Genomic DNA, 72,089 nt, shown 5'->3' on the forward strand with positions numbered 1-72,089 from the left:
ACAGGGATGAAGCTGGAAACCATCATTCTGAGTAAACTATCACAAGGACAGAAAACCAAACACCACATGTTCTCACTCATAGGTGGGAATTGAACAATGAGAACACTTGGACTTAGGATGGAGAATATCATACACCGGGGCCTGTCATGGGCTGGGGGAAGTGGGGAGGGATAGCTTTAGGAGATAAACCTAATGTAAATGATGAGTTAATGGGTGCAGCACACCAACATGGCACATGTATACATATGTAACAAACCTGCACATTGTGCACAGGTACCCTAGAACTTAAAGTATAATTTAAAAAAGAAAAGAATGGGTGTAAATGGGGCAAAAAGATAAGATTCTGTCATCCCCAAATCCTGCTCAAACCAAACTATTCTTCAAATCTGAGGTCAATTAAAGACTTTTCCAAACAGAGACTTAGAAATTTTACTACACCAAATAGCTAAAATAACTGCTTAAGTATACATACCCTTCAAAATGAAGAAAATAAGTCCAGAAGAAAATAGCATGTTAAAGACAAATTATCAAACAATAAAATGTATAAACCTGTAGTAAACCTACACAAGGGTAGGATGTAAGTACAGTAATAGTAATAATGACTAATGGGAAGGGCACTAAACACAATGCCAAGCAACAATTTTGGATATGGAAAGGAGTGGCGATTGAAATTATAGCACTAAAATATGTGTGTTGATTAGAAGGATGGTGATATTGATCAATTTTTACTTAACACTTGATGCAGTATTAAATATTAAAAAACTCAATAGTTGGCCGGGCATTGTGGCTCGTGCCTCTAATCCCAGCACTTTGGGAGGCTGAGGTGGGTGGATCACTTGAAGCCAGGAGTTCAAGACCTGCCTGGTCAACATGATGAAACCCCATCTCTACTAAAAATACAAAAATTAGCAGGGCATTGTGGCGGGCACCTGTAATCCCAGCTATTCGGGAGGCTGAGGTAGGAGAATCGCTTGAACCCGGGAGGTGGAGGTTGCAGTGAGCGGAGATCGTGCCACTGCACTCCAGCCTGGGAAACAGAGCAAGACTCTGTCTCACAAAATAAAATTTAAAAAATGCTATAGTAATCACAAAAAGAATAGAATATTTAACTTCCAAATAACTAAAGGGAAAATAGAGAATGATGAAAATGTAATCAATCCAGTAAAACTCAGAGAAAATTTAAAAATGTAGTAAAGAGAAAACACAAAATAAGATGGTAGAAATAAATTTAAGGGAGATAACTTAAAATGTGCAAGAAGATATTTAAATGCAAATGAAGTAATCTTTCTGGTTAAAAAACAAAACAAGTATCCTCCTATGGCTCCTAATTATCTCTCCAAATACTTTTGCTACAATGCATACAAGGTTCTATCTGGCTCTGAATCTTACAAGATTCTTTTGACTATAAGTGTTAGAAATTCAACCCAAACTTGTTTAGATAAAAATAGAAGACGAATTTTTTATTTGCTCACATAATCTAACACTTCAGAGTGAGAAGTAACTGGCACTAGAGATTCAAACCATCAGGACCATTTGTCTTCCTCCAGGTAAGCCTAGCCTGACACCTTGTAGAGTTCAGTACTTCTTTCTCAGGGTTCTGAGAATTTCTTGCATATAACCATATAATAGAAGTCATTCCATTGTGACTACCATTATTTACATGTCTGTTCCCCTGTCTTAGTTACTAAATCCTTTGAAAACAAATACTGTGCATTCTTCATCTTCATGGCCTCGTCCTCTAGCGTAATACCCGACACATAGTAGTCAGTTAATCAATGTTTAATGAAGAAAGAAAGAGTGGATGTTTTGGATCGTCTTATTTCTATACATATTCTCTCTTCCCTAACAGAAAGTCAACTTTTTGAGGTGCTTTTATTCCATCCATTCTACATTCAGATCCTGTTCCTTAAACACAGAAGGTGCCTAATATATATTGAATAATATATATTAAATTAAAAATATATAATGAATAAAAAGAACTCCCTTCTTTTCTAATAGAATTGAGTTGTACAAATTAAATGCTATAACTTCTTTATGTTCAGCTTTAAATTTTCAAATGTTATTCTGAAATTACTACAAATGTGCTTTGTACCAAACACTGTGGTCAGCAAGTGCTGACTCAGCTTCTGCTCAAGTGAATGGAGCAGTGTGCTCCTTCTACATCCCAGACCCAAGTCTGTCTACACAAACATGAGCTCACCCTCCACTGCAGTCTTTCCCCCCCTACATTTCAGTGGTGGCTCAGTATTCCCTACATGATACTTTCAAGCTTCATCAGTCATTTTTAATACTCCCACATGTCAATCAACAAAAGATTATCCATTTAACCCGATGCTACTCAAAAGAGGGTATTGATTGAACTTGACAACATTTAAGTAGAGCCTTAATTTATAGAATTAGCAAAATAAGAGAATAAAAAGGCTTCAATTAGTACAAATGTAGGTAATCATATAAAAGATTAGCCAAGGCACAGGTTGGGTAGGGCATAAAATTAGTGAGGACAAGGCACAACTTGTCTGGTAAGTAAATTCTCACCCTCCTTGTTCCACTGCCTTCTTATTAGACATTAAAAGCACTTAATTAAAACCAGTAAGGAAATTATAGCAAGGAAAAAAATGGAGTGTAGCAGATATAATTAGAATTGTAAGTGCCTTGGAAAGCCTGCCTAGAATCGTTTTTCCAAGCTTGTCAAGTTTCAGAGCTCACAAATCTTGCCACGCATCTCAGCTCAGTTCTTGGTCTCCCATCCCCCTCCGACTGCTCTTCTCAGCCTCCTGAGAATGCATGTATTTCCATATGCTTATTGTGTGTCTCATAAAATGCATTGCCTCTATATGAAAAATGTATGAGATGCACCATACCGTGCAAAACAATGTCTCAAAATTGGCCAATTATATTTTGTGCAAGTTCAGAATTGTTCATGATATTTCTAATACACTGCGTTTCTGGCTGTGGGGACTGCGTTCTGCAGAGTTAAAACAGAGGGGTTGATAGCTTAATTGTGCTTAATAAATGAAAAGGTATTTAAAAATAACATGGAGAGTGATGCCAGTGTTTTTTAAAGGTCTACTTTAGCATTTACAAATTACATAAATAACCCTTTCAAAAAAAGGAGAAGTATATCATTTTTAAACTGTTTAAAGTGACTAGTCATTTCTCCCCTCTGTCTTTCCAAGATAGGAACTAAACCACCTATCCAGTATTTCCATTCCTTCTTATCTGCTGCTGTATTTATCCCCAGGTGACTATTTCTCTCTCCTGACCCATCTTGCTGTCTGGTTTCCATCTATTAATCTTAGCCATTCCCTATCTTATGAACCTGCTTCCTGTGTCTTTTTTTTTGTCTTCTTCTATTACTCAAATACATATTCCCTATTAACTCTTTTCCTTCTGAAGCTTGCATTGAATTGCTTTTGTTAGATTTTATCCTATCTTTTATTTATTTTTTATCATAACTCTCCTAGTTTTCCCAACTGCTTCCTGAAGTTATCTTATATTTCAAATGCTATCACTGAATTGCAGACATATAGGTTGTTTACCTAAATGTTATGTAAAACCTTCTGGTAACAGGAAAGAATTGTAATGATGTCCCCATGAAGATATTCTCCTAGCAGCAGTGTAACTAATGTATTGAGAGATGTACTTTTTCCATTTCCACTGATATCCAACGAAGAAAAGTTTGTATAAACCACAAAAAGAAGTAACTTTGTTAAACATAAAGGACTTTGAGACAGTTATTCTCCTGTAACGCTGGTTACTAAGATAAGTTGAAACTCTCCTTTTTTAGGAGTCCTTAAAAATAGAAAACCTTCTCTAACTCCATTCACAAAGATAATTTTCTTCTCTTCACTCCAGAGTATTTATAACCTGAGCCACTCAACAACTAATTACGTCCTGCCTTATATTATTATCTGATTATTTTGTGGATATATATCTTGTCATTTTAGCTAAATTATAAGATTTTTGGCACTAGGAATTTGTCTCCATTTATATCTCCTTCTCCTTAGTAATCTCTATAAATGCTCTAATCAGAACACATTCGTGATGAATGATTGTTTAATAAATCTTGTTCTAATTAAAGAAAAGAGGGCATAGAGACAAAAATTCCTCAAGGTTTCTTCCAGTTTTATTATTTTCCCACCATCTAGCTCCTTATTGGATTTCCCTCAATATCACGTGCCAGTACACTATTCTCATTTCCTCTGTTCCTTACACCTCACTTAGCTCCCCACTCAGGATTTTGTGATTAAATCCTCCGTAGAAACTGGAGTCAAGTTCAGGTGCTACTCAGTTTTCCTACAAGAATCACTTTTTATGAAATGGTTATACTCACACTGAAATGTTTAGAATAACCCAAAAGGAATCGATATATTGAAGAGATATTTGTACTCCCATGTTTGTTGCAGCACTGTTCACAATAGCTAAGATTTGGAAGCAATCTGTTTCCATCAACAGATGAATAGATAAAGAAAATGTGGTACATACACACAAGGGAGTACTATTCAGCCATAAAAACTATGAGATCCTGGCATTTGCAACAACATGGATGGAACTGGAGCTCATTATGTTAAGTAAAACAAGCCAGGCACACAAAGACAAATACAGCATGTTCTCACTTATTTGTGGACTCCAAAAATAAAGACAATTGAACTCATGGAGAGTGGAAGCATGGTACCAGAGGCACGAAGGGTAGTGAAGGGGTGAAGGGGTGAAGGGGATGTGGGGATGGTTAATGGGTACAAAAAAATAGAAAGAATGAATAAGACCTATTATTTGATAGCACAACAGGGTAAGTAAGTCAATAATAATTGTACATTTTAAAATAACCAGAAGAGTATAATTGGATCATTTGTAACACAAATGATCAGTGCTTCAGGGGATGAATACCCAATTCTCCATGATGTGATTATTATGCATTGCATGCCTGTATCAAAACATCTCATGTACTCCATAAATATACACATCTACTATGTAGCCACAAAAAATTAAAAAAAAATTGGCTGGGCATGGTGGCTCATGCCTGTAATCCCAGCACTTTGGGAGGCTGAGGCAGGCATATCACTTAAGGTCAGGAGTTTGAGACCAGCCTGGCCAACATGGTGAAACCCCGTCTCTACTAAAAATACAAAAATTAGCTGGGCATGGTGGCAGGTGCCTGTAGTCCCAGTTGCTTTAGAGGCTGAGGCAGGAGAATCGCTTGAACCCAGAAGGTGGTGGCTGCAGTGAGCCAAGATCACGCCACTGCACCCCAGCCTACATGACAGAGCTAGAGTCCATCTCAAAAAACAAAAGTTCAGAATAAAAAGTCCAGTCAATTCTGAGGTTGAATGTTCTAACATAGTGTTTTCCAAAATGTGTTCCACAAGAAGTTAATGAATTTTACACACAAAATTTTTCATAGCAAAACAATTTTTTTTATGTTTGGAATAGCTGACTTAAACAATATTCAAAGAGTTTCTTTACTAAACAATTTGTCAGAAACCTTTACATGAAAATTATTGCAGTAAATCTTAAAAGAGCAATAGAACCTGCAGAGTTTACTTAACCACAGAAAATTTTTCTTCAGTAGAGTGGTCCCCAAAACACATCTTGAGAAATGTTTTAAGAATGAATGGATGAATAAAATCATTTTTGAATGAATTAGTTAACTGGAATCTGTCTTTTTTCTAGTGGGATGTACATGCCTTGGAAAACACACGCTGCAACCAAACTTTCACTGACACTCAGAACTCACCAGGCCACTTAATTTGGTTTTACCTGTTAGAATCCCTCTTTTTACAGTTGCTAATCTGTCATATCTGTTGGGCATAAAGGTACATGACAGGAACTGGGAAAAAAACCAATATATCATAGGTACTTTAATGGTAGCAAGCACATTTTATATGTCTTTTTTATCTCTGTTCTTGATAGATCTTGACAATTAGTTCTGCATCTGAAGAGATAATTGGGAATGTGAGGGGAAAGGAGCCATGCCATATGAGGAAGACTTATATGGATGCACAGCTTTCTTCAAATACCTAAAATGGGTGAGGCTTATTCTGTTTCACTCCAAAGAACCGAGCTGCAATGAATGAACAGAAAAGAGGCATAATTTGGTTCAGCATAAAAAAGAGTCTCTAGCCCTACAACTGTCCAAAAATGGAATAGAAGTTCCAGGTTTTCAATGACTATATTTTGATAATGCTATTGAGTAGATTCCTATTCTTTGGAATCACACCAATATTGTTTCTAGAAAGAAAACTATTCATGTCCCTAATAACTACATTACTAATCACATGTTATCTGCTTTACCAATAAAAGATAAGAAGGTTTATTTAAAGAAGTACTGCATCTTAGTTATAGTTTATAAATATAGATGACTTTTATATAATATGGGCTCAACGAATGGGGCTGTTATTGAATTATTTGGTTTTTTTGTACAAATTTTCCCACCACATCCGTAGCAAACTACTCTTGCCTGTTTAAATTGCTTTTATCTGTCAGACTTCACAATTCTTTTCAACTTTAAGATTCTATGGGTAGAAAAATTTGTTTTCTTTTGGATATATACCCAGTAATGAGATTGCTGGGTCAAATAGTAGTTCTGAGTTATCTGAGAAATCTCCAAACTGCTTTTCCCAGTGGCTGAGCAAATTTACACTCCCACTAACAGTGTGTAAGTGTTCCTTTTTCTCCACAGCCTCTCCAGCATCTGTTATTTTTTGACTTTTTAATAATGGCCATTCTGACTGGTGTGAGATGGTATCTCATTGTGGTTTTGATTTGCAGTTCTCCGATGATTAGTGATGTGGTGCATTTTTTCATAAGTTTATTGGCCACTTGTATATCTTCTTTTGAGAAATGTCTGTTCATGTCTTTTTGCCCATTTTTAATAAGGCTATTTGTTTTTTGCTTGTTCAATTGTTTACGTTCCTTGTAGATTCTGAATGTGAGACCTTTATTGGCTGCATAGTTTGTGAATATTTTCTCCCATTCTGTAGGTTGTCTGTTCACTGTATTGATAGTCTCTTTTGCTGTGCAGCGGAAGATCTTTAATCAGGTCCCACTTGTCAATTTTTGTTTTTGTTGTTAAGTGCTTTTAAGAACCTAGTCATAAATTCTTTCCCAAGGTCAGTGTCCAGAATGTCCTAGGTTTTCTTCTAGGACTCTTACAGTTTGAATTCTTACATTTAAATATTTAATCCATCTTGAGTTAATCTTCACTGTAGTACTATTCACAATAGCAAAGACAGGGAATCAACCTAGGTGCTCATTAACAGTGGATTGGATAAACAAAATGTGGTACTTGTGTACCATGGAATACTATGCAGCTATAAAAAAGAACAAAATAATGTCCTTTGAAGCAAATGGATGCCTCTGGAGACTATTATCCAAAGCGAATTAATGCAGGAACAGAAAACCAAATACCACGTGTTCTCAGTTATAGGTAGGTGCTAAACAGTGGATACTTATGCACATGAAGATGGCAACAATAGAAACTAGGGACTACTAGAGTGAGGAGGGACAGGGAAAGGTTTGAAAAACTACTGGGTGCTATGCTCAGTATATGGGTAACAGGATCATTCATACCCCTAACCTCAGCATCACAAAATACACCCAGGTAACAAATCTGCACATGTACCCCTAAAAGAGAAGATCTAAAAGAAAAGTTAGAAAAAATAAAAATATCTAAAACTATTTTTAAAATAGAGCATAAATCCCATATGCCAGCATAGAAAAGATGTTACAATGTACGCATTCATCTGAAATTAATAATTATACCTAGGTTTGTATCTGTCAGTAATTGTTTACGGAGCCTTGCTCAAATTACCCAAATTAACTTCAATCATTACAGAATGAAGTTAATAATAACATCCTAGTATAACTAAGATATTCAATAAATATTAACACAGTAATATTACCCAAAAAAAAAGATTCTACTGGTTCTTTTTCTCCTAAATGTACTTCCAGGGAAAACACTGACCCTGAAAAGTCTTGGACAAAGTTAATATTAACAGATGAATCCCAGTTTTGTACTGCTACCTGGCCTCCTCCATACAAATGTTCTTCCTGCTTTACATACCTGTTCTCCAGTCTTTTGCCCCCTCCTCTAACCCATTTCACATCCTCCTCTTTGCTCACAACTCCCTGTCTCTTCATTCTTCCTTACCCAGCATCCATTTTAAATGACAGTTCTAACACAGAATCAGGAATTAAAATGGAAAAACCACTAATAAAGAGTGAGAGAGATTAAAAGCCTCCACGTGGCCATGTGGCTCACTATTATCTCATGTTAAGTCAAATATTGACTGATGTAAAGAAATGCAATGTATCATCAATGCAAGGATCCTGTTGCTTACAAAATCAGAATCATTACTTTAGTTACCCTCAAATCATGCATATCTCAAAATATAATTCAAGTAGGAAGAAATCACTTAATTTTTTACCATTGACTCATTACATTCCAGACCCTGTTATAAGCACTTTACATGTATAAATACAGAAGTACTTAAAATCAAGATGTTTTTAAACTAACATTTTTCTATAATTATTGATGCATAATTTATCACCTTAATTGATGTCTTATTTCTCATAAGCTTATTTATAAATTTTGTGCAAAACATATCAAAAGAGGTGTGAATTTTGCAACTAAAATAACTCATTAAATATCAAAATCAGGTTCATTATATATACATATGACAGGCAACAGGGAGTGCCTCAAATTACCATTTTGTATTTCACATATATTAAAAATCTACTGAAATATACTAAACTGATGTCAAATTAATGAATGTATTGGCTATCTAGCATTATCAACAGATATTATGGACCAAAAGCAATGTGTTAAAGAAAAGAATAAAAGAGATATTTCTAAAAGAGCTTGATGTTCTAAAATGAGATTCTGGGAGCATAGCCAGGCTCCTTTTCTCAAATCAGATATTTGACTCAAGTAAATTGTGACAAAAGTATAAGAGTATATACTCAAATAATGATAAGTTCATATATTTCTCAGACTTCTACTGTCAGCACTATAATCGCAAATCATTTTTACAAAAGCTAGAAAATTGTGTGAAGTCTATGTCTTCACAAAAGTAAATGTCTAGCAGCAAACCCACTTTAAAATAATTTTGTGTCCAGTGACAAAGTTGCATACCTCTTTTGCTATTTGACTGTTTAGGGTTGTCCTTTCTTGAATTTTTATTTTTTTAATTTTTCCATAAGTTATTGGGGGTACAGGTGGTATTTGGTTACATAAGTTATTTAGTGGTGATTTGTGAGATTTTGGTGCACCCATTACCCAAGCAGTATACACTGCACCATATTTGCAGTCTTTTATCCCTCGCCACTCTCCCACTCTTTCCCCCAAGTCTCCAAAATCCATTGTATCATTCTTATTTAGGGTTGTCCTTTTTAACATACTTTCTAAAATTAAGACAAAATTTATGAAACAGTGGTTGTCATGACACTGGACTTCAGGTAGAGATGGAAAACAAAGGAGGTGAGCCCTATGATTGCTCCAGCTTACTGCCTTGAGAGAGTTTCCAAGCAGTGGCAGAAAAAAAATGGAGAAAACTAGGCAGAGCCTGGCAGAGTACTTGAGTTGAGGAGACAGGGTTGATAGTCCACAGAGAATAGAGTTCTGGAGAGGAGAGAGTTGCACAGGAGGGAATGCCAGAAACCTTCAGAGGGTGCTTTGGATCAGCATCTCACTAATCAGAACATCTGTGTTAAAAACCATGTAGGGCTAGGGATTAGAAGAAACATTATCTGGCTCTCACAGGCAAGAAATGATACCTGCTTCCATTAGCCAGACAGAAAAACCTTATTTGCACGGGGCATTGAGTACTCAGAAAGGACTTGCATCCGTAGTGGGGAATAATTAGCCCTAGATTAAACACTTTTCTTGTCCCACCTAATAAATCTTAAAGACAGAACTCAAAAGGACGAACTGATTCCAAGTAACTTAATTGCATTCCAGAACAAAGCTCAGGAATACTTATAGGAGTACAAAAATATCTAACTCCCAAAAAAGGTAAAATTTACAATGTTTATCATCCAATCAAAGATTTCTAGGCTTGCAAAAAGGCAGAAAAATATGACTCACGATGAGAAGAAAAAATCCACCAACCAAAAAACTGAGAACTGATGCATATATTACAATTAGTACACAGAAACATTAAAACAGTTATTATGTTTAGAAAGTTAAACAGAGATGTAGAAGAGTTTTTCTTTTTAAGACCGAAATAGGAGTACAAAAACACCCAGCATCCACACCCAGCAATGTACATTTTACAATGCCTGGCATCCAATCAAAAATTACTAGGCATGGAAAGAAGCAGAAAACTGTGACCATAATAAAGACATAATTCAATTAATTGATATCAACCAATAACTAACAGAGATGTTAAGTTAGCCCACAAGAACAATAGCATTGTAACTCTACATATATTCAAAAGTTAGATTGAGACATGAAAGACATAAAAAAGGCACAAATCAAACCTCTAAAGACAAAAACTCCTATGTCTGAGATGCATTATACACTGGATAGGATGAGCAGGAGGACAGATATTGCAAAGAAAATTATTAGTGAATATGAACAGATAGTAATAAAAAGCAATTCAAAATAAAGAAAAAATAGAATTGTTTTTTTAAAAGGCACAGAGTATCAAGGATCTTGGGAGATTTTAAAGCAGTCAAATATACATGAAATGATGTTCTACAAGGATAGGGATGATGGACACAGAAAAAATATTTCAAAAAATAACAAAGAATTTTCCAAATTTGACGAAAACTATAAACCCACAGATCCAGGAAGCGTAACGAAACTAAATCACAATTTCTTGAACAAATTGCAAGAATATTTATAAGAGTATAAAGGTATCCATAAATAAAACTACACCAAAGTACATTATAATCAAATTGCTCAAAACTAATGATAAAGAAAATACCTTAAAGGTGGTTAGACAAAAAAAAAAAAAAAACCCACGCATTATGTACAGAGAAATGCAGATAAGGAATCCAGAAGATTGCTTATTGGAAAGAATGTAAGTGAGAAGACAGGCAAGAAATGTCTTTAAAATACCAAAAGCAGATAACTGTCAATCTAGCATTGCACACTTTATAAAAATGACTTTTGAAAATAAAGTTTAATAAAAACTTTTTCAAACATACAAATTCTGACCAAATAGATTTGATGACTAGCAGAACCCCATCATAAGAAATGTTAAAAGAAGTCCTTCAGACAGTATGGAAATTATACCAGCTGCAAATATGGATTTACCAAAAAAGGAATGAAGAGCACTGTAAATGATAGCTACATGGATAAATGAATATTTATAATAGCCAAAAACTGTAAATGCCCACCAATACATGAATAGATACACTGTTGTATAACTAAGAACTACACAACATAGCTTTTCCATACAGTCATATAGATGTCATTTCTAAAGAATACTATAAATTTGGTGTGATTTTCCTCTTAACTGAATAAATTATGAATTTGTTCATTTTTAAGTGTTTAATTTTTTGAGATTTTTAAACATTTAATTTGTTATTAGTATTGCTTTCATTTTTATGTTATGTATTTGTATAATACACCCATTTATTTTTTATAAACTCTTTTTAATATAATAGAAGTTTTAGGCTGGGCATGGTGGTTCACACCTGTAATCCCAGCACTTTGGGAGGCCAACATGAGAGGATTGCTCGAGCCCAGGAGTTTGAGATCAGCCTCAGCAACATAGTGAGACCCCATCCCTGCAAAAAATAAAAATAAAAAAATTAGCCAGGCGTTATGGTGTGCACTTGGAGTCCTAGCTACTTAGGAGGCCAAGGTGGGAAGGCTGCTTGAGCCCAAGAGTTTGAGGTTGCAGTGAGTCATGATCACGCCACTGCACTCTAGCCTGAGTGACACAGTGAGGCCCTGTCTCAAAAAGAAAAAGAAGAAAAAGAAAAAAAAAGAAAAAAGAAAAAAGAAAAGAAAAGAAAAGATTTACAAAGTCAGTGTATAAAATAGCATCAAGTTAAAAGTAAACTCTCTCCCCTTAGCACTTCCAGTCTCCTTCCCCAAGACAACCACTCAGTGATTTCCAGTGTTAAGTTATTCTGTAAGGGTTTTATTACTACTTCACATAAAATGCTTTTATCCCTGTTTCTTGATTTTCAAAACTACATATATTTTCCCTCTTTTTTGATAATGTACTTAAACTAGGTTCTACTCCTCATATTCACTCTAAATCACTATTTTTGTTTTTTATATTACCATTTTTAGTGCTTTGATTGCCCACTGGAGATGGCCTTTATATCTCTGAATAATAAATTTGAGCCTTTTTTGTGACACTTTATACGAGAATATATATCAACTCAATCTTGGCAAATACACAGTGCTTATTGTAGTTATTTACAAGACCTGCTTTAAAAACAGGTAAGGGTTATTTGGAAATAAATATACTCCTGACTAACAGTGGTTTAACTTATGATTTTTCCAATTTATGATGGGTTTACTGGGACGTAACCTCATTGTAAATCAAGTAGTGTCTACATCTTCTTCCTTTATGAGATACTTATCAAGATATAGCACTTGGCTTGGCATGAAATGAATGTTAATTTCTATTCTTTCCCTTTGAGAACTTCCAAGCCACTGAAAAGCTTGAGCTCAGAAGAATTAGGGCTAGCTGGGAATAGGGAAGAAAGAGATAAGTGAAGGGCTGCTAACAATGAAACCCGTAAGGAAGACTGAAGAGGAGAGATGACAGGGTGATTGGGGTATGGTCTTGCACCATTCTTGGCTGAAAATCTTGATAAGAATACATAAAACTATCGTTGGTGGCATTCAGCTATCAGAATAGCATTCCACTTTCATCAGCAGACCCTACGGATTCAAAAACAACAAACTAACAATAATAATAGCTATGATAATGAAAATAATGTTTTCAATGCTAAGCAGAAAGTATACATTATGTTGATATTTTAAAATTAAATTATGACTGATCATCCACTTCAACATTTTTACACATTTTCTGTTCATTTTTACACAGCCTCCTTTGTGTATTCACACCTTTCCTACAGCCCAGCACTAATATCCAGAGAGCTAGAGAATAGTCAACATGTGTTCATATGAATAATAATATCCAGCCTATTTAGACCGAGCGTAATACTGCTGGCATACATCCTAATCTCTAACTTGAGTAAAGAAAATAGTAGAAAAAATAATAATTATATTAGGTACTTTGAAGAGTTGTAAAATTTTAAACCCAGGAAAAATTATTGGGTTATTAATTATGGCACATGCAGTTTCTTTTAGTCTTACAACCGTGTCCCATGAAATGCATCAGATAAACTCTGGTGTCTTCCCACTGGTCATCATCTATGCTGTGACCCACTTGCCCCAACCCATCCTTGATTCACCTCGTTTCTGACCTTATTACACATGCATATGACCTATTGTTCATTCTCCTCACTGCTGGGATTTGACAGCCAGGACTGTCTTAATTCCTCACAAGTTCCTCCTTTCTACCTTTGGGTTGGCTTGGAGAAACACACCTCTCAGTTTTACCAGGTATAAGGCCCCCTATTTTGATACCACTGCAACTTCTATATTGAGTAGCATATTTACTAGCTTATTCCAGGCCTTTAAGGATGATTCAGATTTTTTAAAATAAAAAATTACTAAATACTTCTCTGCCTATTGTTGTGGGTTTCAGAGAGATCCTATTCTATATTAGGATAATGGTAATACCTTATATTTGTGTAGAGCTTTCCAGTTTGCTCAATGCTTTCCCATATATGATCTAATTTGATTCTCACAATAACTTTAGGTATTAATATACCTATTTTGCCTATATATAGTACAAAATCATTATCAGTAATCATCTAGATTAAGAGCTTCTTTCCATAATGAGGACTACCATGTTACAGAACAGTCTTCCTATGGTAAACAATAAGAAAAGCTGCACTAAGTGTACATACAGATATTATTTCTTTGGAGGCATTACAGAGTTTCCAAGACTTTAGAGAACCAAGGGGTCAAGGTCTCAAAAATTAAAGAAACCCAGAGGGGTAACTCCAACATTTGGAACTGATTTTCTCCTTAAGTCATTTGTGGGTTCCCCAAGTGGCTGCTGAGATGCTGGGAAACTGAGCAAAAAGTGGCAGCTAAGAGGCTAAAAAGCTGAGCCAAATTTCTGACAGTTTACAAAACTAAGGGACAAAAGTTAACGTGCAAAAAGAAAACTCCATTTTAAACTACTCAGGCCTTCGGTTCAGACCACTAAAGGCCACCACCTTAGGAATAGAGAGAAAACAAAATTAAATCAGCTCTTGCAAAAACTGACTCACAGATTTGAATTAGCTCACACTCTAACTGGGTTAAGATGAATGGCACACACCTTAACTGCCTGACAGATGCAAAAGTAATTTACCTGGGGATGTAGAAAGCACTGCTCAGAGCCTCAATCTATCCCTACAGTTGTTCATACCTGATGTTCTATAGTCAATCAAACACCGCCAGGCGCATCAGAAAACAAGACCATGTGGCAAAAAACAGAAGACAAATATTACAGAAATAGACCCATAGAAGAAACATACACTAAGTTATCAGAGACACACTTTTAAATGTCTCTTATTAATATGTTGAAGAAAATAGATGAAGAGATGGGATATTTTATCTAAAAAATGAATCAAGTGGAAATTCTAGAACTGAGAAATTGAGAAATGTGTTCACTGATAGTTGGGTTCACAGTAGAAATAGACTCTCGGACAAAGATGATGAGTGAACTGAAAAGCCAAAAGAAAATATTCAGACTGAAGCACTGGAGACAAAAGGTTGGAAAAATACAGAGTGGGGAAAGTGGGTGGAGTCAAGGAATGGAAAAGACAGATGGTATTCCAGAAGAAGGTTTGCAGTCCCAGAAGATGAAGGAAGAGAACAGTTCAAAAGCAATTTTGAAAAGATAATGGCCTTAAATTTTCCAACACCAAAGAAGACATCACATCATAAAAGTGAAAAATGCTACCAATCACAATGAGGATAAATTCAAAGATAACTATACCTAAACAATGATAGCAAAACGACTGAAAACCGAAGACAAAGAGAATCTTGAAGCAACCAGAGGCCTAGTGGCCACATCATTTTCTTTAAAGGAAATCAGTAAGACTGAGCGAGAGCTGACTGCTTCGCAGAAACTATGGAATCAGGTGACACTAATGAAATCTTCAAGTGTTTAAAGAAAGTAATTAATCAATAAATATTAAGCTAGAATTCTATTTCCATCAAAAATATCCAGCAAAGGCCAGAAAAAGACATTTTCAGGCAAATAAAATGGATCCATGCTAAAGGAAATAAAGTGCTTCAGGAAGAAGGAACATGATGAAAACATAAAAATGCAGGAAGGAATAAAGAGTAATAGGAAGGTTATAAATGTAGGTAAGTCTAAGTGAATATTGACTGTAAAAATAATAACATCTAAGGACTTAAAAATATATAGGATTAAAACATCTGACCTCAATAACACAACATGGGAGAGAGTAAATGAAGTTAAAGTGTTCTAAGATTCTTTCATTATCTAGAAAATGATAAAAGTATGAATTTACATTAAACATTAATAAGTCAAGGCTGAATAGTATGAGCTCTAGAGTAACTTCTAAAAGAACAAGTAAAATTATATATAACAAGTCAACATAAAGGAGAAATAAAATAGTATAAAATATTTTAATTAATTCCAAAGAAGATAAGAAAGAGTTAAAAACAAAGGAACATAGAAGTGTTGGAATAAATATAAAACAAATAATAAATTTAAATACAAATATATTCGTAACATCTTATTAAAAATATCCTAGGCTGGGTGCGGTGGCTCACACCTATAATCCCAGCACTTTGGGAGGCCGAAATGGGTGGATCATGAGGTCAGGAGTTCAAGACCAGCTTGGCCAAGATGGTGAAACCCCGTCTCTACTAAAAAATACAAAAATTAGTGGGGCATGGTGGCAGACACCTGTAATCTCAGCTACTCGGGATGCTGAGGCAGAGAATTGCTTGAATCCAGGAAGCAGAGGTTGCAGTGAGCCAAGATCACGCCACTGCACTCCAGCTTGGGTGACAGACAGAGACTCCATCTCAAAAAAAAAAAAAAAAAAGTCTTTATACATATATATATATGTATATATGCATGCTAAATATTCCAATTAAAAGAGTGAAATAATTGGATTTAAAAATTAAATGTTATGCTATCTTATGAGACAGGCCTTAATATTAGAAGATAGAAAGGTTGAAAGATACATCTAGACAGATAAAGATAAATATAAATGAAAAGTAAATACCAGTAAAAATATGCTAGTATAGTTATATTAATATCAAGTAAAATAGATTTTAAAGCTGAAAGCATTATAAGAAATAAAATGGACATATCATAACAATAAATAGTTGAATGTGTCAGGAACTATATTAATTTCTAATTAGTATGCACCTAATAATATACCTTTAAAATACATAAAGCAAATGACAGAACTAAAATGAGAAATGCATCAATCCAAAACCACAGTGATAGACATTAACATATTGTTATCAGTAACTGATAAATACATAAAATCTTACAAAGAATATAGATTTGAGTAATACAAATAAACTTAACCTAATTGACACATATAGAACACTACCCCTACCAATGACAGAATTCATATTTTTTTCAGTGCACATGGAACAATGAAATCAAGCATATGCTTAGCAAAAAAGAAAAGCTTAATAGAGCTCAAACTCTGGAAACATGTAGAATATTATCTAATGTGGTAGAACAAATTAGAAGTCATAACAAAAATATTATTTTTAAAACCTAAATAAGAAATTAAGCAATTTATTTCTCAATAATCTACAGCTCAAAGAAGAAATTATAGAATTAGAAAATACTTTAAATAACAAAAACTACAATGGTTCAAAATGTGTAAGATACAGCAAATGCAGTGCTTAGAGAGAAACTTATATAGTCTTGAATGCATTTGTTAGAAAAAAAGAAGGCAGAAATGTCCAAGCATTTATTTCAAAGACTCAGAAAAACAAATTCAAAGTAGAGGAAAAGATAATAAAGATAAAAGCAAAAATGATGGAATATAAAACAATATACAATAGAAGGAATCACTAAAGCCAGAAGCTAATTTATTCAAGACTAATGCAAAGAATAAACATCTAGTTAAACCATTCAAGAAAAAATTAGAGAAAGTCATAACTTACTAACATATTAAGAACTAAAATATAGACATTACTGGCCGGGCGCGGTGGCTCACGCCTGTAATCCCAGCACTTTGGGAGGCCGAGGCGGGTGGATCACGAGGTCAGGAGATCGAGACCATCCTGGCTAACACAGTGAAACCCCGTCTCTACTAAAAAATACAAAAAATTAGCCGGGCGTGGTGGCGGGCGCCTGTAGTCCCAGCTACGCGGGAGGCTGAGGCAGGAGAATGGCGTGAACCCGGGAGGTGGAGCTTGCAGTGAGCCGAGATCGCGCCACTGCACTCCAGCCTGGGCGACAGAGCGAGACTCCGTCTCAAAAAAAAAAAAAAAAAATATATATAGACATTACTATAGATAGTACAGATATTAATAAAGGAATTACAAAGAACTTTATGCCAATCAATGTAGTTATTGCAAAACAGAAAAATGTCTTTCAATTAAACACAGTCAGCCTTTTATATCCACAGGTTCTCTACTCATGGATTCAACCTACTGCAGATAAACAATATTTTTTACAAATGGATAGTCACATCTCTACTGAACATGAACAGACTTTTTTCTTGTCACTATTTCTTAAGCAATGCTATATAACAGATATTTACATAGTATTTGTATTGTATTAGGTATTCTCGGTAATCTAAAGATGATTTAAAGTATATGGTAGGATGTGCATAGATAATATGAAAATACTACATCATTTTATAGAAGGGACTTGAGCAGCTATGGATTTTGCTATCTGTGGGGGTTCCTGGAACCAATCTCCCACAGATACCAAGGGATCACTGTACATAATGAAAAATCACACAAACACACATGCACGCGCGCACACACACACACTGTAATATCTCTGGGTCCAGATGAGTTCACTGTTAAATTAAATTTAAAAACTAAAGAAGCAATAATCTCCATTTTACTCAAATACTTCATGTAATAAAGAGGGAAGAAATGTTTCCCAACACATTTTATGAAGATAGCACTTTCCTCATATCAAAAGCAGACAAAGATATTAAAGAAAAGAAAAATACAGACCAATATCATTCATGAATGTTTGTACCAAAATCCTTAACTAAATACTAGCATATCTAATCCAGGAATAAATGTAAAAAATAACACAACATGAGAAAGAAGAGTTTATCCCAGGAATGCAAGGTTAGATTAACATTCAAAAAATCGTCAATGTAATTTGCCACATTAACTAAAAAAAGATAGCAACTATATGATTATTTCAATAAATGCAGGAAAAGCAGTTGAAGACTCAACATGCATTTTGATTAAAAACTCTTAGCAAACTGGGAATAGATGGGAATTTACTTAACCTAATGAAGGCTATCTTTTTAAAAATCCACAGCATGATGGGGATGGCATTGAATCTATAAATTACCTTGGGCAGTATGGCCATTTTCATGATATTGATTCTTCCTACCCATGAGCATGGAATGTTCTTCCATTTGTTTGTATCCTCTTTTATTTCATTGAGCGGTGGTTTGTAGTTCTCCTTGAAGAGGTCCTTCATGTCTCTTGTAAGTTGGATTCCTAGGTATTTTATTCTCTTTGAAGCAATTCTGAATGGGAGTTCACTCATGATTTGGCTCTCTGCTTGTCTGTTATTGGAGTATAAGAATGCTTGTGATTTTTGCACATTGATTTTGTATCCTGAGACTTTGCTGAAGTTGCTTATCAGCTTAAGGAGATTTTGGGCTGAGACAATGGGGTTTTCTACATATACAATCATGTCATCTGCAAACAGGGACGATTTGACTTCCTCTTTTCCTAATTGAATACCCTTTATTTCTTTCTCCTGCCTAATTGCCCTGGCCAGAACTTCCAACACTATGTTAAATAGGAGTGGTGAGAGAGGGCATCCCTGTCTTGTGCCCATTTTCTTCACAGAATTGGAAAAAACTACTTTAAAGTTCATATGGAACCAAAAAAGAGCCCGCATTGCCAAGTCAATCCTAAGCCAAAAGAACAAAGCTGGAGGCATCACGCTACCTGACTTCAAACTATACTACAAGGCTACAGTAACCAAAACAGCATGGTACTGGTACCAAAACAGAGATATAGATCAATGGAACAGAACAGAGCCCTCAGAAATAATGCCGCATATCTACAACTATCTGATCTTTGACAAACCTGACAAAAACAAGAAATGGGGAAAGGATTCCCTATTTAATAAATGGTACTGGGAAAACTGGCTAGCCATATGTAGAAAGCTGAAACTGGATCCCTTCCTTACACCTTATACAAAAATTAATTCAAGATGGATTAAAGACTTAAACATTAGACCTAAAACCATAAAAACCCTAGAAGAAAACCTAGGCATTACCATTCAGGACATAGGCATGGGCAAGGACTTCATTTCTAAAACACCAAAAGCAACGGCAACAAAAGCCAAAATTGACAAATGGGATCTAATTCAACTAAAGAGCTTCTGCACAGCAAAAGAAACTACCATCAGACCGAACAGGCAACCTACAAAATGGGAGAAAATTTTCGCAACCTACTCATCTGACAAAGGGCTAATATCCAGAATCTACAATGAACTCCAACAAATTTACAGGAAAAAAACAAACAACCCCATCAAAAAGTGGGCGAAGGACATGAACAGACACTTCTCAAAAGAAGACATTTATGCAGCCAGAAGACACATGAAAAAATGCTCATCACCACTGGCCATCAGAGAAATGCAAATCAAAACCACAATGAGATACCATCTTGCACCAGTTAGAATGGCAATCATTAAAAAGTCAGGAAACAACAGGTGCTGGAGAGGATGTGGAGAAATAGGAACACTTTTACACTGTTGGTGGGACTGTAAACTAGTTCAACAATTGTGGAAGTCAGTGTGGCGGATCCTCAGGGAATCAGAGATATCAGTATAAATTCATGTTTAGCTTAATATACAGCCATAATTCGCTTAACAATGAGGCTACATTCTGAGAAACGGGTCATTAGGTGATTTCATCACTGTGCAAACATCATAGAGTGTACTTACCCAAAACTCGATGGTAGAGCCTACTCCTTATCTAAACTAAATGGTAGAGCCTATTGCTCCTAGGCTACAAATCTGTACTGAATACTGTTGGCAATTGTAACACGATGGTATTTGTGTATCTAAACATATCTAAATATAGAAAAGGTACAGCAAAAATATGGTATTAAAATCTTCTGGGTCCACCATCTTATATCAGTCCATTGTTGACCAAAACATCAGTATGCAGTGCGTGACCTTATATACATACAGATGGGTAGATACAGAAATACCTAGAAATGTATGTGTATTTGTGGGTTAGTATTCATATCCATATATGTACATACATACGTTTATGCCATAAGATATGTTTATATATATGTACATATATAGATATGATAGATGTAGATATAGATTAGATATAGATATCTAATCTAAGCCTAAAAGCAATGATACTCCAGTAACAACAAGCACACCCAGTGCCCAGATTTGTTTCCTAATACCATTCTCCAATAAAAAGAAGAAAAGCTCATTGGAGAAATGACTGATTCTAGGACTCAGGCAGGGAATAAAAATGATGAGCCTAGGGCATCTCACTGGTACCAAAAATAAAGAAATGCTCCAAAAACAAAAGTATGTGTGCATATCAAAGAGACACAGAAAACAAGCCAAAAAATTTCCCCATGGTCAAAACTGGGACAATTTGATCAACAAAATAAGCAAAGAGGTGCTGAATTATAACCCTAAGTATAAAGTAAATATACATGAGTCTATTATGACATAAATAAATAATTGAGTGAATGAATGAACAAAAGAGACAAGTCTATCTCACAGAAGAATTTCAAATAAGTAAAGGTACTGCATCCTATGGAAATTAGAACATGGCCGGGCATGGTGGTTCATGCCTGTAATCCCAGCACTTTGGGAGACCGAGGCAGGTGGATCACTTGAGGTCAGTAGTTCGAGACCAGCCTGGCAAACATAGTAAAACCCCGTCTCTACTAAAAATACAAAAAAATTAGCTGGGCATGATGGAGGACACCTGTAATCTCAGCTACTCTGGAGTCTGAGACAGGAGAATCCCTTGAACCCAGAAGGTGGAGGTTGCGGTGAGCCAAGATCGTGCCATTGCACTCCAGCCTGGGTGACAGCAAGACTTCGTCTCAAAAAAAAAAAAAAAAGTAGAACATAATACCTGCCCTCTTTCACCAAGGCTGGCTAGACTTAATGACTCATTTCCAAAGAATAGAGTAAAAAGAAGAAAAAAACTGAAAATTGATAAACCTGGCAAATACTACTTTAACCACATGCCGAAAGTTAGCATCGCCAGCAATTTCATGTGAATATCATACCTTCAATATAACGTGATAAGAAGGGTACTTCAACTCTTCTGTATTCTTTCCAAAAACCCATAACCTCAAGATAGTCACAAGAAAAACAGCAGAAAACCCCAGATTGTGGACATTCTCCAAGATAACTGGCAGGTATTCTTAAGACTTTCAAAGTCATAATGAAAATCAAAGACAGACAGAAACTATCATGGATCAGTGGAGACTAGCAAGACGTGACAACCAAATGCAATGTGGTATGCTGGATTTAATTCTGGCAAGAAAGAGGACATTAATGGAAAAACTGATGAAATCCAAATAAAGTCTGGAGTTCAGTTAATAGTAATATGTCAATGTCAGTTTCTTAGTCTTGATAAATGTACCATAGCAACATGTTAACAATGTGAGAAACTGGATGAGGGGTATATGAGAAATTTGTGTTCTCTTTGAAACTTTTCTGTAAGTATAAAATTCTTCTAAAATTAAAACTATCCCAACAGAACATTTTGCAGAAATTGACAAGATAGTTCTAAAATTTACGTTGGAATGCAGTAGGTCAAGGATAGTCAAGACAATCGTGAAGAAAAAAACAAAATTGGAGAACTTATGCCACAAGATATCAAGACATCTGTAGCTATTAAGACATTGTGGTATCAATGCAAGAATACAATAATGGAATAGAATACAAAGGCCAGAAACGACCTTGTATATATAATAAAAAGTGCTGATCAATTGGATATATATTTTTTTAAATGAACCTGGACCCTATCTCATATAATATACCAAAAAAAAAAAATCAGATCTAGGTGGAATGTAGACATATATGTGAAAGGGGGAGGGGACGCCTCCAGAAAATAATATAGGAGTGTATCTTATTACACAAGGTGGGCAACAATTTATTAAACTAAGACACAAAAAAAGCATTAATCATAAAGAAAATACATTATAAATTGGACTATAAATAAGTATAAGGAGTTAACTTTTTTAAAAAAATGAACATAAATTTCACATAACAGAATACCAAATGGCCAATAAACCTGTGATGAATATTTGCATGATTTTATTAATAGTCAGGCAAATGCAAATTTTTTTTTTTTTTTTTTTGACGCAGTCTCCCTCTATCACCAGGCTGGAGTGCAGTGGCGCAATCTCGGCTTACTGCAAGCTCCACTTCCCGAGTTCAAGAGATTCCCCTGCCCCAGCCTCCCGAGTAGCTGGGACTACAGGCACACACCACCATGCCTGGCTAATTTTTTGTATTTTAGTAGAGACGGGGTTTCACCATGTTGTCCAGGATGGTCTTGATCTCCTGACCTCGTGAGCCGCCTGCCTCAGCCTCCCAAAGTGCTGGGATTATAGGCGTGAGCCACCATGCCTAGCCAGCATATGCAAATTTAAATCATAATAAGATGCCACTACACACTCAGCAGAGCAGCTAATATTAAGAAGCCTGAGATTACCCAGTGTTGTGGATGATACAGAACAACTGAATTCTCTTACAATGCTGGTGGGAATGTAAATTGGTACAATCACTTTAAAAAATGGTTTTGCATTATCAGCTAAAGCTAAACATACCCAGCAATCTCACTCCTAAGTATGCACACAAGAGAAATATGCAAAAATGTACCAGAATCTTCATAGAAGTTTTATTAATAATAGCAAAATATAGGAAACAATCCAAATGTTCATCAACAGTAGAATGGATAGATAAATGGTGATATACATGGAGAATGATACAGCAAATAAAAATGAACACATTGGAAGGCCTAGCCAGAGCAATCAATCAGGCAAGAAGAAAAATTAAGAGGCATCCAAACAGGAAAAGAAGTCAAGCTACCTCTCTTCACTAACGATATGATTCTATACTTAGAAAACCCTAAAGAATTCACCAAAAGGCTACTAGAATTGAAACTATTTTAGCAAGGTTTCAGGATACAAAATTGATGTACAAAAAGCAGTAGCATTTTTTTACACCAATAATGTCCAGGTTGAGAGCCAAATAAAGAACACAATCCCATTTACAATAGCTAGAAAAAAAATGAAATACCTAGGAATACAACTAGCCAAGGAGGTGGAAGATCTCTGTAAGGAGAACTATAAAACACTGCTGGAAGAAATCAGAGAAAACACAAATAAATGGAAAAACATGCCATGCCCATCAATTGGAAGAATTAATATTGTTAAAATGGCCATACTGCCCAAAGCAATTTACAGATTCAAAGCTTTTCCTATCAAACTACCAACATTACTCTTCATATAATTATTTTTTTAAAAAAATTCTAAAACTAATATGGAACCAAAAAAGAGCCCAAATAGCAAAATCAATCCTAAGCAAAATGAACAAAGCTGGAGGCATCATTCTACCCAACTTCAGCCAATACTATAATGCTACAGTAACCAGAACATCTCATATACATAATGCTGAGGACAAGAAGATCCCCTACAGACACATATTTCAAAAACAAGCAAAATTAATACAAGCAACAGCAAGAAAGCTAATGGTTACCTCTGGAAGGGGACTCAGGAGGTTATTCTAGAATGCAGGTAATATTCTATTGCTTCACCTGGGTGATGAAGACAGAAATGTGTTCAATTTGTTATATTTCATCAAGCTGTATATTTACATTTTTATACTTTTCCATATGTATATTTATACTTCAAATTAAAAGTTATTCTTAAGTGTAAAAAAAACCCAAAATTGCATAAACCTCCAAACTCTAAAGATCATATGGAAAGGAAGAATAATAATTCTGAAAAGAAATAGACCCTGAACCCAACAACTAATATTAATCAAACAAGTGAGATGTGTTTCCTTTTAGTTCAGCAAACATCAAATGATGACCCACTGTATTAAAGCCCCATAGTTAGTGCTATGGAGAGCACTAAGAAGGGAAAGACAGAGGCTCTCTCCTGCCTTTCCCTGCCCTCTACTAGCCAACCCCCTCCTACGCTATTTCTAGGCCTTCATATAAATAAATTTAAAAATATGTATTCCCAATTTCTACCTTACTTTACAGAAAAGTGTATAGCTAACACTAGTGCTTCTCCCCAACCTCCCGCAGAAAAAGAAGAAACTTAACTGATTGATGAATTAGGGAGGAGCACCTAGCATTTTATGTTCATCAATCTCCTGTGTCTGTCTGTCTGTCTCTCTGTCTCTCTCTCTCTCTCTCGGTTTCAAACTTAGAAAGGGAAACAAGGTTATTTAACACCCACCCCTCAACCCCAACATGTATTATTACAGGTAATTTATAGATAAGGAGAATGAGAGTCAAAGAAGTTTAGTGACTGCCAATGCCAAGATAGGACCTATGACTACCCAACTCCAAAATCCATGCTTTTTCTGATGTATCACACAGCTTCCAAAACAAATAATATGAAAGTAAATGATGGGTAGAGATTAATTCCAACTGGCAAGATCTGGGATGGCTTCTTAGAAGAGCTGAGATTTGTTACCTGGGTTTTGAAAAATAAACATGTCTATACAAATGACGAAAGGCAGCCACCTTTTTCCTTGCTAGAAAAATAGTCTTCCTTTTATTTAAAAAACCACACAGTTTTCTAAGTTTGTCTGTGGGCAAGAACATCTGTTTATGTGGAAATATGCAAGATGAAGCATTCATTTACCCAGTTCTGGCCTAATCAGGGTAAAACTGAATGGTAGACATCATGGTGGTTTGGCAATTTGTGCAAACCAGGCTCCAGGTGGCCTTCTGTCTCCCTCAGCAACCCAGAAAAAAAAAAAAAGAAGGCTATTGTTTTCTTAAAGCTCTATCTGCCTTAGATGAGAATATTATCTAGTTACCTTTAAGCAGGTCATGCAATTCCATGCCTTAGTTACATGTCTAACTCCCATGAACTCCAACGTGCAAGGCATAAAATTTAATCTGGAAATGGTCATCTATTCACTCATCTGCTCAGCAAATATTTCTGGAGCATCTTCTACATTTCAAGATGTGTATTGTGAGCTGTGAAGAACACAGAAGCTAGTAAGATTTTTGTCCCTGCTTTCCAGGAATTTTAGTCTCCCCCATTTCCATGTTTTTAATTTATATGCTAATTATTCCTAAACCCAAGCCTGATCTTCACACATGAACTCAAGATTCATAAACCCAAATGCCTACTAAAAATCTCCTTTTGAATGCACAGTAGGTGCCTCAAACTCACTGTGTTTGGAATTAAAATCTGCATGTCCCCTCCTCAAACCTACGCAAACATCCATCTGAACATCCTGTCTGGAAACATGGGATTCATGTATGTCTCCCTGTTCCTCACTGTCTACAACCACTCAATCACTCCTTCTTCTTTTCTTTTTTTTTTTTTTTTTTTTTTTTTGATACAGGGTCTCACTCTGTTGCCCAGGCTGGAGTGCAGTGGTATGATCATGGATCACTGCAAACTTGACCTCCCCAGACTCAGGGCATCCTCCCTCCTCAGCTTCCTAAGTAGGTGGGACTATAGGCATATACCACTACAGCCAGATAATTTTTGTATTTTTTGTAAAACAGAGTTTTGTCATGTTCTCCAGGCTAGCCTTGAACTCCTGGACCCAAGCAATGTACCCGCCTCAGCCTCCCAAAGTGCTGGGATTACAAGCATGAGCCATTGCACCTGTCCTTCCATTCTAAATATTTCCCAAATTGATTCTTACTTCTGTATCCTTAAACTGCTATGCTGATTCAAGCCATTACACTGGTCTGCAAAAGGGCAATGGCCATCTAAAACTCTTCTCTCGTATTCCATTTGTTACATAGAATCTAGTTTAAAATACAATCTGATGCCTCTTCCATCTTAAAATGTTTCAATGACTCCCTAACACGGCATAATAAAGAACAAGCTCTTTACTTGATACTTTAAGTCCCCCATAATCTAGCTACTACGTATTTCTTCAGCCTCCGTTGCCACTTCAGATTTCAAACCTAATGGTCTAGTAAAGTTCCTATAAATTTCCATACTATTACCTGTCTTCATGCCTTTGTTCATTATTCTTCCCTCTCCTTGTTCTGCCATTTCTTGCCTTTCGCTTTATGCTAATTCTTATTCCCTTGAGAGGCTCAACTGATTCTAATAATCTCTCCTCCAAATTTCTAAAATATACCTTCCTCTTCCCAACCATATTATATTTACATCAACTATTTATACACAAATCCCAGAAGGATCAGAACTGTGTCTTAGTCTTTTTGTCTCCAACAGCCGAGTTTCCTAGCATATAGTAGGTACTCATCATATGTTTATAGGTAATTAGGCTATTTGTAATTAAGACAAAGAACACTAAACAAATTGTGGTATATCCATAAAATGAAACACTGAAAACAAAAAAGTGTGAAATTTGGACACATGCAATGACATGGATAACTTTTAAAATTTCTACACTAAGAGGCCATGAGTGGTGGCTCATGCCTGTAATCCCAGCATGTTGGGAGGCCGAGGCAAGAGGATCACTCAAACCCAGAAGTTCAAGACCAGTCTGGGCAACATGGCAAAACCCCATCTCTAGAAAAAATAAAAAATTAGCTAAACATGGTGGCGTGCACCTGTAGCCCCAGCTACTTGGGAGGCTGAAATGGAAGGATCACTTGAGCCTGGAAATTTGAGACTGCAGTGAACCGTGATGGTGCAGACATCACCATCTGGTGATGTCTGATGGTGCAGCCTAGACAACAAAGAGAGACCCTGTCTTTAAAAAAAGAAAATAATTAAGCTGAAGAAAAGAAACACACCTAAAATACTGCATACTGTATGATTCCATTTATTAAACATTATAGAAAAGGCAAAACTATAGGGACAGAAACAAGAGCATTGGTGGCCAGCATCTTGGGGTAGAGGGAAGCAACTGACTGCAAAGGGGTTTGAGGGGACTTTGGAGGGTGATGGAGGTGTTCTATAACTTGATTGTAGTTATAGTTACGTGAATGCATACATTTTATCAAAATGCATGAGAACATATTCTTTCAAAGAGTGAATTTTATCATATGTAAAATTATTCTTTATAAAATACCATAATTGATATAAAGCAACATATAGTGAGAAATAAAAGGACCAAAAGCTCTGATTTGAGGAATCAGAGAAGGCCTCACCAAGGAGAGAATGGATAGTATTTGCATAGTTGGATAATGGGAGGTAGGACGCTCTGTGCTGATATTCCAAATTCTATTGCCACTTAGTTGAGGAGCAGTTACAGGAATGACAGTATCTGTGGCTTGGAAATGCTTTGTATATACTTTTCTGCTACTAATTGTTACAGATATTAAACATGCTAAGTTTTCCAGAAACCAAACATAGTGGCCTAATACACTCTTCATTCCTTTTTTTTAAGATAAATTAAAAAACATATCTCCCCACTCCTCAAACCTCCTTACACCTCCACATACACCACTAGCTACAATTAGCAGGTAATTACTGAAGTCTTCTTTTTGCTTTTACTCCTGATGAGGCAGGTGTTGGTTCATTTCCAAAGCAATATTCTTGGATCATTTTTCAACCTTTTCAGTAAACAGAGGACCAGTCAAGCAAGTCACAGTTTCACCATAGATCTTATTAGCTGATTAAAGAGATGCCTATAAAATCAGAAAAATTGGAGTGGAAAGTTTTTTGTACTTTTACAGAGAACAGGCTGTACAAGGTACACCTAAATATACCACAGATGGCCCCAAACCGTAACTCGTCATTAGTAGGTAAAATGCCTCATGGTGACTACATCTGTGTGGAATTAAAATCCTGGTATCCAAAATTTAAACAAAGCATTTGTGGAATATTGCCTGAACATACCAAAAGTCCTATATTTGAGGACATTTTCTAAAGTGCACACAAGGTTGAGAAATGTGTAATTGATCTTAGAATCTTTGAAGGAATTCACGCAGCTAGAATACTTCTAATAGGGGCTGGTCAGTACAGTGGTCACTCCTTCTTAGGAACAAGCAATGTGTTGTTAGCCAATCAGAGTAAATTTAAACTTATAACCCTAGTATGTGTGGGACACCTTCATGAGGTGCCTACAGTGTATCCAATTTTATTGCCCTCTAATGGGTTACCTGAATTGTTCACAGCCACAATTAGGCATCATCTGATACATAAAACCCCACTTCTGCTTATCTTGGATCAGGTTTCGCTTAAATATGATTGTGTCAGCATCTCAGTGGCAAAACAACATAGGCCACCACTCTGGAGGCTGAATTTGAGATGCCTGCCACTGGTGGCCTCATTACATGACCTCTATTTTAAATCAGACCATCCCAAACAAACCCATATTCAGTGAAAATGTGTCCAGCCATTTCAATATGAAACAATAGTGAAGTCCTTAACTTTATTCATATAGATTATTACTCAAAGTAGCCCCTCTGGGCCAGGCGCAGTGGCTCATGCCTGTAATCCTAGCACTTTGGGAGGCCAAGGCGAGCATATCATGAGGTCAAGAGATCGAGACCATCCTGGCCAACATGGTGAAACCCCATCTCTACTAAAAATACAAAAATTAGCCAGGTGTGGTGGTGCACACCTGTGGTCCCAGCTACTCGGAGGCTGAGGAAGGAGCATCGCTTGAACCTGGGAGGTGGAGGTTGCAGTGAGCTAAGATCACCCACTGCACTCCAGGCTGGTGACAGAGCGAGAGACTCTGTCTCAAAATAAATAAATAAATAAATAAATAAAAAGTAGCCCCTCTGCCCCAGCTACCTATTAGAATGTTTTACTCCTACATCTACCATTGTTTGCAAACAACTTCAACCTTTTTATCATATCCCCTTATGCTTTTCTTCATTATACCCAGATATGAATTACTTTAAAATCTAGTAACCCCAAAAAAGGCATGAAAAACTGGATGGAATAGTGTTATTTTTTTAAAGCATGAAATTTTTTATATTGCTATTAAAGAATAAGTAGCTACTGCTTCATTCATGATGTTGATCTATAAATATAGGTTGAGATATATTACCTAAATGTTAAAGATAGCTATTAGTTATACCAACATGGAGTTCATAACTTCCAAAGCAGTTAAGAAAAAAAAAAAACTAAGAAAATCTAGTCAATACAGAAAAGAAGAAAAGAACAAAAGAGAGCAGTATGCAGACAATAGAATGAGATAGATGGCAGAAGTAAAGCCACGCATATCAGTTTTCATAAGAAAAGTGAATGAGTTAAACTCCTCTGTAAAGGCCAAACACTGTCTCTGTGATTAAGCCAAAAACAAAAAACCTCAATTGTATGCTGCTTATAAGAGACACACCTAAATTAAAATGGCATAAAATGTTCAAAGAAAATAAAAGAAAGAAGTACTCATATCAACATCAGACGGAGTAGAATTCAAAAGTACTAAATAAAGAAAAAAGAGCTATTTTATATCAATGAAAGGTTTACTCTACTGTGAAGATATTACAGAACTAAATATTGGCATGCCAAATATTGAGATATATAAAGAAAAAGCTAGTCAAGTCACAACAAAGAATTTTCAAGAGTGAAATTATAAGTGGGTTTATCTGTGACAGGTTAAATCGACAATGAATAAGAATATGGAAGTCAGATAACATAAAAAAGTCTTAATAATAGATGCCTGCTAAATTCTGCACACTGAGAATGTGCTTTCTTTCCTAATGTTCTTGGAATGTTTACCAAAACATGTAAAATAAAATGCTATAAAGAAAACTTCAAAACTTCCAATAAGTGACATAATATAGGCTTCATTACGTGACTCTATTTTAAAAAAAGTTTAAACATTAATTATACAATTAGCAATTTTAAAATATAAATAACTTGAGTTAAAAGAAAATCAAAATTCTTAGTGTAAGCAATTTAGAAAATAGCAGTGGGAACTATCCATCAAAATGGATGGCAAAAGCTGCCCTCAGAGAAAAATTTATAGCTTTAGGGAGTTTATTAATAAAGAATAAATGAAAATAAGCAAAATATTCAACTCAAAACTCTAAGAAAATTAAATTAGACATCTAATATTTCACCTCTCACATTGAAAAATATTAAAAAGAATTAAAATACTTATTACTGACAAGTATTTGAGGATAAAAATACTATTGAGAATTCTATAAATAGGTACAAATCTCCTGAGGTTTGCCAATAAGCATCAAAATCCCTAGCACTTCTATTTCTACAAGTTTATTCTAATGATAGATTTGCTCAAAGATAGATATAGCTTTGTTTTGTTTTGTTTTGTTTTGTTTTGTTTTGTTTTGTCTTGAGACAGAGTCTCACTCTGTCACCAAGGCTGGAGTGCAGTGGCATGATCACTGCTCACTGCAACCTCAACCTCCCTGGAGGGCTCAGGTGAACCTCCCTGGAGGGCTCAGGTGATCCTCCCACTTCAGACTTCCAAGTAGCTGGAACTACAGGTGCATGCCACCACACCCAGCTAATTTTTCTATTTTTTGTAGAGACAGGGTTTTGCCATGTTGCCCAGGCTGGTCTCAAACTCCTAGTCTCAAATGATCCGCCCACCTCAGCCTCACAAAGTGCTAGGACTACAGGTGTGAACCGTTGCACCTGGCCATAGCTTGGCATTAAAACCATAAAACCTGTGCCTGTGAACAGTTAAATGTTTAACGGGGAAAAAACTAATATTAAGAGCAAAAGAAGAAGGCAATACCGTTTAATGATTCAGGGACCTATTATTATAGTCGTTATATACCGTGGTTATACTGACATTTTTTCTAGAACCAGAATTGCAAAGAGGAAGTTTTTGCTACTTGTACCTGTAAGATTTTTTGAATTAGTCCTTTCCCCCTGCACACCTTGCTTACACCACCTCAGTCTCTCTAATGCTGACAGAAACAAAAGAAAGGACATTGTTGCTTAATACAAACACCTACCCATCTTAAAACCAAGGCTCCTCTCAGCAGAGGTCTCCAAAAACCACATCAATTTATAATAGTTCATGTTCCACTGAAAGCAGTTCCTCACACATCAGTAGGCGCAAGGATGCACATGACATAATCTATCACCAAGCTTGTTTCTTTATCCTTCTAGTGGATAACAATGACATTAGTCATTGACAAGACTGTAAAGTGGAATTTTACAAGACCCCAACTTCCATTTTACTTACTCCTTTCCCCCTTTGAAACCTAGTAGCTCTTGCAGGCAACTGTCTACCCTTCTCATTTTCAATCCTGTTCTCCAGAAGGTTTTTAATAAATTTATTCAGACTGTGACAATAGTAAGGAAATTTATCTCAGACACTGTTTGCATTAGAACAGTGGTCAAAGTGATTACTGGCATTTTTAGGCAGGGAGGGAAGTTTTCTAGGGTGCCTGAAAACCCAAAACACAGAATATGGCCTAATATAGTCCAGTCTGAAGAAACATCATGCCAGTTACATAAGGTTACTGGAAAACTTTGAAATCTTCAAGTATTCCAACTTCACAGCAGAAATTGAATCAATAGATGAATGAAGGATAGATGATAGATTGATAGCTAGCTAGCTCAGTCTTGTATAAAACAACAAGTTTATCTCTTTTCAAATGTTCTGGCATGTCCGATTATCTTCCTGAATCTTCCTACCATCTTCCTGAAGTGGAAATGTAATTAAATAAACATGACAATTCTAGATGAGCTTTCAAAATGATACAAAAGGGGTTCAGGTTTATTTATAGGGTTTCTGACTGGGAATAGAGGCAGATGCCTGAAGGACACCATTGCATTAAGATACACTTATTTATATCTTGTAAAACTCTCATTTTACTTTGACGTCACTTAATTCTGCATCTCTTTCAGCTCCAGCAGTGGGTTCTTAGTTCTCCTTAGCCATCTTCTCCTTTTACCTGCTGCACTATTCTGGGTAACTGAGGCAACTCCTCAGTTACCCCTTTGAAGCCTAGTAGCTCTTGCGGGCAACTGTCTACCCTTCTCATTTTCAATCCTGTTCTCCAGAAGGTTCTTAATAAATTTATTCAGACTACGACTATAGTAAGGTAGTAAGGAAATTTATCTCAGACACTGTTTGCATTAGAAGTTACCCCCGCACTACTGCAAAGAAAACTCTGGGCAAAATTTTTTAATCATTCATATCGCACACATTGATTTTAAAGCAGATGTTTTTCACTCATTGAAGCTGCCCATAGTTGTAACCTTGATGCTTGCTGCTATTGTCAAGACTTCTCTCCTTAAAAAATAGAAAAAGAAGTCAATTGCTTCCACGTTGTTCCCTGTCTGACTAGCATCTTCCCTAGGGGAACCCATGATAAATCCAGATTTGTTGGAAGCTGTCACATAATCTGTTACAAAGAATAGTTAAAATATCTTATAATAATAAATGCTGTGATGGTTAATATTAAGTGTCAACTTGATTGGATTGAAGGATGCAAAGTATTGTTCCTGGTATATCTGTGAGGATGTTGCCAACAGAGATTAACATTTGAGTCAGTGGACTGGGAGAGACAGACCCATCTTCAATCTGGGTGGGCACCATCTAATCGGCTGCCAGTACATCTGGAATAAAGCAGGAAAAAGAACATGGAAGGACTAGACTTGCTAAGTCTTCTGGCCTTCATCTTTCTCCCATGCTGGATGCTTCCTGCCCTTGAATATCAGACTCCAAGTTCTTCAGCTTTTGGACTCTTGGACTCACACCAGTGATCTGCCAGGAGCTCTCAGGCCTTCTGCCACAGACTGAAGGCTGCACTGTCAGCTTCCCTACTTTTGAGGTTTTGGAACTCAGACTGGTTTCCTTGCTTATCAGCTTGCAGACAGCCTATTATGGGACTTCACCTTGTGATCTTGTGAGTCAACATTCCTTAATAAACTCCCCTTCATATATACATCTATCCTATTAGTTCTGTCCTGCTAGAGAACCCTGACTAAACAAATGATATACATGTTTGGGGGTGTATATAATACAGACCATAATGGGTTTATTCTCACCCACTTGCATTGAAATATCTATTCCTGGGAGGGAGAGAAGGTGACAGAAAACCCAGTAGGGCTGATGATGTGATGTGAAGGAAAGTGTCTATTCATGCTAAAGGCAGGGAAAAAAAAAAGGGTCACTGCCTGGACTTTTCCGTTCTGTTTCTAAATCACCTAATCTGATACAAGATTCCAGGTCAATGAATTTTGTTTTAAAAATCACTATCATAAGCCCTTTTTGAATGAGGTGGAATAAAAGAGAGAGAGAGGAGGGAAGGAAAGGGAAGAAGAAAGGAATGAAGGGTTTGATCCCTTCTGGCACCCTATCACCAGGACTTAGCTCCATGTGGCCTGCTGGAAGTAACTAAGGGACTAACTCATGGGGGCAACTTTATAGTTCATGAAAGAGCAATTGCTGGAGTCAGGGGAAGAGGAAGTTGCTGAGTGAGAGAAATGGCCAAGCGTGGAGAGGCATTTTGGAACAAGGCGGGCTTTGTGGTGCCTCCTACATTATCGCCTCTTGGGGCACTGCCAGCTTGCCCACTCACTAGACAGCCGCTCCATCGCAAGGCTCTCTGTGCCTCCTGTCAAAGATCTCCGCTAATTCCTTTAGCCAAACTAAACAATTATGCAAAGTTTACAAGAAAGACATAAGATATATTTCATACTCTCAAAGAGCTCGGAGTCCAATTTTCCACGGTGGAAATCTCTTATACTTTGTAAACTATCCGAGGCACCACAAAACTTTTTCAACAAAGGGCAGATTGAAAACCAATTTGTAACTCTATTTGTGCTAATATTTCATTTTCTCCTGGTTTCCAAGAAATTAACCAGCTGCCTGGTCCAAAGGTAATGATAAAGTGAGCCCTAAATCTTCAGACCAAAGTTTGGGAATTTTGCTTGTCCAGCTTTCATAGAAAGGAATGGAAGTAGAACCTCAAATCACACATCAGGCTGCTAAGACCCCTTCCCCTGTCTTTAAATCAGCTATAACTAGTGCTTAGGGAAGAATCTGAACAGCAGAAGTTTCAAAACAATGGGTCTTTTAATTTCCAGTGTGTATGTTCTGTGATATGAAACCCTAACATTTAAAAATTTACCATGTATTATAATATACAACTCAGCTTTTTTTATGTTTAAAACATTCCCCACATTCCAGAGTGCTAATTTGAGGCTAAATGCCTGGAAAAATGGCTCCCTTAACCCCTTCATTGACATATAAGCCCATTTCATATTTCTGTTGTCCTTAACTGCAAAGTTTTGATTGATGCATCACAAGTTCTGGGGTTCAAACAAAGTCTTTAAAAATTAAAGTGGGATGAGGAAAAATAGCAAAGAGTTGGGCAGTTTTACAGTCCTTGTTTCGGTCAGATGTGTTCCATTCAACTGCTGTTTAGCAAGGCTGACTAAGATGAGCGATGAGATGGAAAGGGGTTGAGGCGTGGACAGGGGACATTGAGGGAACAGACCCAATTTAGTGGATTCCTATGGAACCAACAGAAAGGATCCTTGATAGCTGAAAGCTATGGTAGCAGCCAGCAAGATAAAGCTTTATCTTTATCTCATGTTCCAGGAGGATCATCACAGTTGAGAAGGAACTTTAAATAGCTAATTTGAAGTTACTTAGTTATATTTTCTGATTTTTCTTTACAAAGTTTAATGATGGTTACCTTTCAGTCTTTAACCAGTATTTTAAAATTATAACGTAGAGGTCACTGGAAGAAAATACGTGCTTCCGTTTCCATTTTATGAAGCTCAAGAGAAAAGAAAAAGTCAGTGTAGTACTCAAGGGAAATCTGCTTTTAAAAGCCAATGATTTCTTCTGTACGACTGCTCCCTAGGTTAATTTAAGCAGCTTGTTATTTGAAAACTATGTTATATTTTGGAAGGGGTAGTACTGCCTTTTTTTGGTCCTCTATTGAGAGAAGTTGAAGTGTACAGGCATAATTCCCCATTTTCTTCTGTCGTCCTAAAGTAGATGCTTCTTCACGTGAGACAGGAAATCACAAAATACTCAAAACAATTTTAATATATTTTAGAATTCTACTGTGTAAACTCCACGGTGCTTGCTTGCACATTGTCAACGGAGGGTAAATAATACTTAAATGAGTATCTACTTTCTCAGCCAAGAGGACTATTTTCCTACCAAAATCTCCTTCCAATTTGACTTAATTATGCTCTAAAATGCTATCAGCAATGATAAGTGTGCTGTAAAATTAGAATTGTATTATAGTTTGTGTTCATTAGTATCCCCCTTTTGGTCTCTGAGAAGCTTTAGAAAGACTTCACACTCTTGTGGCTTAAAGAAATACCTCGCTACAGTTTCTAGAATAGTCCTGAAGCTGGGAGTGCACTGGGAGCCCACATTCCCCTCAGTGTCAATGTTCTAACCTATTTCCAAAGCAGCTCATTAAATCACACTTTCCCTTTGTATTGTCACCTACTGTTTGTTATTCTCATATATTTCACCCAAAAAACTGCTTTAACTACCCAAAAATATGATGTCCCCGAAGCTTTTTAAAAATACATAAATTAGAAAATCATTAGCATATAAATCATATCACTGGAAAAAATATTGTAGGTTGATGGAGCTAAGGTGGGTTTTCTAACACAAAGACAAGTTAGAAAGCCCAATGGAGAATGAATATTTATTCATAAATCCAAGTGAAATTAATTGAAACAATTTAGTGACAGTTTCAAAACAATGGCACCCATCAGAAGTGCTGCAATTGTCTTTCACAGTGGACCCATTAGCCAGCACTCTATTTTAACTACTTTTCCTCGGGGACCAGCTTTACTCAATTAAAAATGATTTATGACTTTGGTTCTATTTTATAATCATTTTGGGGAGAGTTCATGCATCCACATACATATCCATCTAACTTTGGACTGAAAAAAATTTTCAGAAATTCCATAATCTGATTGGCTGACATTGAGAAGTGAAAGAGATTTAAGAGCTTGATATAATCAACATAAATGTTCCATTGATTCTCAAAACCAGGAGTACATTCCTTGCTGTCAGGCCTGTGGAACCACAACCCTGCCACTCACTCCACACATTTGGGCTTCTCTCTGTGGGCCCAGAGCTGCTCCATCAATCTCTTGCTTGTTTGATATCAGGAAGTAGTGACAGACCATTCTGAAATTTCAATTAATCCTATGCTTTTCAGTTAATGCTTGAGTGCTTATGGATTACAACACGTTCTATATATCCTGCGTCTTAAATCTGCCCTTTAAAATAAAATATGGAAGGAAAACATACATTTTTTAACTAAAAAGATGTTTTGAACTAAAAAAAAAGTTGCTCTAAAAGGAAAAGAACTAAAGGGATAAATGAACTAAAAAATTATTGTCTGAAATATTTAAGTTCTCTCCTTTCATAACTTTCAACCATTTATACTTCATTTAATTCTTTCAGCCATTTATCTTTTACTTAATTCTCCCTTCATATCCACCTCTTGCTCTGTCCCCACTGCCTGTCACAGGCCTTCATCAGATCACGCTTGTGCCTCTGCAGTGATGTTGCAACTGGCTGCCATCTGACTACTCTCTCACTCTTTCTCTCCATCCCAAAGATCAGGGCTAAAGAAACCATTCAGCATTACAGTTCCCTAGTCAAAATAACTCCCATATTCCCCTCCACACAGCCATTGTTACCAACCTAGGCCCAGGGCAGAGAGAACAGCTGAGTAGATGGGGTTCGTGATGCCCTTCTCACTTCAAGACACACTTGCGTTGCTCTGTTAATAGATTGCATCTCCTTGTTTAGTATATTGACACTTGCACTTTCATCTGTTTAATATATTGCCAAAATATCATTTGAAAAAGCGTTCCAGAACCTTGAAAATGTCTCAACACCAATGACCTACATACAGAATGAAGGCTAAATAATGAAGTATAATGTTCAAGACCCTCCCTGGCCTGATCTCCTACCATTAGAGGCAGCCCCACTGTGGAAGTTAAGTACAGCTCTTGGTCAGATTGCTGGTGCTCAAATCCAGGGCCCATCCATGTTAACACTGTGAACTTTATTTAAATTGTCACCATCTCAGAGTCTCTAACAATTTCATGTGGAAAACAGGAATGCTGGTAGGTACCCAGCTAACAAGCTCATCATATCGATTAAATGAAATTATAGGCTACGTGTGATGGCTCACACCTGTAATCCCAAAACTTTTGGGAGGCTGAGGCGGACAGATCACTTGAGGCCAGGAGTTCAATACCAGCCTGGCCAACGTGGCAAAACCCCACCTCTACTAAAAATACAAAAATTTGGTGGGTATGGTGGCACACATCTGTAATCCCAGCTACTCAGAGGCTGAGGCAGGAGGATTCCATGAACCCAGGAGGTGGAGGCTGCAGCGTGCTGAGATCGCACCACCACACTCCAGCCTGGGCAACAGAGTGAGACTCTGTCTTAAAATATATATATATATATATATATATATATATATATATATATATATATAAATGAAGCACTTAGAACAGAGTGGACACAAAATCAAGGATCAATGGTAGCCATCATGATTTCCTCTCAAGCTTATTAATCCCTCATGTAAACTCTCTGTTATGAATGAACAGCTTTATCACCATTCCTCAGATACTCCTTGGGTGTAGATAAAACCTCTTCCTGGGCCTTTATCTCCAAACTAGAAATGCCAGCATTTCTGGAAGCTGCTGGCTTTACAAGCAAGAGTGGAAGGGAAAGAGGAGAGGATATTGAAAAAATATCCATTAAAGCACCTTATAAGTAGAGTCTTATCTTTGAACTTCCTGCTCTCCACCAGTCACTGTTCACTCAAGTGTAATATTGAGAAATTAGGGCTTTGCTAAAAGGGTGGAGAAGGGCGGAAACAAATAAAACTGGAAGATACTCTTATTTTCAGTGACAGAATCCCAGTTGCTTAAGGATCCCTAAGCATGTATTAACAGACACCATTCCAAAAACTAAGTGCTTACAAAACCAATTTGATCTGGAAAATCATTTAGATTTTAAAGTGAATGTTCATTTTGACCTGTTTAAACATTAAAGATCCCCTGGCCCCTTTCAAAGAACAGGAGTCAAGTTTCACCTTCTAAACCAACTCTCTTCCCCTTGCTTCATTCCATTCTGTGTTGGTTTCCTTCACAAGGTAATGTGTTTTAACATTTTATGTGCTTCCCAGAACAGTTTGAGTAGGAAGGTACCCTATGAGTATAAAATAATATATTCCAACACAGACATTCTGCTTATAACTAATGTAGCTTTCCCTACCATATGCAATAGTATCCTAAATTTTGACCACTAGGAGAAGCATAATGAACCACATGACATTTGGGAATTTCCTCCACTCTAGAATTGCAGTAGGTGTGTTTGGGAGTGGGAGGATTTTAATCTTGTCAAGTCATAAGTACCACAGTTAATGAATACATTTCTGTTTCAGTATGTTGATCCATTTAGTGAAAGTCTCAATCCCACTTGCCATGCCAACTTCCTTATTAGATTTTCAATTTTTGTACCATCTGTGAATAATCAGATAATTATAACTATAGATTTAATATTTTTCCAGATTTCCATTCATTAGTAACATGGACATGCCCTATTATGTGTCTGCCTATTCCAAAATATAGTGCTTTAAGAAAGAGATATTTTGCTTTGGCTCCTAGAGCTGTAACAAGAGCACCACAGATTTCCTACAAATACACATCTGGCATCCTGCCTTTGTAGTCCAGGACAAATCAGTTCCAGGAAAACCACCACCACCTTCAAATCTGTGGCTGTGTGCAGAACACTAACTGGGTTTGAGTCTACTTAGCCCATTCCATACTCAGATGAAAGATCACAGTAGGACATATTGCTATATTTCTCTTTAGATCTTTCTTAGTGACATCATACAATTGTAAGAAGAAAAAAAGGGTTATGCATCAGCTGCTGCTATGTGCCAGGTACTGTGCCACATTTTGGGGGATTCATAAGTACAAGAGCCTTTGTACTTTGTGAGTTCCTTGAGGAGCTCACCATCTACTGAGGGAGACGCACTCATATACAGACAAATGAATATGCCATGCTTAGTCACTAACTGAGGCAGAACAGACTGGAGGAGACATTTACTAAATGGTCAGATATATTATCTGAAGAAGTTAGAGCACTTCCAAGAACCATAGGAAGATCCTCTAGACACATTGTGTTTGGTTCCATAGATCTAGAATAAAAATTAACGTTGATAATTTACCAGGTTATCTGAGGCAGTCATAGAGACAGCTCCAAGCCATTTATGTATATGGAGTCTGAGATGTCCCACCCTAACATCAAATGAACCAATGATAAGAAATGTTCCTTGTCACCAAGCTTTCTTTTCCAAAAGAAAGCACTCTGATTTCCACCTTGTGAAATGTACCATGCATGGTCCCAACGTGGAAGACATGCCACAGCTGGTAATAAGAGACCACAGCTGAGGAAATCTTGCAACATGCCTTTAACATCCCACATGCTGCAACCATGCAAAAAATTCATAATAAATAAAAGCCAGTCCTTCGCTGTTATGATTACTTGAGTTGTGATCCCTTCACACATGGGGTTAAAGTCGAAAATACTTTAAATTTCAACTGAGAACCTATTTCCTCTATTTGAATTCTTTAAAATGTCTTATAACAGCATACTTATGATAAACATCATCATTGCTGATAGATTTTCCCAGAGAAAGAAGAACTTCTCAGGGAGGGTCTCGATCTCACTCACAGCTCTTACTGCTCTCTTTGTACTGGGCTCTGTAAGTTTGCTTAAAGATGTGTAAAATTTCATGTAGCTTGACAGTCCCCTGAGGGTTCTCATGTGTGTTGTTTATCCCACTCTGTATGTGATACAACATTCACTCACAATTTTCTTCTTGGACAGCCTTAGAGGTTTGTAAAGATTGTAAATATTTAGTTTTCAAAGTCAAAACTATCCACTTTTGTTCAAAATACCTCTCTTCCAGAAAGTCTCAAACATCTGTTTAGAAAATCTTATAGCCAGTTTCTAGCCTAACACAAACTATGAAACACACACACAAAGTTATATCATCTCTAAGGGAATAAGATGTACGGAATATATGGAAATGGGACAGGATTTGGGACTGAGATGTATCAGAATGTTTTGAACTATCAAAAAAATCAAAATGGCTTAATCAGTTGGAGACACTTATTTTCTCCAAAGTAAGAGGTTTAGCGATAGGATGTTTCCAGAATTAATACAGCAATTTAACAACATCCTTAAGGATTCAACTTCTTTCTGCCTTGATCTGCTATCCTCAGTGCAACTTATCCCCCCCTCAATATTATGTCCTCTTTGTTGCAAGATGGCTGCAGCTGCTTCAAGTTTCATACTCCACCCATCAGTGTTCTGAAGGGCAGGCCAGAATGCAACTCATTCTTACCCTTTTTTTTCAGAACAAAGTACACTTTTCCAGAAGTCATTATGAAGAATTAACCTTATGTCTTTTTTTTTCTTTTGACTGAGAAGGTAGTTTTATTATTTTAATCCTACCACTTTTCTAGAAGAAAATAAAGAAATCAGCCTATTCCTGCTGCCTGTTTAGTCATCACCACCAAATTAACCTTTCCATAATCATACATAGAAATCATGTCTATTATTTATGTAGTTACATATATTTTAAGCAAAATGCAATTATCTTGTATTTTTCTGCAACTTGATTTTTTTTCTTTTATTTTTAGTTTACACATAATAATTGTACATGGGATATAGAATGATATTTTTGATGCACGTATACAATATGTAATAATCAAATTGAGGTAATTAGCATACACATCTCCTCAAACATTTATCATTTATTTGTGTTGCAAACATTCAAAATCCTCTCTTCTAGCTTTTTTAAAACATACAATAAATTATCATTAACTATGTTCACCTTACAGTGCAATAGAGCACTAGAACTTATTCCTCCTCTCTAGCTATAATGTTGTACCTGTTAACCAACCTCTCCCTGTCCTCCCCTCCCCTCTAAGCTTCCCAGCCTCTAATAACTACAGTTCTATTTTCTACTTCTATGAGATCAGTTTTTTTAGCTCCCTCATATGAGTGAGAACATGTGGCATTTGTCTTTCTGTGCCTGACTTATTTCACTTAACATAATGTCCTCCAGGCCCATCATGTCGTCATGAGTGACAGAATTTCATCCTTTTTATGGATAAATACTACTCCACTGTGTGTATATATATATATATATATATATATATATATATATATATATATGCCTCATTTTCTTTATCCATTCATCTGTTGATAGACATTTAGACTGATTCTGTATCTTGGCTATTATGAATAGCACTGCAATAAACTTAGGATACACAGTCATCTCTTCAGTGAATTGATTTCCTTTACTTTGGGTAAATACCCAGTAGTGAGATTGCTGAATCATATCGTAGTTCTATTTTTAGTTTCTTGAGAAACCTTCATATTGTTTTTATTAATGGCTGTACTAATTTACATTCCCATCAGCAGTATATAAGAGTTCTCTAAATCCCTTTTTTTTTGAGACAGAGTTTCACTCCATCACCCAGGCTGGAGTGCAGTGGCACCATCTCGGCTCACTGCAACCTCCACCTTCTGGGTTCAAGTGATTCTCATGCCTCATCCTCCTGAGTAGCTGGGATTACAGGCCTGTACCACCACACCTGCCTAATTTTTATATTTTTGGTAGAGATGGGGTTTTGCCATGTTGGCCAGGCTGTCCTCAAACTCCTGGCCTCAAGTTATCTGCCCACCTCTGCCTCTCAAAATGCTGGGATTACAGGCATGAGCCACTACGCCCAGCCTTTAAATCTTTGTTATGTATTATTGATAGGAATTGTGTCATTAGGCCATTCCTAACTAATTTGTAGCAAAATAATGAAATTACCAGTCTTAGGTTTAGACTAATCACTATTTAACTTCCTCCAAGTACTTGAAGTTATTGGCTGCCCAATATCTGAACAAAATTGGCAGAAAGTAGATAAACAACCAAGTGTCTATCACAACAGAGAATATAAGTGCTTTGACTTTGCTTTTAATCCAGCCTCCCTAATGAGTGCTTTACTGGGCAGTAAAGAAGGCACTATAGAGCAGTAGTTAAGGCCACAGTTCTAAAGTCAGGGGGTCTAGATTCAAATTCCATCTCTATCATTTATTATCTGCAAAACTTTAGGCAAGTTACTGAGCCTAAATTCCTTTCTGATACCTTTCTAAGCCTAAAATTCCACGTGTACAATGTCAGAAAAAAATAGTAAATAGTACCATAATGCAAGTATGTATATTAAATTAAATAATGCGTATATAATGCTTAGCCAACCATCTAACTCTTGGTGTCAACAAATATTAACAGTTATTATTAACATAATCTTACTCTAGAAACTAGCTTTCAATGCCTAAAGGATTAAAGAATACCCCTTTTCATATGGCATTAAAACAACAACAACAAAATCCTCAAAAATGCAAGGCCACTAAAAAAGTCTGGAGGTAGGAAGAGAAGATAACATAGTTTAATCGTATGCAGAAAAGCACATCCGTGCCTAAGCAACCACTTCAATAGGTTAGCAATCTCTTCAGAAAATATAGAAGGGCAATGTCATATGTTTAAAATCAAATGTACTAGGTTCACAGTCCATCTCTCTCATCACACTCTCTCTGGCTGTAATTCCTCTTCTTTCATTCATTTGGTGACTATACCCTATAAAAATGCTTAAAATCAAAATCTTTGTTTTTCTCTGTTTTCTTCTCAAAAACACATTTGTCAAAAGATCTAAGCAAGTGAGCAGGAATTTATAAACCCAGCTTTAAAATCAGTTACATCTAAATAAGACACCAGATACTCAACTGGGCATTGTTTTTAAATTCCAGCTTTGTTCATTCTCAAAACTAAAGATTCCCTAAGATACATTTAGTTGCTTTTAGACCATCATCTTCTCAATCTTTAGCATACATTAGATGCAATTATTCATATAAAGAATGTCTGATTTACTTGGCTAGATGTTTTTGCTCTAATTTTAAATGGATTTGGCACCCTAGGAAAGAGTAAAATGGTCAGACAATCACAACAGAAAGATGAACAGGGACTTCTCACCAGTTGCTCTTTTTTAGCTCTCTCATGTGTGATCAATGCAAATTAGAATTTTAAATACATTTGTAAATTGTATTTGTACCCTAATTTGAAATCTGCCCTGAGAAACTTTCAGTCCAGTGCTTAGCTGGTAGAACTTCAATATGTTTCTGATTTGAATAACAAATGAAATAGCAAATCTCTCCTCACATTTTTATAAATCCATTAATTTTTGAAGCTTGAAAAAAATGATCTTGGAGTTTTTCATAAGCTCTTTATGAAACTTATTCTATGAGTTTCCTTAGCACCAAAAAGGGCTCTTAAGCCAGATGGATAGAAAGAAAATCTATAAAGAAAGCATACAAAATCTAAAACAAAAGTACAAATCTCTGAATCATATAATACAACATCCAATTTTCTTTTTAGTTGTGAGTTTACCATACGGGGATAATAAGGGGAAAATTCAAAATATAATCTCCATGGATTGTTTCTGGGGGCCTAAGATATTAGTCCATCTTTACAAAAAGAAAAATCCCCAAACAACTACTATCATACATAAAGTTAGTTGTTAATCAAACTCAGAAGAAGGCAAAATAATACTTTATATATAAAGTAGACAGTTAAGAAACATTAGTTATTCTATGTAAAGGTAATGTTCACCCAAAACACAAACAAAATGGGGCAAAAATTCAGGGCAATTTAAAAACAAAAAAATCATACAATACCAGTTAGGACAAGAATTGAAAATGACACCATCTAGGCCTGTTCTTGTTTAGGAATGTCAAAAGAAAAGATCTGTAATAATTCTTTGGCTTTTCTTTAAAAGAAATTTTTTCTTCTTTGTTCTGCAAGCAAAAAAAAACAATAATTAGCAAACCACAGATGAGAGTGAGTGCTCTCATTTAACACACCAAATATGCCACCCAAGACCACAACTGCTGCCATCACCATTTTGCATGCCCATTTTTCCCCTCGCTTTTTTAAAACTCCAAACCTCAAGGAAGGTGCAGTGAGTTGTCACTGGAAGTGCCTTAGGGAACCAACTAAATGAGAACAACTGAAAGAGTTTGAAGGATATTATCAAGTTACCCCTTCCAGAGAGGCAGTAAAAATTTACTGAGCTTCAACTCTTGTGCAAAATTGTTGGCTATGCTCTGGACAGTGAAAAGTGTATGAGCTAAGGCCTTGCTCCTATAGGAATTTATGAAAAAGTAGGAGAAATAATGACTATACATAAAAATGAAGGCTGGGCGTGGTGGCTCACGCCTGTAATCCCAGCACTTTGGGAGGCCGAGGCGGGCAGATCACAAGGTCAGGAGATCGAGACCATCCTGGCTAACACGCTGAAACCCCGTCTCTACTAAAAATACAAAAAATTAGCTGGGCGTGGTGGCGGGCGCCTGTAGTCCCAGCTACTTGGGAGGCTGAGGCAGGAGAATGGCGTGAACCCAGGAGGCGGAGCTTGCAGTGAGCCGAGATAGTGTCACTGCAGTCCGGCCTGGATGAAAGAGCGAGACTCCGTCTCAAAAAAAAAAAAAAAAAAGAATCATGTGCATAAATAATAAAAAAAAGTTGAACAGAAGTACAAAGTTTCAGTCAGGTGTATTATTTCTTTTTAATAAAAATCTTTTTTATTCCATCTGGTTATAACTCCCCACTCTCCCAAACATTGACAGTGGAAGTGAAGGCAAATCTTGCATTGGGGATGGTAGAAGGACCTAAAGGCCTAAAGAATCCCAGCACTAGCAAGGACCCCTGGAAAAAGTGTGGAAGACTTCCCCTTTGGTATTGGATATTCCATAGAATACGAGTTCCATGAGGATGGGTAGCATGCCTGCAATATTCACAACTCTTTTACCTAGAACTTCACAAAATATCTAGAATGTAGTATTTCCAATGAAAAGTAAGTTACTATTATTTTCAAACAATTCCATTTAGGTACTTGGAAAAACCAAGTATGATAAAGTGGGGTTATTTATTTTCACTGTTCTAGCCCAGTATGGGAGAGAGGGGGAAAGGAAGACAGCTCTGAAAAGCTGAAGCTGGTAGAGGGATCACCTCACACTTGAATCTGGAGGTACCCTGAGACCAAGAAAGTATACAGGGGTGCAATTGGAATTTGGGTTCCTAATGGGTTACCTAAATAAGAGCAAGAGCCAGGGTATGGATAAGGCAAAAAAGCACGATCAGAAAATAGTGCAGGTAAGCAGGAGAGAGACGTGGGAAAATGTCTGAGATAAAGCTGCTGCTGTCTGTGTAACAAATGGGTGTACCATCCTTTATTAAAGAGTTGGGGACCAAGTGATAATTATTTTGTAATTTATCCCACATCGGGCCTAAAAATGTTCCTGAAGAATTAAAGGGCTCCAAAACCATCACCTGAAGAATGTTAAGGGAAATTGGGGAGTACAGTAAAATGACATTACAAGATAATATAGGAAAATTAATAGTATTCATTGGAATAAACAATTCAAAAATATTTCTAACAAGCACTTAGAAAATATGTTTAAGGCATCCAATTCACAATAGCCAACACAAATTATAAACCTCACAAAAAATGATCAGTGTAAATAAGAAGTAAATTTTACTAAGAGAAAGGACCAGAATAAAGGAGAGAGTTACCATGCTCCTGGGGTGGGAGGAAACTTCACATTTTACAACTATCAATTCCCAAACGGTAATCTAAATTTGGATAAATCCCAAAATTTAAATATAATTTTGATCCATATTCAACTGAACATTTTTCATACCTGACAAACACTATTATTTATCTGGAAGACACAGTGCTAAGAAAGAGCCAGCATATAATTCTAAAGAGAAGAGTGAGTAGGAAATTTAACATACTTTAAATTAGGAAAATACTTTGCTCTTGGGTACAATAATAAACAGATACATACACAAATAGGAGAGGGCAAAATAGGAGATTTCAGTCCTCATACTGTCACAGAAACACTGATTTTTGACAACCATCCACAGACAGGAATACTTCTGTGTTAACCCAGGAGTCCAGGAGAGACATTCCAGCACTGCATTAGAGCAAAAAAAATGAGGACAGATGCAGTGATTAAGTGAGAAGAACAGTTTCACTTTACCTGCATCATCTCTCCCTCAAGGCAGCACAGCTTAATGTCAACAGAGACCTCCTCAGCCTGTAGTTTTCTCCCATGGGGGAAAATAAGGGTGAAGTAAGTGCCTGATTTCTTCAGACTCACAAGACATTGCCCAAGAGGACAACGCCTGCCTCATCCCCTCCAGATCACTGAGGGAATCAGCACAGCTGGATAGTCTGGGGAGAGACAGAAGCAGGAAAAAGGAGGTGGAGTTCACAGCAACCACTGCATAGATCTCAGGACAGGCCACAGGTCCTACTAACTGGTTTTTGGACTCCACCAAGAGGCCTGTCTACAAACCCCATGTGTGACCTCACCTGTAACCACTCCCCAGTGGCCAACACATGTCTCTAACAGTCCACATGTACCCCTGAAATAGCTCACACAGGCCTCTGCAGATGGCATGTACACCCTCCAACAGATAGAACCCAAGCTTTCACACACAGCAAGGGCAAGCCCCTGCAGAGGGTGCAAGCAAATAACCACAGACAGCGTGAAGACAGCAGCAGCTAGCTCAACTTGTGAGATCGGAAGAAGGAGTGCAACCTTGAACACTTTCAAGCACTGCCATGAGGAAAATAAACAGAAAGTTCTCTGCACCTGGCTCAATTGTGCAGGATTAAGAGAAGGCACACAATCCTAAGACTTCCTCTCCAAGAGGGAAAAAAAGGAGCGGGAAGGGTGCATCCATAGAAAAGGCCTGCGAAAACCCCAAAATGTCTGGCTGGGCTTTCTTGAGTTAAGGTCTTTCTCTCCTAAAGCAGTCTCAGTAAAGACTAGAAGAAAGAACTGTTCTTTCAAACGTGAAGATAGCAATCCAAGACGTCAAGGAACATGAAGAATCAAGGAAACATAACACCAAAGGAGCAAAACAAAACTCCAGTAGCTGACCCCAAATAAATGCAGATCTATGAAATCCCCTGTAAAGAATTCAAAGTAATAGTTGCAAAGAAGCTCAGTAAGCTACAAGAGAAGACATATAAGCAAATAAACAATATCAGAAAAACAATACATGAACAAAATAAAAAATTCAACAAAGAGATAGAAAACATAAAAATAACCAAAAATAAATTCTACAGTTAAAACATATAATAATTGGCCAGGCACAGTGGTTCATGCCTGTAACCCCAGCACTTTGGGATGCAGAGGTGGGTGGATCACTGGAGGCCGGGAGTTCGAGACCAGACTGGCCAACAAGGCAAAACACCGTTTCCACTAAAAATACAAAAATTAGCTGGGCATGGTGCCATATGCCTGTAATCCCAGCTACTTGGGAGGCTACGTCATGAGAATCACTTGAACCCGGGAGGCGGAGGTTGCAGGGAGCCAAGAGCATGCCACTGCACTCCAGCCTGGATGACAGAGTGAGACTCTGTCAAAAAACAAAGGAAGAAAGGAAGGAAGGAAGGAAGGGAAGGAGGGAGGGAAAGGAAGGATGGAAAGGAAAGGAAAGGAAAGGAAAGGAAAGGAAAGGAAAGGAAAGGAAAGGAAAAGAAAGGAAGAAAGAAAATGATCTGAAAAATTCAATAGTTTTAATAGCAGACTCTATCAGGAGAAGAATCGGTGAACTCAAAGATAGATCATCTGAATTATTCAATCAGAAGAACAAAAAGAAAAAATAATAAAAAAGTAAAGAATGCCTATATGACGTGGGACATCATCAAGAGAAATAATGTACATATCATAGAAGTTCCAGAAGTAACAGAAAGGGAGAATGGGTCAGAAAGATTATTTACATAAATAATGAAAAATCAGGGGAGGTAAATGAGCGTCCAGATCCATGAGGCCCAGAAAACATCAAATAGGTAGAACATGAAAAGATATTCACCAAGAAACATTATAATCAAATTGTCAAAAGTTAAAGAGAAAATTTTGAAAGCAACAAAAGAAAAGTGATGTGTCACATAAAAGGAAACCTTCGCAAGACTATGAGCAGATTTCTCAGCAGAAATCTTGCATGCCAGGAGAGAATGCGTGACATATCCAAAGGCAGGAGGGGAAAAAAATCAATTAATAACTTACCCAACAAACCTATCCTTCTCCACTGAAGGAGAGAAAGACTTTCTCAGACAAACAAAATCTCAAGGAGTTCATCAGCACTAAAACTTCCCTACAAGAAATGCTAAAGGGATTTCTTCAGCTGCAGCAAATGGCCACTAAAGAGAAACATGAAAATACACGAAGGTATAAAACTTACTGGTAAAAGTAAGTTATAGTCAAATTCAGAATACTTTAATACTGAATAGTCGTGCATAAATCACTTTTAACACTAGTATAAAAGTTGAAACTATTAAAATATAGCTACAATAATTCAATAAAGGACACGTTATTTTTAAAAATGTAAATACTAATATAAATAAAAGGTAGGGAAGTAAAAAATATAGTTTTTATAATCAAAGTTAAGTTGTTATCAGCTGAAGACAGAATGTTGTAAGATGTTTTAAGTGAGCCTCATGCTAATCACAAGAAAAAATCTATTATGGACAATAGATAAAGAAAAAGGAATCAAAACATAAAACTACAAAAAAACCCATCAAATTACAAAGGAAGACAACAAAAGAAAAAGAAGGGAACAAATAATCTACAATACAGCCAGAAAACATTAACAAAATGGCAATAGTAACTCCTAACCTATCAATTACTTAATTGTAAGTGGATTAAATTCTGCACTCAAAAGTCATAGAGTGGTTGAATAGATTAAAAAACAAGATCTAACTCTACTCTGCCTACAAAAGACTCACTTTAGCTCTGAAGACACATAGGATGAAAGTAAAATGATGGAAAAAGATATCACATGCAAATGGAAACCAAACTGGGTGGCTACACTTATATCAGGTAAAATAGACTACAAGTCAAAAACAATAACAAGAGGTAAAGAAGGTCATTGTACAATGAAAAAAGGGTCAATTCATCGAAAGTGTATAACAATTATATATGTTCCCAACATTGAAGCATCTAAATATATAAAGCAAATATTAATAGAGCTGAAAGGAGAAATAGACAGCAACACAATAATAGCAGGGGATTTCAGTGCTCTACTTTCAGCATTGGATAGATCATTCAGGCAGAAAATCAATTTTAAAAAATGGTGGACTTGCCGGGTGTGGTGACTGACACCTGTAATCTCAGTATTTCAAGAGGCTGAGGTAGGGAGATCACTTGTGGTCAGGATTCTCAGACCAGCCTGGCCAACATGGTGAAATGCTGTTTCTACTAAAAATATATAAATTAGCTGGGTGTGGTGGTGGGCACCTGTAATCCCAGCTACTCAGGAGGCTGAGACGGGAGAACAGCTTGAAACCAGAAGGCAGAGGTTGCAGTAAGCTGAGGTTGTGCCACTGCACTCCAGCCTGGGCAACAGAGACTCTGTCTCAACAACAACAACAAAATAGTGGGCTTGAACAATACTGTAGACAAAATGAACTTAACAGACATATACAGAACATTCAATCTAACAGCAACGGAATACACGTTTTTCTCATGGGCACATAAAACATTCTTCAGGATAAATCATGTGTTAAGCCACAAAACAAGTATGACCAAATTTAAGATTTAAATGTCAAATGTCTTTTCCAATCACAATGGCATTAAACTAAAAATACAAGGGAAATTTTGGAAATTTCACAACACACTCTTGAATAAATAAATAAATAAATAACTTTGTACCTCACGTAATGAGAAAAACATACTAACCCCAAAGTGAACAAAAGAGAAATAATAAAGATCAGAGCAGAAATACATGAAACAAACTAGAAACATTATTGAAACTAAGAATTGGTTTCTGAAAAGATAAACAACATTGACAAACCTTTAGCTATACAAAGAAAAAAGATGGGGCCTGTTGGTGGGGTATGGTAGGGGGAGAGAGAATATTAGAAAGGATGGCTAATGCATTCTGGGCTTAATACCTAGGTGATGGGTTTACAGGTGCAGTAAACCACTACGGCACATGATTACCTATGTAACAGACCTGCACATCTTGCACATGTACCCTAGAACTAAAAAGAAAAAGAAAAAAGAGACAAGACTCAAATAAATAAAAGAATAAATGAAAGAGAAGACATTACAACTGATACCACAGAAATACAAAAGATCGTATGAGAATATATGAACAATTCTGCTGCAACGAATTTCACAAGCTAGAAGACATCGATCAATTCCTAAACTCATACAACCTACCAAGAATCATGAAAAACTAGAAAAATATGAACAGACCAATAAAAAGTGAGGAGAGTGAAGCAATAAACAAAAGCCTCCCAACAAAGAAAAGCCCAGGACCAAATCCTTAAAAAAATACTAGCAAACCATATTCAACAGCACATTAAAAGGATGATATACTATGTTTAAGATTTATCCCTGGAATGTAAGGATGGTTCAAAATAAATAAATCAACATGACATACCACACTAATAGAATGAAGGATAAAAATTATTTCATTAGAATAAGAAATCTCATTAGAAGGACCATCTCATTAAACGAAGAAAAAAAAATTTGACAAAATTCAATATTTTTGCTTGATAAAAACTCTCAACAAATTAGATATACAAGATAAGTGTCTTAACATAATAAAAGCCATAGATGACAAGTTCACAGATAACACCGTCAATGGTGAAAGCTGAGGTTTTCTTCTAAGATCAGGAATAAGATAAGGATGTCCACTCTCACCACTTCTATTCAATACAGTACTGGATGTCCTTGCCAGAGCAATTAGGCCAAAAAACTAAAAGAGGAGGCAGAGGAAAATAGAAGGTATCCAAATAGGAAAAGAAGACATAAAACTGTCTCTGTTTGCAGATGGCATGGTCTCATATACAGAAGACTTCATGAAAAAAAAAACTGTTAGAACTAATAAATGAATTCAGTAAAGTTGTATCATATAAAGTCAACATAAAAAATTAGCCGTGTTTCTATACTGCAATAAAAAACTATCCAAAAAGAAAGCAATCCCATTTACGAGATCATCAAAAAGAAGAAAATGCTTAGGAGTATAATAACCAAGGTGAAATATATACACTGAGAACTATAAAACACTGATAAAAGAAATAAGACTTAATATTGTTAAAACGTTCATACTACACAAAGCACTGTACAAATTCAATGCAAACCTTATCAAAATTTACATAGAATTTTTTACAGAAATAGAAAAAACAATCCTAAAATTTGCATGGAACCACAAAGACCCTGAATAACCACAGCAATCTTGAGTAAGAAGAATAAAGCTGGAGGCATCACACTTCTTGATTTCAAAATCTCCTACGAAGCTATAATAATCAAAAGAGTATGTCACTACCATAAAAACAGACACATAGGCCAATGGAACAGAATCAAGAACCCAGAAATTAATCCACACATATACGGCCAACTAATGTTCAACAAGGGTTCCAAGAATACACAATGGAGTAAAGATAGTCTCTCCAATAAATCGTGTTGGAAAAGCTGGATATCCACACATAAAAGATGAAATTGAACACTTATCTTACACCATGCACACCAATCAAATCACAGTATATTAAGACCTGAAACAATAATACCCTTAGAAAAAAATATAGGGGAAACAACTTTTTGACATTGTTCTCAGCAACAATTTTTAGACTTTGACACCAAAAGCATATGCAATGAAACCAAAAATAAACAAGTAAGATTACATCAAAATAAAAAGCTTCTGCACAGCAAAGGAAACAATCAACAATGAAAAAGCAACCTAAACAATGAAAAAATATATTTGCAAACTGTGTATCTAATAAGCGGTTAATTTCCAAAATAAGTAAGGAGCACATACAACTCAATAGCAAAGGAACAATCAATCTGATTTTTAAATGGGCAAAGAACGTGAATAGACTTTTGTCCAAAGAAGACATACAAATAACCAATAGGCATATGAAAAGGTGCTCACATGAGTAACCGTGAGGAAAATGCAAATCAAAAACCACAGGGAGATATCATTTCACACCTGTTAAGATGGCTATTATTAAAAATAAATAAATAAATAACAAGTGTTGGCTGGCAAAGATTTGGAGAAAAGGGAACCCTTACACATTATTAGTGAGAATGTAAATTAGTACAGCCATTATGGAAAACACTATGGAGTTTCTTTAAAAAATTAAAATAGAACTACCACATGACCCAGTTATCACCCTTTTGCGATTTCAAAAGAATTGAAATCTGGATATTAAAGAGATACCTATGTTTATTACAGCATTATTCACAATAGCCAAGATATGGAAACAATCTAAATGTTCATTGACAGATGAATGGATAAGAAAATGTAGTATATACATACAGTGGAATATTTTTCAGCCTTTAAAATAGAAAATTCTGTCATTTGTGACATGAATGAACTCATAGAACATTATGCTAAGTGAAATAGGCCACACACAGAAAGACAAATACTACATTCCACAAATTAGATTCCACAAATCTCACTTAAATGTGGAATCTAAAATAGTCAAATTCATAGAAGCAGAGAGGAGGATAATGGCGATGAGGGGCTGCGAAAGGGGGAATATGAAGAGATGCTGGTCAATTGGTGCAAAGTTTCAGTTGTGCAAAATGAATACATTCTGGAAATCTAATGTATAGCATGATGACTGTAGGTAACAATACTTTAATGTATACTTGAAATTTGCTAAGAAGTAGATCCTAAGGTTTCTTATCATAAAAAAAGTAACTATGTGAGTTGATGATACATTCATTAGCTTGATTGTGATGATTATTTCACAATGTATATGTTTATCACATCATCAAATTGTACACTTTAAATACATACAATTAAAAACTGTATAAACATTAGTTCATTACTTGTGACAAATGACATAGTAAGATAAAACAATATGGAATACTGAGTGAGAGCTACACAAGAAGACTCTGTACTATCTTTGCAACTTTTCTGTAAAATTAAAACTATTCTAGCCGAGCAAACTGCAGAGGTAGACGAAGCAGCAGGAAGAGCCCATAGGCACTCTTAGTCCCCAGGGAAGCCATTTCTTACTTTGTCTCACAGGGGTCCTTGGGGAGGTCCTTGTGAGGAACAAGGAAAAGACCACAGGGAGAAGAAAACTTCCAGCTGAACTTTGTAACAATTTTGACCAAATGCACAGTTTCCTGGACAGAACCTGGGAGAACAGGTGAATTGGAAGTGCAGACACAGCACCAAAGCCACAGCAGGCAAGGAGGCACAAAACCTGAAATCCCTGCTTGCTTTCTAAGTTGGGAGGCTGGCAGCCTGGGACAAGTTCTCAGCTTTGCTCACCCCCTGCCCAGATATGAAGTCGGTGCTGTTGAGGGGGCACGGTAGTAGTGAGACTGGCCTTTTGGGCTGCATGGGAGCTGGGTGAGGCTTATAACTGCCAGCTTTCCTCCATTTCCCTGGTGACTTGCATGACACAGCAGAGGCAGCCAGCCATAACCCACCCAGGAACATAACTCCATTGGTCTGAGAACCACACCCCTAGCCCCCACAACAGCTGCAGCAAGCCCCAGCAAGGAGAGTTAAGCTCAGATACACCTAACTCTGCACCAACCTGATGGTCTTTCTCTACCCACCCTGGTAGTCGAAAACAAAGGACATAATCTCTTGGGAGCTCTATGGCCCCACCCACTGTCTCATCCTCCCTATACTATCACAGCTGATGCTCTCTTGAAAGCACCATCTCCTGGTTGGAGACCAACCAACACAAAACTAGCACGATAAACAAAACTATAAACAAGGACCCTCACAGAGTCCACTTCACTCCCCTGCCACCTCCTCTGGAGTGAGTGCTGATATCCATGGCTGAGAGACCTGAAGACAGTTCACATCACAGGACTCTGTGCAGATAAGCCCAGCACCAGCCCAGAGCCTGATAGCTCCACTGGGTAGCTAGATGCAGAAGAAAAATAACAATGACTGCAGTTAGGCTCTCAGGAAGCCACATCCCTAGGAGAATGGAGAGAGCACCACATCAAGGGGGCATCCCTTGGAAAAAAGGAATCTGAACAGCAGCCCTTCAGCCCCAGATATTCCCTCATGTAGTCTATCCAAATGAGAAGGAACCAGAAAAACATTTCTGGTAATATAAAACAAGGTTATTTAATACCCCCAAAAATCACACTAGCTCACTAGCAATGGATCTAAACCATGAAGAAATCACTGAATTGACAGAAAAAGAATTCAGAAGGTCAATTATTAATCTAATCAACAAGGCACCAAAGAAAGGTGAAGTCCAACTAAATGAAATTAAAAAAATGATACAAGATATGAAGGGGAAAACCTTCAGTGAAATAGATAACATAAACGAAAAACAATCACAACTTCTGGAAATGAAAGACACACTTAGAGAACTGCAAAATATAATGGCAAGTCTCAGCAATCGAATCAAAAAGTAGAAGAAAGAACTTTGGAGCACGAAGACAAGACTTTTGAATTAACTCAATCCAACAAAGGCAAAGAAATAAGAATTTTTAAAAATTAACAAAGTCAGTCAGACGCAGTGGCTCACACCTGTAATCCTAGCACTTTGGGAGGCCGAGGCCAGCAGATCACCTGAGGTCAGGAGTTCGAGTCCTGCCTGGCCAATGTGGTGAAACCCCATCTCTACTAAAAATACAAAAATTAGCCGGGCATGGTGGTGGGAACCAGTAATCCCAGCTACTCAGGAGGCAAAGGTTGCAGTGAGCCGAGATCATGCCATTGCACTCCAGCCTGGGTGACAAAGGGAGACTCCATCTCAAAAAAAAAAAAAAAAAAAAAAAGAACAAAGCCTCCAGGAAGTTTGAGATAATGTTGAACAACCGAACATAAGAATAATTGGTGTTCCTGAGGAAGAAGATAAATCTAAAAGCTTGGAAACATATTTGATGGAATAATCGAGGAAAATTTCCCCAGCATTGCTAGAGATCTAGACAACTAAATACAAGAAGCTCAAAGAACACCAGGGAAATTTATCACAAAAAGATCATCACCTAGGCACATAGGCATCAGGTTATCTAAAGTTAAGACAAAGGAAAGAATCTTTTTGAGATGGAGTTTTAACTCTTGTTGCCCAGCCTGGAATGCAATGGCATGGTCTTGGCTCACTGCAAGTTTCACCTCCCAGGTTCAAGCAATTCTCTTGCCTCAGCCTCCCAAGTAGCTGGGATTACAGGTGCCTGCGACCATGCCTGGCTAATTTTTGTATTTTAAGTAGAGACAGGGTTTCACCATGTTGGCCAGGCTGATCTCAAACTCCTGACCTCAGGTGATCCGCCCATCTCAGCCTCCCAAAGGGCTGGGATTACAGGCGTGAGCCACTGCGCCCAGCGACAAAGGAAAGAATCTTAAAAGCCATGAGGCAAAAGTATCAGGTAACCTATAAAGGAAAACCTATCAGATTAACAGCAGATTTTTCAGCAGAAACCCTAAAAGCTAGAAGGGATTGGGGCCCTATCTTTAGGCTTCTTAAACAAAATAATTATCAACGAAGAATTTGGTATCCAGCAAAACTAAGCTTTGTAAATGGAGGAAAGATAGTCTTTTTCAGACAAACAAAGCTGAGAGAAATCACCACCACCAAACCAGCACTACGGGAATTGCTAAAAGGAACTCTAAATCTTGAAACAAATCCCCAAAACACACCAAAATAGAACTTCCTTAAGCATAAATCTCACAGGACCTATAAAACAAAAACACAAGGGAAAAAAACAAGTTATTCAGGCAACAAATAGCACAATAATAGAATGGTACCTCACATCTCAATACTAATGTTGCATGTAAATGGCCTAAATGCTCCACTTAAAAGATTCAGATTGGCAGAATGGATAAGAATTCACCAACCAACTATCTTCTGTCTTCAAGAGACTCACCTAATACATAAGGACTCACATAAACTTAAGGTAAGGGGGTAGAAAAAGATATTCCATGCAAATGGACACCAAAAACCAGCAGAAGTAGCTATTCTTATATCAGACAAAACAAGCTTTAAAGCAACAGCAAGGAACGTGATAGGATGACAAAAGGACTTGTCCAACCGGAAAATATCACAATCCTAAATATATATCTATCTAACACTGGAGCTCCCAAATTTATAAAACAATTACTACCAGAGCCAAGAAATGAGTAGCAACACAATAATTTGGGGGACTTCAATACTCCACTGACAGCACTACACAGGTCATCAAGACAGAAAGTCAACAAAGAAACAATGGATTTAAACTATACCCTGGAAAAAATGGACTTAACAGATATTTACAGAACATTCTACCAAACAACTACAGACTATACATTCTATTTATCAGCACATGGAACTTTCTCTAAGATAGGCCATATGACAGGCCACAAAACAACTCTCAATAAATTTGAGAAAATTGAAATTATATCAAGTACTCTCTCAGACCATGGTGGAATAAAATTGGAAATCAACTCCAAAAGGAACCCTCAAAACCATGCAAATACATGGAAATTAAATAACCTGCTCCTGAATGATTGCTGGGTCAACAAAGAAATCAAGATGGAAATTTAAAAATTTTTTGAACTGAATAATAGTGACACAACCTATCAAAGCCTCTGGGATACAGCAAAGACAGTGCTAAGAGGAAAGTTCATACCCTTAAATCCCTACATCAAAAAGTCTGAAAGAGCACAAAATCTAAGGTCACACCTCAAGGAACTAGAGAAACAAAAACAAGCCAAACGCAAACCCAGCAGAAGAAAGGAAATAACCAAGATTGGAGCAGAATTAAATAAATTGAAAACAAAAGAAATTCAAAGATAAATGAAACCAAAAGCTGGTTCTTTCAAAAAAATAAAATTGATAGACCATTAGCAAGATTAACCAGAAAAGAAGAGAGAAGATCTAAATAAGCTCAATTAGAAATGGAATGGGAGATATTACAACTGATATCACAGAAATACAAAAGATTATTCAATGCTACTATGAACACCTTTATGCACATAAACTAGAAAACCTAGAGGAAATGGGTAAATTCCTGGAAATATACAACTCTCCCAGATTAAACCAGGAAGAAATAGAAACTGAACAGGCCAATAACCAGCAGTGAGATTGAAATGGCAATAAAAAAACTGCCAACAAAAAAAGTCCTGGACCAGATGGATTAACAGCTGAATTCTATCAGACATTCAAAGAATTGGTACCAATTCTATTGACACTATCTGATAAGACAGAAAAAGAGGAAATCCTCCCTAAATCATTCTATGAAGCCAGTGTCACTCTAACACCAAAACCAGGAAAGGACATAACAAAAAAAAGAAAACTAGAGACCAATATCCCTAATGAACATAGATGCAAAAATCCTCAACAAAATACTAGCAAACCAAATCAAACAGCATATCGAAAAGATAATCCACCATGACCAAGTGGGTTTCATACAAGGGATGAAGGGATGGTTTAACGTACACAAGTCAATAAGTGTGATACACCACATAAACAGAATTAAAAACAAAAAATCACATGATCTCTCAATAGATGCAGAAAAAGTATTTTACAAAATGTGGCATCATGTTATGATTTAAATCCTCAGCAAAATCAGCATAGAAGGAACATACCTTAACGTAATAAAAGCCATCTATGACAAACCCACAGCCAACATTATACTGAATGGGAAAAAGCTGAAAACATTCCCCCAAAGAACTGGAACACAGCAAGGATGCTCACTCTCACCACTTCTATTCAACATAGTATTGGAAGTCCTAGCCAGAGCAATCAGACTAGCAAAAGAAATAAAGTGTATCCAAATTGGTAAAGAGGAATTCAAAGTCAAACAGTCACTGTTTGCTGATGATATGATCATATACCTAGAAAACCCTAAAGACTCCTCCAAAAAGCCCCTAAAACTTATAAATAAATTCAGCAAAGTTTCAGGATACAAAATTAATGTACACAAATCAGTAGCTCTGCTATACAACAACAGCAACCAAGCTGAGAATCAAATCAAGGACTCAACCCCTTTTACAATAGCTGCAAAAATAAATAAATAAAATACTTAGGAATATACCTAACCAAGGAGGTAAAAGAGATCTAAAAGGAAAACTACAAAACACAGCTGAAAGAAATCACTGATGACACAAACAAACGGAAACACATCTCATGCTCATGGATAGGTAGACTCAATATTCAAAAAAAAAAAGACCATACTGCCAAAAACAATCTACAAATTCAATGCAATTCCCATCAAAATACCACCATCATTCTTTAAAGAACTAGAAAAAAAAATCCTAAAATTCATATGGAACCAAAAGAGTCCACGTAGCCAAGAAAGGCTAAGCAAAAAGAACAAATCTGGAGGCTTCACAATACCTGACTTTAAACTCTACTATAAGGCCATAGTCACCAAAATAGCATGGTACTGGTATAAAAATAGGCAGATAGACCAATGGAACAGAAAAGAGAACCCAGAAATAAAGGCCAGTACTTACAGCCAACTGATCTTTAACAAAGCAAACAAAAACATAAAGTGGGGAAAGGACACCCTATTCAACAAATGGTGCTGGAATAACTGGCTAGCCACATGTAGAAAATGGAACTGGATCCTCATCTCTTACCTTATACAAAAGCAACTCAAGATAGATCAAATACTTAAATCTAAGACCTGAAACCACAAAAATTCTAGAAGATAACATTGGAAAAACCCTTTTATAAACTGGCTTAAGCAAAGATTTCATTACCAAGAACCCAAAAGCAAATGTAACAAAACCAAAGATAAATAGATGGGACTTAAACTGAAAAAGTTTCTGCACAGCAAAAGAAACAATTAACAGAGTAAACAGACAACCCACGGAGTGAGAGAAAAATCTTCACAATTTATACTTCCAACAAAGGACTAATATCCAAATGTACAAGGAACTCTAACAAATCAGCAAGAGAAAAACAATCCCATCAAAAAGTGGGCTAAGGACATGAATAGACAAGTCTCAAAAGAAGACATACAAATAGCCAACAAACGTATGAAAAACTGCCCAACACCACTAATGATCAGACAAATGCAAATCAAAATCACAATGCGATGCCACCTTACTCTTGCAAGAATGACCATAATAAAAAATGAAAAGATAACAGATGTTTGCATGGATGTGGTGAAAAGGGAACACTTCCACACTGCTGGTGGGAATGTAAACTAGTATAACCACTATGGGAAATAATGTGAAGATTCCTTAAAGAACTAAAAGTAGAACTACTATTTGATCCAGCAATCCCACTGCTGGGTATCTACCCAGAGGAAAAGAAGTCATTATTCGAAAAAGATACTTGCACACCCATGTTTATACCAGCACAATTCGCAATTGCGAAAATATGAAACCAGCCCAAACGGCCATGAATCAACGAGTGGATAAAGAAATTATGATGTGTGTGTGTGTGTGTGCATGTGTGTGTGTGTGTGTATATATATATATATATATATATATATATACACACCATGGAATACTACTCAGCCATAAAAAGGAATGAAATAATGGCATTCACAGTAACCTGGATGGAATTGGAGACCATTATCCTAAGTGAAGTAATTCAGGAATGGGAAACCAAACATCGTATGTTCTCACTCGTAAGTGGGAGCTAAGCTATGAGGATGCAAAGGCATAAGAATGATGCAATGGACTTTAGAGACTAGGGGAAAGGCCTGGGGGGAGGGACAAAAAACTACACATTGAATACAGTGTACACTGCACAGGTGACAGGTGCAGCAAAATCTCAGAAATCACCACTGAGGAATTTATCCATGTAACCAAACACCACCTGTTCCCCAAAAACCTATTGAAATAAATAAAATCTATTTTGTTTGATGCTAAAAAAAACCTACTAAAACTATTGAGTAAAATTTAAAAGTTTATTTTAAAAGTAAAAAAAAATACAAAGTTCAGAGTTTACCAATTATATGTAGAAATGTAAAAGATAAGAAACGTGGCATGTGAATTCAATAGGTGCTATGGTCTAAATGTGTCCTCCAACATTCATATGTTGAATCTTTTTTTTTCTTTTGAGACAGGATTCACTCTGTCACTTATGCTGAAGTGTAGTGGTGTGATCTCAGCTCACTGCAGCCTCCGCCTCCTGTGTCCAAGCAATTCTCCCACCTCAGCCTCCCAAGTAGCTGGGATTACAGGCACATGCCAACATGCCTGGATAATTTTTGAGTTTTTTGGGTAGATACAAGGTTTCATTATGTTGCCCAGGATGGTCTCAAAGTCTTGATCTCAAGTAATCTACCCGCCTCAGCCTCCCAAAGTGCTGGGATTACAGGTGTGAGCCACCACACCCAGCCCACATGTTGAAATGTAATCATCAACGTGATAATATTAAGAGGTGAAGTCTTTAGGGGGTGATTAAGTAATGAGGGCTTAGTGCCTTATAAAAGGGCTTATGGGACTGAGTCTGTCTCTTCTGCCACATGAGGACACAGCTTCCATTCATAGGAAGCAGTGTTTAAGGCACCATCCTGGAAGTAGAGACTGGTCCCTCCCCAGACACAAAACCTGCTGATGCTTTGCTCTTGGATTTCTCAGCCTCTAGAATGGTGAGAAATAAATTTCTGTTCTTTATAAATTGTCCATCTCAGGTATTTTGTTATAGCATCACTGACAGACTCAGAGAGTAAGGAAATGATAAATTATTTGAAAAGCAGTCTAAAACACAGACTGTATTTTGAAGAACAGAGTCAGGTTCATGCCATGTGCAAAAGTAATGTCTAAACAAAAAATGCAATATAAAATACTATTTTAAAAGGATATTTTTGAAAGCCTATAACACAGAAGGCCTTCTAAGCAAAATACATCACTTTAAAATGAGATCAAAAAAATGAGAGATTTGAATATATACATCCTTACTACTAAACAGTTAAAGAAATGATAATCAAAATTAGAAGGTGAGTGACAGACTATAATACAATATATACAATACAAGCAACTTGGAAAAAAGTATTTATAAAACAGTTCCTGAAAATTAATATGAGAAATTAAGCAACCAAGCAGAAAAAATGAGCTAAGTATATGGAAAAGTAACTCACAGAAGAAATATAAGTGACTAGTCAGTATTTTAAAAGGTAAAATACTTCACCATTGATCAGGAAAATTAAATGAAAATAACAATTTTTTTCACCCAATTGCTTAGTAAAAATTAAATTGATTAATAATCAGTTTTGCCTAGGATATTGGTATAGAGAAGACTCATACTACCAGTACAATTTTAAATTAGATCCCTCTTTATTAGTGTAACTTGAAAGTCTCTATGAAAAGCTTAAATGTACAGACCTTAGACTATTAAGCTCTGTTTCTCAGAATCTATCCTGAAAAAATACTTAGTATGTATAGGAAAAACTTTTGCTGCATTGCTTGAAATACAGCACTGAATACTTATCAATTGTGGTATCATATTATTGAATGTCACAAAATCATTTTATATGTTCTGACATGCAAAAATGACCATAATAAATTGATATATGAAAAAAGTTATGCTTAGAATATAAAGTATGATTGCATTTTGTTTCTAAAATGCTTAGATATGCTCATATGAATCAAAGCATGAGATAAAAAGCAAACCATGAATCAGAAAAATAAATATCAACAATATGGCTGAGTCTGAGTGTTTTGCACAATTTAATGTTTTTTTAGCCATTGAATCTATTGTTCACATTAAATTTTATACAAAATTTTGAAAAGCAAAAGGGAAAAGAAAGCAGAGCTTCTGTTATCGAAACAAGCACTATCCTGTCCCAACAGCCTGAAGCTCCTCTGAGGAACTCCTAGAACTCCTTGGGAAGAAGGTTTGAAAATCACTATGTCTGGCTTAATGCTGATATGCACTAGCAAAGCCTTTCTTGCTTCCTTCTTTTCCACTGCTCCCAGGAAATAGTCAATTACAAAACAATGGCATCCTACGTATTTAGCAACATATTTATATTCAAGAACAACAACAGTGAAAGCAAAAGAAAGGAGAGAGAGAAACCACAGGAATCATTGTTCCATATGACTCCATTCCTGTTTCTACTTGGAAGCCAGGGCCCTACGTAAAGTTAGTGTAAGAGGCAAGAGGTGAAAATGCCATTGATTATTCAGTCTTAGTTCCCAAGTGCTCTCATGGTATACGTTTCTTGTCATAGTGAATATAATTCTAATATTTAAAAATCCTTTCTTTTTGAATTAAATTACAGGAATGTGTCCCAATGCTGGAGAAGATTATAACTGGGTCGGACTTAGTGAAAGATGAAAATGTTGGTCTTCACTAGCTTTTTCGTATGCAATTTTCAAGAGAAAAATTAACTATACAAATTTTTGCCTTTCCCACAACTTGAAATCTACCTGATTCCCATGTAACATGCATTCTCCGCTATATCAAAGGTGGAATTTTAAATATAGTCAAAGATCAAAGTGGAGAGTTCATTTGAACTAACTATAGGGCAGCAGCCCTCAAAGAGATAAAGGCTGAATCAGAGCAGAGACTTAAGGCTTAGTCATAAATACCATAGAACAAATTGACTCAGACAAGACATGATGGAACTGTAGAGACAGCCGGAGGGAGTCCATTTGGGGAGCTTAGCACAAATCAGAGAACATGGTGTCTGGCAAGAATTTATCATCAGGTTAGGTGCCTGCGGATAGGTGCCCCAAGGACAGATGCATGCTGATGAAGAGTCCAGAACCAGAAAATATGCAGTGATTCCAGCAAGTGACTAGTATCACAAAGGTGTGGCGCTAAGAGGGTCCAGGCACAGAATTGACATTCAGGGTTAGTGTTTAAGCAAGGCAGAGTCTCAATCTGAGTAAGACAATCTAACCAGCAGTCAGGAATGTCGGTATAAGACAGGGGCTCCAAACCAAGGCCGACCACCTCCACTCCCCACTGCAGGGACAATTAGCAATATCTGGAGACACTTTGGTTGTCATATCTGGGGGTATTACTGACAACTAGCAGATAGAGCCCGGTTATGCTACTGAACGAGAAATGAGAGAACAGCCCTATCCACCCACCCACCCACCCACCCCCAACACACACACACATACAACAAAGATGTGGATCTCAAAAAAAAAAGTCACTGTTAAGAAACCCTAGTATAGGGAATAAGATAAAACCACAGTTATGGGAACTATGACAAAAAAATCTGGGAACAGGAGTTCTCATGAACAAGGCAGAAATGTGTAAAGGAAGCAAGAGTAATACAACAAACTCGAGTTGGAACTGAGTTACCTGAGCTGTCAAATAGGCTCTTTCATCTCTCCTTCTGATTAAGGACTATGCAGGTCTTAGGACCCCAAGGAAAAGGCATTCCAGTGGGTTGATCCCTGCTTCACCACTTACTAGCAGAGTGGCCTTGGGCCATTTATTTAATCCCTATACCTCAATTTTCTTTTCTATAAAATAGGAATAAATAATAGCATCTGCACCCAGAATTGCTATGAGACTAAAATAGGATAAGGCATGATAAGTACTTCTAACATTAGCCCAGTTTATATTACATGGTGGGTAGTTGAGAGCTGGAGATGGGATTCAAATAGTCCAGCTTAGGAAAAGAGTCTTGAAAATGGAAAAGAAAGAAAAGCAGGGCATTACCACTCCAATCCCCCCAAAAATTACCTGGCAGAGGGTTTTCAGGAAAAAAAATTTAATCAGGAATCAGATTTACTAAAATCCAGAATTTTATCATGGGTTAAACTAACAAGAATACCAGAAGGAAAGTGCTCTGATATACAAGGACCTTGTTTAAATTGTTTCAGTCTTTAACTCCTATAACAAGGCTAAACTCCTTTTTTCCTAGAGTGGCTAATTCCAGTACTCTGTTCTCAGCACTGTATCCTGAAATATTCTGGGCCTGATATTTTTTCTTACTAAATCAAAGATATTCTGGAATGCATTCAATCCCCCTTCTTCTCAAGACATTAAAATACAATGCCAGACTGTGGCCTTGGGCGTCTAACACAGATGAATTAAGAACTCTGACCGTAAAGGCTCTGCTTGTCCTGTTCTACTGCATGATTAGTTTTCTGGAATTTACATAATGAGAAACAAAAGAGAAAACAAAATGAGAGGAAATGGAAAGTCTTTATATTGTGTATTTGTTCCTAAAAGTAGTTTGGCTGGGGTTTCCAACCCCCTGCTGGATCCCCAGACAGATGGAAGGGAACCACCAACATATGCTGGAACTTCATCATCATAAAGATGCCAGTAGAGAAAAAGTCACATCAAGGCCTGTTACCTTGGATCCCATCTGGAAAAAAAAAAAAAAAAAAAAGAGACAGACAGCAAAATTCTAAAAGGCCGTTCCTATAATATGTTTGGCCTCTGAAGCGCTCCTTCAGCGTGAACCACAAAAATGTCATTCAAAACGTTCCAAAATAGTGTCTCCTACGTTAAAGAAAATGAATATTATCAATCACCAAAAACGGAAGTCTTTATACAGTTGAGTAGATGTGTGTATTTGGAAAAAGTGTACTGGTTCACCCAACTGACATATATATGTACCCTTAAACAGTTTAAGATCCAGGATGTGATGATTAATATCATGTAACAACTTGATTGGATTGAAGGATACCTAGATAGCTGATAAAGTGTTGTTTCTGGGTGTGTCTGTGAGGGTGTTGCCAGAGGAAATTAACACCTGAGTCAGTAGGAGAGGAAGACCCACCCTCAATCCAGGTGGGCACCATCCAATTGGCTGTCAGCGCAGCTAGAACAAAAGCAGGTGGAAGAAGGTGGGATAAGCTGCCTCCTGAGTCTTCTGGATTTCATATTTCTCTCGAGCTGAGTGCTTCCTGCCCTTAAACATCAGACTCCAGGTTCTTTGGCTCTTAGACTCTTGAACATACCCCAGTGGTTTGCCAGGGGCTCTCAGGCCTTTAGACACAGACTGAAGGCTGCACTGTTAGCTTCCCTACTTTTGAAGCTTCGGGACTTGGACTGAGCCACAACTGGCTTCGTTGCTTCTCAGCTTTAAGACGGACTATTGTGGGACTTCATCTTGTGATCATGTGAGTCAATTCTCCTTAATAAACTTCCTTTCATATATTAGTTCTGTCCCTCTGGAGAACCCTGACTAATACAAAGGAACTTCACCATTATAAGATGCCAGTCTTTATCATGGGCAATATCTGTGCAGCATGATCACCTGACAAGTTTTGTTTTGTTGGGGTTTTTTTTTTTTTTTTTTGAGAGGGAGTCTTGCTGTGTCACGCAGGCTGGAGTCCAGTGGTGTGATCTCAGCTTACTGCAACTTCCGCCTCCCAGGTTCAAGCAATTCTCCTGCCTCAGCCTCCCAGATAGCTAGGAGTATAGGCATGCCACCACGCCCTGCTAATTTTTGTATTTTTAGTAGAGATGGGGTTTCACCATGTTGGTCAGGCTGGTTTAGAGCTCCTAACCTCAAGTGATCCACCTGCCTTGGCCTCCTAAAGTGCTGGGATTACAGGTGTGAGCCACCACGCCCACCCAGCCTAACAAGTTCAATTGGTTCAGGTGTTCTGCTTGCCTTCCTTTGAGTGTTAAGGGTGAGAGAAAGGCAATAGGGACCTTGGATTACTAATTATTTTTTAGGAAATGGCCATAATTTTGGGTCATAACCATTAATAATAACAAGTAACATTTCTACTGTTTTACAGTTTTACCACATTTTCCTATATACCATCTAATTTGAGCTCAATATGAGTCCATTTTATAGCTTTCAGGAAACTGAGGCTCTGAGAAGTTAAGTGACTCACCCACGGTCAAACAGCTAGAAAGTAATAAAAAGGGGCTCTCACGCAGATATACCTGATTTCACATCTAATGCTTGTGATTCCATATATGATATTACTGTCCAGCATCTTTTCTTTCAGTCAAAAAATAAGAGGGGCAGGGAAAAAGAAGCCTGTCTCACCTGAGAGGCTACCTACCCACAACCCTTTCTACTGTACCCGCAGGAAGAGAAAATTTTACAGCTTCCTCCCCACCTTTCATCATCACTATGGAAGGACTTTACAATGTAATACAAATTTCTCATTCCTGAATATTTTTCCCACTCTCAGTCACACTGGGAATACTGCTTTCTAAAAGTTATCGGTGAAATTATTTTATATCACCATGTCACATCTAGTTCATAATGTATTCCAGAATTAAACAACTTAGGTCCTCCTATTAGTCTTCATTTGCACTTAGGGCAAATTGGAAACTACAAATTTTGAATTGTGTCCATGTCATTATTTGAAAAATAACTCTTTAATGTTACTCAGTATAAATGGATGGATGGATGGATGGATGGATGGATGGATGGATGGATGGACAGACAGAACAGAATTCAACTTTGGAGAGAAATCTGTGTTGGTGTGTGGGTATGTATTTCTGTATCTGTGTCTGAGAGACAGAAGAGCCCTCTACAACAAAGAGAGAGAAAGAGAGAATTCAAGCTACTTTTAAAATGCAAAAAGATTTCAGAATATAAATTCCAAGGTTGAAAGTGAAAATCACTTATTTTTAACCAGAGTAGTAACAACCAATCTTTGATATGCCAAATATCACAGGTAAATTGTTTAAGATTTTACTACTATACTGTATATTTATTTAGAATAATTTTTCTTTATTGAAGATACATTTAAATCTTTAAGGTATGCTCACAGTTTCCTTTGGTGTTAAATTATAAAATAAATATGTGCAATTAAGGCAATAGCAGAGCTGTGTATTGTAATTGTTATGAGTAATGACTGATTCATTATGTTTGACATAATAATTGTAACTTTAATACTAACATTATCTTCAAAACATCTTGTAAACCATTTGACATTTTAAAAATTCTTCAGAGACCATATCAACAATTAAATTCCACAAGCCTTAGTGACACTTTATATGTATTCTATTAGCTAATTAACTTCTATTTAAGTAACTTGAAAAAAGATTGAGAAGTTATCTGTTATGAAAACAAAATCTGTAGAATACTTTTTGTGGCTTTAGGATGGCAAATTTTTTATTTACTATTCTTTGCTTAAATCCCCTTTATTATTTGGAAGTGTACTATCCATACCCATCTTTAATTCTCCTCATGGTTTGGCCTTATGTTATTTAAGGAGAGAATTATTAGCCTTCAATAGCCAAAGTGAGGGCTGAATTGCTTTTGTAAAGAAAGACTTGCTTCAGCTGTAATAAACATCAGCAGTGTCTGCCAGTTCTTCAGTGCCTTAGGCTGTGGATCTTTGTGGAGGTGGTAGTAGTTTTGCTGGTGTCAGTGCTGTAGTGATGTAGGACATATGCTACCAGTACAGCTACTTCAAAATCCACATTCCTGTAAAATGGGTTTTATGGTTTAAAGGGAGTAAGAGATCTGAGTATCATATCTTAACAAATGAGAAATCCTTTTCCCACTTTTTCCTTTCTTCTCTGTTTGTATTAATACAATAATAATAATTTACTAAGCACTTACTATTTTCCAGACAATGTGCTAAGAGCTCTGTATACATTCATTCACTTAATAAATATAAAACTCTATAGAGTGAGTATTTTTATTATCTTGATCATTGTCATGATAGCATCATCATTATTAATATTCTCATTTTATAAATAAAGAAATTAAGGTTCAGGGAGGTTAAATAATTTACAAAAGATGAGACAGAGCCAAGAGAGAAAGCTAGGTCCAGCTGATCAGAGGGTCCATTATTCTAACCATTACAGGGATTCTTAAACACTGGCAGACATCCTAAGGACCAACCCACTCAGCAGCCCCATCCCCAGCAATGCCACTCCTGTGCCCAGCAGAATGGCCACACTTTGCATGCACCCTACAGGGCCTAAGGACTGGACCACCCAGCAGCACTGACCCTAGCAAAACTGTACTACCACCTCCACAAAGATCCACAGCCTAAGCCACTGAAGTGCTGGCAGACACTGCTGATGTTTATTACAGGTGAAGAAAGTCTTTCTTTACAAAAGCTACTTTATAAAATCGGAAGAGGCAGCTGTTCCACCAGATGTTCTGACATCAATGTAGGGATACAGAAACATGAAAAGGCAAAGAAACATGACACCTCCAAAAGAATACAATAATTCTCCAGTAACAGACTCCAAAGAAAAGGAAATGTATGAAATGCATGAAAAGGAATTTAAAATAATAATCTTAAGGAAATTCAGTGAAGTACAAGAAACTACAGATAGACGATTCAATGAAATAAGGAAAACAATTCATGATATAAATGAGAAATTCAACAAGAGATGGATATTATAATAAAGAACCAAACAGAAATCATAGAGCTGAATAATTCATTTAATGAAATTAAAAATACAATTGAGAACTTTGATAGACCAGATCAAGCAAAAGAAATAATTTCTGAACTTGAAGACAGGCCTTTTAAAATAATTCAGTCAGATCAAAAAGAAGGAAGAATAAATTTAAAAGAATAAAGAAAGCCTAAAGGACTTATGGGACACCATTAAGTGAATGAATATACTCATTATCAGAATTCTAGAAGGAAAAGAGATGAGAAAAGGAATAGAAAACCTATTTAACAAATAACAGCTAAAAACTTTCCAAGTGTTGGAAGATATATACACATCCAGAACCAGGAAGCTCAAAATCCCCAAATATATTCAATCCAAAAAGGTATTCTCTGAGGCACATTATAGTCAAACTGTCAAAAGTCAAAGACAGATAATTCCAAAAATACAAAGAGAAAAGTGTCAAGTCATACATAAGGGAATCCTGATTAGACTATCAGCAGATATCTCTGCAAAAATGTTACCGGCATAGAGAGAATGAAATGATATATCTAAAGTGTTGAAAGAAAAAAAACTGTTAATCAAGGATACTGTACCCAGAAAAACTATCTTTCAGAAATGGGGAAATAAAGTCTTTCTCAGACAAGCAAAAGCTGAGGGAACTCACCACCACTAGACCAGCCTTACAAGAAATACTTAAGAGAGTGCTACAATTGGAGGTGAGAGAATAATAACTACCATCATGAAAATAAGTGAAAGTATAAAAATCATTGGTAGAGGTAAATTCAAACTCAAATTCAGAACTAGTAGAGGTACATTCACGATCAAATTCAGAATATTCCATGAATACAATGACAGAATACAGAAATCTTTAGTATGAATACTAAAAGACAAAATAGTGATAACTATAGCTATAATAAGATGTTAAGGAACACACACTGTAAAAAATGTAAATTAAGGTAAGAAAATCATAAATTGTTGAGGGGAAGATAGAAGTCCGGAGTATTTGTATGCAACAAAAGTTAAGTTGCTTTATTTATTTAACAAATAGTACCTGCCAATTAACACACCAGACACAAATTATATGTATAAATTTTACAGCAGAAAAGTACCTGAAAAGTTATTTATTTTAAATCCTTGATTTTACAGCTGAGGAGAAACCCCAAGTGGTCAAATTATGTAATGATATTCTATTTGTTAGTACAGACTGAGTACCCCTAATCCAAAAATCTGAACTCCAAAATGTTTCAAAATCTGACACTTTTTGAAGCCAACTTGACACCAAAAATGGAAAAATCCACACCTGGCTTCATGTGACAGATCACAGTCAAAACGCTGGTGCATAACATTTAATTTATTCAGTATCCTCACGGGGACAAAGACCCTCCCATGCATGCCCAGATTTCCCCCACAAAAGCATGCCCACAAAGGGTAATAAAATTGGATGTGTGCAGGCTAGACATGCCAATGGCAGATTTCCCACAATACCCCACATGGGGCAAAGACCCACATGCATTACTCATTGTGTTTTTTGTTTGTGTGTCTGTTTGTTTTGCTTATTTTGTGCTCTGTGGTGGAAAGATATTGTCTAAAATGTCTAAAACTATTCAAATTAATAAACAAATTCAATGAAGCTTCAGGATACAAAATCAACATACAAAAATCACTAGCATTTCTACACATCAATACTGAACTATCTGAGAAAGAAATCAAGAAAATAATCTCATTTACAATCACTATTAAAAAAACCTAAGAATAAATTTAACCAAGGAGGTGAAAGATCTCTGCAATGAAAACTAGAAAACATTAATGAAAAAAAATTGAAGAGGACACAATTAAATGGAAATATATCCCACGTTCATGAGTTGGAAAAATATTATTAATATGTCCATGCTACCCAAAGCAGTCTACAGATTTAATGCAATCTCTATCAAAATATAAATGACATTCTATACAGAAACAGAAAAAACAATCCTAAAACTCATATGGAACCACAAAGTACCCCAAATAGCCAAAGCGACTTTGGGGAAAAAAAAAAAACTGGAGGCATCACACTACCTGCTTTCAACTCATACTACAAAGCTATTATAACCAAAACAGCTTGGTACTGGCATAAAAATAGATATAAACCAATGGAACAGAATAGAGAATGCAGAAATAAGTTCACACACCTACAACCAATTTTTGCACCTACAACCAGTTTTTGACAAAGGCATCAATAACACACATTGGGGAAATGACAGTCTCTTCAATAAGTGGCACTGTGAAAACTGGATATCCACATGCAGAAGAATTAAACTAAACCTATATCTCTCACTATATGCGAAAATCAACTCAAAATGGATTAAAGACTTAAATATAAGACCTGAAACTATAAAACTACTGGAAGAAAACAGGGAAAATGCTTCATGACATTGGTCTGGGCAAGGAGCTTTTTGGATAAGAACTCAAAATCACAAGCAACAAAGGCAAAAATAGACAAAGGGAATGCCATCAAACTAAAAAGTTTCTGCACAACAAGGGAAATAATCAACAAAGTGAAGAGACAACCTACAGAATGGGAGGGAATTTTCACAAACTACATCTGACAAGAAGCCAGTATCCTGATAATGTAAGGAATTCAAACAAAACAACGAAATAGCAAAAAAGCAAATAATCTGACTTTGAAAATGAGCAAAGAATAAGAATAGATGTTTCTCAAAAAAAGACATACAAATGGCCAACAGGTAAATGAAAAAAAGTTCAACATTACTAATCATCAGGGAAATGCAAATCAAAACCACAATGAGATATTACCTCATCCCAACTAGAATGACTGTTATCAAAAAGACAAAAAATGACAAATACTGGTATGGATGTGGAGAAAAGGGAAAGCTTATACACTGTTGGTGAGAATGTAAATGGGTATAGCTACTATAAAAAAAAAAAAAACAGCATGGAGGCCAGGCACAGTGGCTCACACTTGTAATCCCAGCACTTTGGGAGGTCGAGGCAGGCAGATCACGAAGTCAGGAGATCGAGACCATCCTGGCTAACACAGTTAAACCCTGTCTCTACTAAAAATACAAAAAAATTAGCCAGGCATGGTGGCATGCACCTGTAGACTCAGCTAGTTGGGACGCTGAGGCAGGAGAATCGCTTGAACCCGGGAGGCGGAGGTTGCAGTGAGCCAAGATCGCACCACTGTATTCCAGCCTGGGCAACAGAGCAAGACGCCGTCTCAAATTCCAAAAAAAAAAAAACAAAAAAAAAAAAACAGCATGGAGATTCCTCAAAAAATTAATATAGAACTATCATCTGATCCAACAGTCCCACTACTGGGTATTTATCCACAGGAAATGAAATCAATATGTCAAAAAAAAATATCTGCACCCCCCCCCAACACCCCGTTTATTGCAGCACTAGTCACAATAGCCAAGATATGGAATCAACTTAAATGTCTATCAACAGA

The sequence above is a fragment of the Gorilla gorilla genome, chromosome 10 (genome assembly GCF_029281585.2).
Source record: "Gorilla gorilla gorilla isolate KB3781 chromosome 10, NHGRI_mGorGor1-v2.1_pri, whole genome shotgun sequence".
Classification (NCBI taxonomy): Eukaryota; Metazoa; Chordata; class Mammalia; order Primates; family Hominidae; genus Gorilla; species Gorilla gorilla.